The sequence below is a fragment of the Pinus tabuliformis genome, chromosome 3_1 (assembly GCF_031772625.1).
Source record: "Pinus tabuliformis cultivar Carrire ecotype Pingquan chromosome 3_1, CPIR1, whole genome shotgun sequence".
Taxonomy (NCBI): domain Eukaryota; kingdom Viridiplantae; phylum Streptophyta; class Pinopsida; order Pinales; family Pinaceae; genus Pinus; species Pinus tabuliformis.
This window is the reverse complement of record NC_142301.1, coordinates 892,001,668-892,073,756: the sequence shown is the minus strand read 5'-3', so window position 1 is coordinate 892,073,756 and position 72,089 is coordinate 892,001,668. Positions and strand designations below refer to the sequence as shown.

Below are 72,089 nucleotides of genomic sequence, written 5' to 3'. Positions count from 1 at the left end.
GAAAAAGTTTCCTTTCCTTGCTTTTAGCTGCATTAGGTTGTTGGTTTACTTGTATTCGTTTTGTTTGATCAAAAATTCTTTACCTTCTCATAGCTAGAGTTCATCGAACAAAATGAAATTCTTTGGCATGTAGTTTACATCTAGGTAATTGTGAGAGAACATACGATAGGACCTGAAATCGAAACGTAATTTCAAGACCAACTACAAAATGAACCGAATGAATCTAAAAACGCATTGGAACTAAACGCAAACATCTAGAGGTCTAGGTTAGAGATGTGTTCCGGCGTCTTTAAACATAGTCATTGTTGTTTCACATTAGGTTGGGTGATTCCTCCTTCTGTGACTCGATAGTGGTCTAACACGGACTGCGCTCCCACGTACCATCGCGTATATAGGGAGACCCCACTAGGCTTTTATCCTTTATCCATAGGAAGCCGAGTCTGCCGCCTTGTGAACCGTAACGCACCGAACACAGCATTCGGGAAGATTGACTGCAGTACGGAAAGTCCTTGGCCCTCATATGAGTGCTGAGGTGTATAAGCAGTTTTACGGGTCGCTTGGTAAACCCTTGTACCTAGAGTCTCCAGAGCAGTCACTTTTGATCCTTTTCGGACTCCCTAAATGAAAAGGTGCCTGTGAGCGTCTTGTCACTTCGTGCTCATTAAACATTCGAAGGAGACTGGAGTCATCTTTTCGTCCTTTTCTCGACTCTCGAAACATGAAAAGGTCAAGTTTGGTTCTTGTGTCTTAAAATTAATTCGGCCATGATAACATCACCTGGTTAGACCTTGTGTGCGTTAGCTTGAGTAGGTTTCGTTTTCGTTTGCTATGAAAACTTTTCCAGGATTCACCAACCCAGGGTCCCCCTCTGAAGGGAATCCAGGACAATTCCCTCCCCTTGGGAATGTTGGTGCTCCATATATGGCGACGTTGTCCCTCCCAGGGTTAACTGTCGGGTTGCCTGTGTGGTTGTTTTCAACCTCTTTGGTCCCTACCGTATCGGCTGTTAGTCCATCAGTCCCTCCACCTGAAAAACGTCATGTTGATCCTAAGGTGGATCTCTCCCCTTCGACGCCTACTTCTACGTCGTCCTCTTATACTTCGCCTGGTGAAAGTCTCGATTCGCATAACCAGGTGGCTAAGAAGAAGAAGAGGAAGACCAAGAAGAAGAAGTCCCCTAAGGGAGAGCCTACACACACAGTCCCCCCCTCAAGTCCAGCTATCCCCTCCAGTATACCTGAAGTCGGGTCACCGTCTGCTCCTCCGCGGAAGGTCAAGTTTCCTTGTCGATTATGCAAGGAGGACCATCTCCTTCGTGATTGCCCTGGCATTCCCAGGGTATTAGAAGTTTGGACTCACGATCCGGCCTGCCCTCGATCGTCCACTGATGATCATGGCGATGCTACCTCATCAGTTGGGAATGGTAAGGAGAAAGGGAAGCTTCGAATCCCCTGTCGACTTTGTGAAGGCAAACATCCCCTTCACCTTTGTCCACTCATGGATAAAGCCTCTGCTGTGTTGGAAAGTCTTGCTGCTCCTCCGAATCCATTTCCCGCTGGTTATCAACGTCTTTCTACAGCTGTAGATCGCGCCCCTGTTCACAAAGAGATCGCTTCAGATTCTCCTTTTGTCCAGGCCCCTCTTCCCAAACCTGGCTGTTCCCAGCCTGTTCCAGACCCGCCGTTGGTCGGAAAGGGTGTTGATTCGAGTTCACCTCCTCTCAACCCCTCTGTTTCGGAAGAGCAAAATTCTCATGTCCTTCTCATCTCCTCAGATTCTCCTTAGCTTGATAAAGGTTCTCCTGAAACCTCTCCAGAGAATTTAGATTCGGTTCTTTCCGAGCAGGGGGGCAACCATATGGTTCCCCCACCAAGTAGTTCGGTGATCTCCTTTGATTGGAGTCGTTTGACTGCCCCTCCCCTTCCGTCCCATGTGCCTTTCTGGGTCACCACCTATGCTTGCAATACGGTGCTGCCCGGCACTGTGTTAGACGAAGGAGCATCGGTTAGTCTCATGCCCGTTACTACTTGGCGAGCTTTGGGTTCCCCATCGCTTGTACCTGTCGCACCGCATCTCACCGCGTTTGACGGAGGAACGAGTCAGCCATTAGGGATCCTCCCGAAGTTCCCTATTACTTTAGGAGGCAAGACTGTCTATATAGACATCTCAGTTACCCAAGGTTCTTTAGACTTCAGTCTTCTCCTTGGTCGTGATTATGTGTATGCCATGGGAGCCCTTGTTTCTTCACTTTTCCGTGTGGTCTGCTTTCCACACGACGGAAGAATCGTGACATTCGATCAATTATCGTTCGTTCGTCCACAAGCCCCTCCCGCGCATTCGTCTTTCCCTCCTGGTTTTCATCCACAAGTTGCATCTGCCTCACCGCAAATCAACTACGTGGCCACCCACCTCATGCCCGTACCCAGTGATGACACCATCGTGCATAGGGTCCTGGGGGCATTAGGTCCTGATTTCCAAGATGTTGGCCTCCCCTCCGGAGCCACTTTCTTGGGGGCCTCCACTTCCCGTTCATTATGATGAAGTCTGTTTGGAGCACAGTTCCTTGTCTTGTGTCAAGCTCGCTAAAAAATGAAACACGGCGTTCTGAGGATAGTTTTGCTAATGTATCAACCTCGTTAAAAGAATGAAATCACTTTGTTCCGAGGACAGTTCTTTTACCTGTGTCAACCTCGTTAAAACAATGAAACATAAGCTCATGCAATTCGAGCGCAATAACCTTTTTGTCAACCTTCAACCCATTTTCAATGGCTTGAAGCTTGGGGGGCATGTACCTCGAATTGAGACACGATGCTGGGGGCATGCCCGTTCCTTTCCCATCAAGCATAGTTTGCATGTATATACGTGCCTTTAAGCTTGCATCAAAAATAAAATCCATTGTTCAAAGCATAGTTTGCATACGTGATTATCATGTGTGTTTTCAAGCTTTCATAAAAATAAAATATGTGCATATTTCACGATGGCTCGTTTGTTATGCAAGTAGATACATCAGATCACATGAGTGTCGAACAGTCGCATAGCATATAAAACACATCATCATATGTAAAAGATCCATCTAAGAATAAGCATACGTTAATTTTCTCAAGCATAGTTTGCATGCGTGCTGTGTGTGCTTTTAAGCTTGCATTAAAAACATTAAAATACATGGGTCATGTGTTGTGCAATTCATACATAAGATCACATTTGTACTGAACATTTGCATAACATAAGCAAAAACATCATCATATGTAAACGAGATCCATCCAAAAATCGGTATGTATATATATATATATATCGTGGAGCGCACCAATGGCTCAAAAAATCGCCCAATTGGGCCCATCCCACCGTTAAAATACTGATAAAAAGACTCAAAAAAGGGTGCGTGGCAAGAGGAACCTACCTGGAGCAAGCCGTTCGCCAAATGGTGTCCGCACGAGGAAGAATTGGCTCCGTCAACTTCACAGCTTCACAACATTCTCAAAGGCTCAATTTGGTAACAATAGTGAAAATGACTATTTACCTTTCTATTTATAGTAAAAATGGCTTAATTAACTATAATTTTTACGAATATGGGTTTTTGGTCATGCTTTTACTATGGATTTAGCACTTCTGTCAATGTTTTATACATGTTTGAATATGTTTTAACATGTCGAACGGATTTATGCGGGTATTTTTATTGTGCAGGTCCTTCGAAACGGTGAAAATCATAATGATCCTAAAATCACTTGGTCGCAAACAATGTCGTCTTTGAGCTCTTTTCTCACACAAAACAAGAAAAGATGGCCGAGCCTCCTTTCAGCTCGTTAAAAGGAATGAGAGGCGGTCATTTTAAGCTCTTTTTCCGACCGTGTAACTTAAAAAGATTACCGGGTGTTTGTCGTTTCGCACTCGTTATCGGCTCTAAAACGATGTGTTTCCGACCGCTTTTTTACTTTTTCAGGTCGAAAGCACTATTTACGAAAAGTAATCCTCGATCGTAATGGTCGGGCGGTTCTTTCGGGCATTGTTTTATAATTTTTCGGCCCGGCTCGAGAGACACAACTGTACGAAAAAGGACCCCCTGGAGTCTCCTTTTCCGCTGTCTTTTCAGACTCTCCAAACAAGAAAAGACGCCGAGTTTTTCCTTTGTCAGGCTTGTTAAACACTTGATGACATCGGGCATTGTCGAAATGACACTCTTCAAGCATATGCTATCCCCGTCAAGCTTGTCATCCAAAAATAACCGAGGTACCTGCCAGAAATGGTGGGGAAAATTGAACTGCAATCGTTGCATCGGCAGTATGTCGCTCTTGAACATGGCACTCCTCTGCTTCGTGTCTGGGTGGGCCCACCTCATCTCGTTCTTTCACTGGCCTCCATGGGTTTGGGTTATCCTATTTGACCTCTCATCTACTTATTGCCATCATCACCATACCTTTTGCTCATCCGATGTCAAATACTGCCAAATCCGTTATGGTGCCGCCGATATGTTCAAGAGATGTTGACCTATGCAATAATACAACCTCCTTTGCTATCTCACACAAATCATTTTACCTCTGTCTCGCGTCGATGATGTGGGAATCATTATGGCCCACCTTCGATCAAGGTCACTTCCTGTCGACCTCAACTCATTATCCGGGAAGATGACTTAGAGACTCCCTTCAGGTGCCTTAGAGCCTGCATGCCTCAATGGCAGGTTCTTCGTGTTCGACGCGAGATTTACGTCATTGGCCTTCGATCGAATGATTCCGTGGGTGTTCGACACCAGCTCATTGATTCACACGCCGCTGATTGTACCTATAGTACCTTGAGGGCCATTGTCATTATTGGTGGTACCTCTCGCGTCTGTTAACAGTTTTCATCATTGACTGGTAATCAGACGATGTTCATGCGTGTTCGACTCCAGCTCATGTATTCACACGTTTGAACTTGTACTCGGTTCGGGTCGGGACAGAGCGCAAGACCCTGGATCCCTGTCTGTTATGGTCCAGGTTGCGGTTTTGTGGATGATTATTACATGACCCATTGATGGATGGCTGCGCCCATACCTGAGTCTTCATGGATGGCTGCGACCATACCTTATCATTTCTCTGGTCTCTTTAGTTGGGTGGCTGCGTCCACTCCACGGACCTTTTCGCATGTCTTTTGGATGGCTGCGCCCATGCCTAGACTGCATGTACTTGATTATCAGAGATATTCGGTCCTTCCTGGTGGTGTTCCGGTTCGGCAAAGTGTTGTAAAGCATTTCACCCCTCCCACTCTCTCGGTCTTCATGCTTTGGGGGGCATTTGTTACACAGTAATTTGTCACTGTCTCCCTGTCAGTTATCCTACTGTGTCAAGAATTCACAATAATCAAGTTCATGCCTTCTGAACTGGCCCAAAACCCACTTTTCCATAGTTTTCCTCATCAGCGCGTCTGTTTCTAAAATATCCGCGCTGACCGGCGGCTCTTAGTGTATTCAGTGCGCTGCCAGCGCGGAAGCACATCACTTTTCCGCGCTGGTCGCATTTTATGAGCCAGCGCGTCTCTCTTTTGTATTGGGTCGCGCTGACATGACTTTCCCAGTTATTGAGGCGCGACGTCAGCGCGTCAGTTACCTTATAATCCGCGCTGATCCTGTTTGGGCGAATTTGTTCCAACAGCCAGCCTTCCAGATCACTCCAGGTTTGGTTGTTGGCTTTGTGAGTATCGACTCCCTTCTATGGCATGTCTGTTCGACCCTTTGCAACCACTTCCCTCAAGGATAAGCTCATCCTTCCACCCTTTTAGGAGGCTCCTTCTCCTATATAAAATTCCACCATTACCATGAGCAGCTAGTTTGGAATAGCTTGGATTGTGTAGAGCTTATAGTGCTCAGATTGCTGCTACTATAGGTATTTGGTGTGCTAAGTGTGGAAGTGATTGATAGCTTAGGGAAGGTTGTTTTGTGTTGCTTGTGTGAGAGAGAGTTTCTTGTCTTGGGAGAATCATTTCCAAAGGTGAATGCTTGAGACGCTTGCTGACTGGCCCCTCCTGAGAAGGATACCGACGTCAGAACATTTGGTTGTACTCTTCTCTATTTTGATTAATAATAGATGACTGCTACTGTTGTTCCATTTTCATTTGTCTACGCAATGGTTAAATGTGAATTACATCTTTTCTGAATGATGTATGGTTGCTTTTACTAGATTTCACGCTTGTGTTTGTTTCCTCTTCGTGTGTGCAGGTGTCTATTCGCGAGGATCGCGGAGGATTGTGACCAGCCAAAGCGAAGGAGCGAAGGCAGCATCTCTTCATCAAACGACAACGCTGGAATCCAAGTAGGTGCTCTTTACCTCTTGTTTAATTGTAATTAGGAACATGCATAGCAGCATTGTTTGATTGTTGCTAGACCCTTGCTGGGCTAGTAGGGATCGCCTCTATCTATAGAGGGGATTTACCTCTCCAACAGTGGTCAAACCACTGCAAGGCTAGATCCCAAAGGATCCTAAGATTGTATATATCTTTGGAGTGATGGCTCACCCCCGGAAAATCCAAAAGCCTGAGGCCCTGACACCATTTGGTGGTTGAGGATGAATCTTGCACTCTGAGAAGCTGGTTGAGTTCTACTCCCCTCATGTGAAGCTGAATTTGTGGTTGAGTTCTACTCCCACCCATGAAGCTTATAGTTGAGTTCTACTCCCACTCATGTGATGCTCAATTTGTGCTTGAGACAAAATCATTCCACTCTTGTTATGAAGGGATTTGGTTTTCACCCTTCTAGGTATAGGAGTACTCTGTTAAGACCACTAGCATGCCATCCACGGGTAAGGCAAGGGGTGGTGGCCTCATCTCCAGGATAGAAAGCTTACTATACTCTGACTCCTCATACCCAATAGTAGGACGTGACATCTCCATCTCCATCTGGTCATGCTACTCCTTCAAAAACACATAGGCATAGGAACCTCGATCACCCTTGTTGGAGTGCTGTTGCTTCCCATCTTATACTAGACTTATACTTTTCTTATTTAGATTACTTATGGTATCAGTATCAAGTAAGCATCTTATACTCCATTATTCTCCCTTTCATACTCTAAGCATTCTATGATACTCTCAACAAAATATTCTACTTCCTTCATTTGGGTTGCTTATAGGGTTGGTAGCTTGATGTAGTTATGGTTTGTTCCTAATGAGAGAAAATGAATAACAGGTGCTTTTCCTCCTCTTTTATTTTGTAAGCCAAAAAAATAGAAGAAAAGATTCTATATGCACATTTAGATTCTCATAGTTTGGGTTTTTAAAAAAATTCGTATAATCTTCCATCAGAGAAATGAGCAAATATTTAGTACTTAATATTCTTTGTTTTTCTGTCAAGGTGATTGGGTCTTTTTCCACTCCCAGAATATAAATAACCTAAAACTCTATCGGTGCGTTGAAGTGATGTCACAATGCAGGTTGGAATTCTTCCCAACTTATTATGTTGTCCTTATGCATGGCCAACCATCTATAAGAAGTGGACCTCAAGGTTGCATCTAGTGTCGAAACTCACTTTTCTTCAGGGATCATTGATCTCGTGTCGTCCATGAACTCCTCCACATCCTTGGTACCATCAAAAATTGGAGGGTCCCTCAACTCTATGCCAATCTAATGGAATGACCTAAACATGGTGCAATGATGAGATGAAATCTTCTAGTTCCACTCTTGCCAATCTGAAAATGATTCTTGGAATTTTGAATCATAGGAGCAAATTCTACGTCAGCTCATCGCTCCATTTGCTATGGGATTGACATAGTAATCCCACATTCTAGCTATTAAGTTGTACAACTAATCTATCACTGCATTATCCTTAATGTAATTCATTGGCTCTATGTATGGGGATCCTTTGATTGGATTAATGTCTTGTATCACTCTTGTTACACTAGCTTCAAAAGACATTTCCCCCTCCAAGGATGGTCTCGCTGTCATTTTCCCATTCAAACCCTAATAGGGCAGGGTAAGTATTTTGATCATATACAATCCCAATGACCTCGAAATACACCATTATCTTCACAATTCTAAGTTTGGATTTCACATTTTCCAGATGGCCAATAGGTTCAATTTAATAATGATTCGCTAGCCTCAACTGGATGAGTGAACAAACTGGGTGCACGCTCCCCATCATTTTCGACAACTTCTTTGGAACGATGTTCACATTGGACCCCAGGTCTAACATGACATCCTAAACCCTCATACCCATGGATCTAGGCATCCATCTTAAACTCTTAGTCAGATTTTCCATATCTAGATGCATAAGAACCTATAGAAGCACCGGTAGCAGTTGATTCTTCTCTTTTTTTCGATTATGCAGTTGACTATGATCTTTAATAAGCACTTCATAAAGCAAAGGCAGAAGCACTTACATCCGACCTTTAGAAGAATGAATAGGGCACCTGCTAGTTGAATCATGTGGCCTATGTAGCTTACATAACTAGATCGGACAAGAGGAGCTAGCTAAGCTAGCCATGGAAATTAGCAACACAATAGTTGAGCTAGGGCACCCCCCCTCCTCGCCCCCACAAGGAGGAGGCTGGGAGAGAAAACCTGGTTGCCCCCTCTGGCTCACTCATTTTTAGGAGGATGGATGGTAACCCAGGAAAATAGGCGAGGTAGCCTTGTTCCCTAACCTCACCCCAAAAATATGGGACACCCCAGCAATGGGTTGGGCGAGAAAACCTGGTTGCCCCCTCTAGCTCACTCATTTTAGGAGGACGGGTGGTAACCCAGGAAAAGAGGCAAGGTAGCCTTGTTCCCTAACCTCACCCCAAAAATATGGGACACCCCGACAATGGGTTGGGCAAGAAAACCTGGTTGCCCCTGAAGGCCCACTCGGTGATATATGGGTGGTAACCATAATATCTCAGCAAGGCAGCCTTTCTCCCTAACCTAAAATGATGGACACCTCAGCAATGGGTTGCGGATCATGTTTGCGCCCTCAAGCCCACATCCAATCGTTGTATGAGTGCACCCTATGGTAGATCCAAAAATTTCCTAGGATACCCCTCTCTCATAAGGAGGAGACTGGGAGAGAAAACCTGGTTTCCCCCTCTGGCCCACTCATTTTTAGGAGGATGGGTGGTAACCCAGGAAAAGAGGCAAGGTAGACTTGCTCCCTAACCTCACCCAAAAATATGGGACACCCCAGCAATGGGCTACAAGTCATGTCTGCCCCATCAGGCCCACTCGTTGTATCACCAGGACAGGTGGTAACCACCGTGTTGAGGCAAGGCAGTCCCCTGGCTCCCTAACCTCATATGTTTGGAGATGGTATCCTAGCAAGGTCTGAAAATTGATGTGACTCTAGCAAGGACACCCCAGCAAGAAATGGGAGCCATGTTTGTTAAGCTTAGGGCCAGATGAGTTGATGAAGCCTAAACCTAACTTCCCTAACCTTGTTGGGCTAGGAGAGAAAACTTGGTAGCCCCCTCAAGCCCACTCGGTGAGCTCATTTCAAGTGCTTGGCCACTTCCTGTTGCCAAACCCATGGATGGAAGTACCGTGGCCTTACCCTGGGGTTTTAAACCCACCCTCTCTAACAACTAACTTAAGTCCTTTAAAATAAATTTAGAGAAGCCCGGTGATTGGGTTCTAAATTTCATGGTAGTCCCATCCCCTCTCACTAGACCTGTAACACCAAAGAGTCATTACTCCCCGTGGAGAGGACAGGCTATTGGGGTCACTTTATGGGGAAGCTTGGTGAGGAAATACCATGGCCAAATCAACCTACAGAGAGGGTACCTAAGGAAGATGTGAGGGTTTCGTTTCGTCAAGTAAAGAGTTTTGTCAAACTGGACCCCTGAACGACATTCAGGCTAAGACATCTCTTGTCCTGCTTCATGCTTCATAGATTTATCAGAGGAATCTAACAGGAAACCTAGCACTCATGGTGGGTTTGACTTGGGATTAGGCAACCATTCCTAGCCCACAAGAACACCAATGCAACTATCTCTTCAACGCTCAATAAAACCACCAACTATTCGAATTCTGCAACGATAACCAACAACCCTACTTATTACACAAAAAGAAGCACTGCTCAGATGACCATTTGAGCTATCAAAATGGCAAGGTATTTGGCCTTTACGTCCCCATCTATCCCATATACCCACTTTCTCATTCAAATCTTTTGCTTTGACAGATGGGTCATTCTACAATGGTTCTTAGGCATACAGAAGTTCTGATTTTCAGCTAACTTTCAATGTCATTGATTAATCTAATCTGTGGTGCGAATTCAACAGATTCTGATGTGCTAGAAAAACGCTTTGACTTATGTAATGCTAATAACCAACCCTTGATACACCAGCATAAGAACCTCCCAAATGCCTCATGTTGCAACATAAATGGCTTGGTATTTCATTTCCACTATTCCCCCCCATCCTATAGACATAGATTTTCATTCAAATCTTGTTGTGATAACGGGTAATTCTGCAAGGATTATTAGACATATAGAACCTAAGATTCACAATTTGATCTTTATGCTCTTGATTAATATGATTATGGTGATGCGAAGAGAACTACAAGAAATGACCTATATAATAACATTTCGTACCTAAGGAAGCACTGATGGCGGTTTTGGTCAATGTAGCAACTAGAGACAAAATTACAGCACACAATATGAATAACACAACTAACCACAACTCACTTTCAGACTATCTACACTGATCCCTAGCTTGGACTTTCTCAGTGCCTGCCATAAACTCTTAGAACACCAATAGCAATAACTCTCATTCGATCATTTTCACCACATAAATGACCGGGTGCCTTGCTTCTACGTGTTTCTAGCATCCATTTTCTCGTGCAAATATCACCCTGATAATGGGAACATTCAAATAGGACTTAGAGGCCTTAGAAACTCATGATTTTCCCATATCTTTTGATGCTTTCAATCAATCTGACTCTTGAGATGAGAATTCAACAGATTGAAATGCTCGAGAGGACCACATTGACTTACTTAGAATAATCATCAACGTTAACGACACACAAAAGAGAGAGAGAAAATGGATACCCCCCACCCCTCGAAGAGGGAGAAGGGACCTATGCATCTCCCTGGAGCGAGTTTAATTTTTATGGTTTCATTTATTTATGGAGTCTCAGATGAGGTCAGGACCGTTAGTGGCTGGGTTGATGAGTTTTACCCTAGTGATCCACCTGAAAAATAGATCCATCCTTAGCTAGGCAAGTTAACTTCCATCTTCCCTAACCGCCCATCTTAAATTTAAGACCGACAGTCCACTTTCTGGATTGGGATCCACGCACTGGTCCCTCTGACCCACTGGCCTCTGGTATGGGCTGGTGGTAATTGTGGACCAAGGCAAGCTAGTTTTGGGCACCTAACATCTTAGTCAGAACGAGCGTGTTTGATTTTAGGTTGGGACCACTCATACTGTAGGCATTGAGCTGGGTTGATGAGCAGGCCCCTCGGATCCATGATCGTGTGGTTATCTCAAAGTCGGGAGCTGGGGCATCTGCCCTTCAAAAAAGCAGGGTTTTCATATGGGAAATTTACTATTGGCTATGTGATTAAACTCCCTATAGGATATCTTCCCTTTACCATAAGTAAAACAACTATTTCATTAAATGATTCTAGCAGTAATGTTGTTCCTAACATGGAGGTCTTTGAAATGATCAGGAAAGTCGTAATGAAAACTGCCGAGGATTATGAGAAAGAGGTTATATCAGGTTTATTCCTTCGCTCGTATATTTCTGGGATGCAGGACAAGGAGGTAACTATTAGTGAGGATGAAATTGATTCCAAACTTTGGGAATTAATTAATTCTAGTATAGTTGGTGGTTCCCCACAAGAAGTGCAATCTATGGCTAGGAAGCCTCATTATCCCAATCATGTAATGACATTCAAAGCTAGGTGTACGGACATGCAACCTTTCATTGTGGACGATACGAAGGCTGTTCTCCTCAATAATGTGCATGTCCCTTACGCTACAGGTTACTTACTGGTAGACCCTAGTCATGATATTGTTTCCATACCTGATTATTCTACTCAAATATTTTCAGTGAAGATTCTTCATTTTTCATACTAGAATTTGAAGATAGGAGTTCTCAAATGTTGTCAGAATTTGTAGAGCGTTTGCCAGTAGTTACTTATCAAAATAATATTCGAACTGTCTACCTCCATATCTTCTCCCGATTCGATGGTATTCTCTTGCTGAAATATTATGCTTCTCATGAGTCTAAGTACACCTTCAAACCTCTGATTAGGAACCTTATGCTCTACGAGTTAGTGGTCTCGGGGTACTAAGGTTGTTTCACATTTCAAAGATTCATTAACTCTGCTCCAAAGTAGTCTGGATAAATTGGCTAAAACCTTATTTCCTTAATTAGGATCTAAAGGATCCATCCAGCATGACGAAGTGCGAGTTTCTATGAGCCCAACAAGGTTAGGGAAGTCAGATTCAAGCTTCATCAACTCGTCTAGACCTAACCTTAACAGACATGACTCCCATTGCTTGCTGGGGTGTCCTTGCTAGCGTCACATCAATTTTTAGACCTCGCTAGGATACCATCTCTGAACATATGAGGTTAGGGAGCTAGGGGATTGCCTTGTCTCAACATGGTGGTTACCACGCGTCCTGGTGATACAACGAGTAGGCCTGACGGGGCAGACATGACTCACAGCCCATTTCTAGGGTGTCCCTGTGTGACTAGCCATCTCCTCTAGGATGCTAAATTCCTCACCTCATCTTGATGTTACCTCACACGATTGTGAATTGGCCCTGGGGCTCAATGAGACCCAGCCCACCCTGGAAATCCCAATGGTGGTCAGACCACTACAAGGCTGGATCCCAAAGGATCGTAGGATCGTATATATCTTTGGAGTGATGGCTCGCCCTCGAAAAAACCAAAAGCTTGAGGTCCTAACACCATTTGGTGGTTGAGGATGAATCTTGCACTCTGTGAAGCCGGTTGAGTTCTACTCCCGTCATTTGAAGCTGAATTTGTGGTTGAGTTCTACTCCCACTCATGAAGCTTATGGTTGAGTTCTACTCACACTCATGTGAAGCTGAATTTGTGCTTGAGACAAAATCATTCCACTCTTGTTAAGAAGGGGCTAGGGTTTCACCCATCTAGGTATAGGAGTACTTTGTTAAGGCCACTGGCGTGCCATCCACGAGTAAGGCAAGGGGTGGTGGCCACACATTACCTCACTGACTTGCATTTAGTTTTACCCGATAGGGTTGGTAGCTTGAGGTAGTTACAGTTGGTTCTAAGCTCACCCTGACTGTAGCTGTCGAAGGCTAGGAAGATGGTTTCAACCCCAAGTGGGTTCCTCTGTCACTCTGTCCCGATTTTCCGTCGATCAGCCTTCCCGAGATTTGGCATATCACCCCATGCTCGATTTATAGAATGCACTTTGGGGCCCCATCAAGGCTCAAGGCTCAAGGAGGGGTTCCATCAAGGCACCAAAGGTGCATCCTAAGGAAAGGGGCCCCATCAAGGCTCAAGGAGGGGTCTCCTCAATGGGGCCCCATCCTTCCCCACCATATATGGGATATAACTATGCTCAATGCCTACAGTATGAGTGGTCCCAACCTAAAATCAGACCTACTCTTTTTGACTAAGATGTTAGGGACCCAGAACTCGCTTGCCTCGGTCCACAATTACCACCAGCCCATACTAGAGGCCAAAGGGTCAGAGGGGCCAGTGCGTGGATCCCAATCCACAAAGTGGACTATCGATCTTAAATTTAAGATGGGCAGTTAGGGAAGATGGACGCTGAATTGCCTAGCTAAGGATGGATCCACTTTTCAGGTGGGCCACTAGGGAAAAGCTGATCAACCTAGCCACTGGCAGTCTTGACCTCATCTGAGACTCCATAAATAAATTAAACCATAAAAATTAAACTCGCCCTAGGTAAATGCCTAGGTCCTACAAGGAGGAGGCTGGAGAGAAAACTTGGTTGCCCCCTCTAGCCTTTAGTCCATGGGAGGGGCAGATTTCTCCCCAGAACTGGCTTCCCTCTGGTCCACATGAAGGGAATATTTCTCCCCAATTCAGAAAGGTACAGGAGATCTGTGGTGCAGCAAGGGAAAGTGTACATCTAGCCCCTACCTTTCTTTATCACTAAGAAATACACAGCGGACTTGGTTCACCTCCACCCATTCACTCAATTGGTTCTCGTTATCCAATTATCATTAGGCCAGCTCTCACTGCCTGGTCACCCGGAGTTAGTGGGCGAGACCTGCTAGAGTTAGTGAGTTGCGTGCCTCCCAATGAATGGAACTATGGCCATAGGTCATAATTCCGTGCCAGATGGAGAATCTGACCGCACGAACCAGCTCACATTCATTCCATTGCATTCCATATACGAGAGCTCATCCCTGGTTTATGTAAGGGTAACCCTCGAGGGAATGGCCATGATTCAAGGGCTCCCTTGAGGTTTATATTATTTTAGGGTTGTGTAACAAGATCTTTTTGAGGTGAGGCCTCACCTTGTTCGTGCCTCCACCCTGGTTCCCCTTCTACCTCAAGCAACCTATTATATAGAAAGTTCGACAAGGTGAGTGGAGGATGAAAGCACCTCTGTATGGCATTGATAAGTGCGTGTACTTTGCTCCTAGAGCATCATTGAATGGAGTGCAGCGTTGGCTAGGGTGTGGAGGCTTCATGTTTCAAATTGTTGCAGAGCGGAAAGGACTGGCCCTTCTCCGCGACTAAACTCGATGGTGGTCTTAGTTCCAATTCTATCCTTTTCTTTCGTTGCGCTGGTGCTGGCTGTAGGGCTAGTGAATCATGGTATAACATAGGAAGTCAATTGAATTCCTCATCTGTTTGATGCAGCTTCTTCTTGGGAAATAGGAAAAAACTCCCTTGTTCCATAGCGTTGGTTGTTACTCCTGGCCAGCTTTCTACTTATTCTCTAATAGCTGTCACAGTGAGGATAAAAGGGGATTTACTTCAATCTTATCTATGCCTTACATGATTAGCTTCACGTAGTTGTTGTCCCCCATTTCTTAAAACTAGAACCACTTTTGATAGTGATTGATGTTCCTAGTGGGAAATAGAAATTGAGATTTGGTGACCTCCACAATTTTGTTGTACCAGGTAGTGAATTCCTTGTCATTGAATTCCATGTCATCAATTTCTTTCCTTGCCTCCCATGGCTTGAACGCTGTCGAGATCACGCCCCTTCCTAGTTGAAGGAGCTCACAGCCTTTCAGCGCTTCCCAGTTGAACATGGCAAATGCAAGTAGAAAATAGCATTAGTTGGAAAGAAATCCTATTTGGGGAAGACCCGAGCATAGGGCAAGACGCTAACGCCAGGGATCTTGAAAGGGTCCTTTCAAGGGATTTATGTCTAGCTAAGGTCAGCCACTTGGTATTTCTCATTTCCATTTTCTATATAAAGTAGTGATATATGGAGTTTAGCTCTGCTCAAAGGCCTCACTAACCAAGCGCGGTCGGCTACGCAACCTATAGCCAGATTTTCTTTACTATCTGAAGCGAATCAGACTTCTCTTTCCTAGGATATTATAGTGGGGATAGTCGGGGAAAGTTTGTAAGCCCCAAGGTGTCAAGGTCTAGCCCATAGCGAGGGCAATTCTTGTCCTAGGAGAGTAAGTCTAGTGGGGAGGGATTGCGAGATGGCTCGATTAAAAGGAGAGGGATATTTTTTTATGATTGCAGATAATATTACCCTTTGAGCGAGATTCTGATGCTCAGGATAGGGAGCTTCGTTTTCTAGAGTGGGACTCTGATGTTCAAGAGAAAGACCCAGCAAGCCACCAGCTAATACCAGAGATAGCCCACCAAAGTCCTAAGGTCCTAATCCAAGCCATCCCAACATCCATCAACAACATGAAAGGAAGCATCAGTAGCAGAGGTAGCTAAGGCATAGAAAATAGCATATCCATACGCGAAGGAAAAAACTATAGAAGCACTAGTAACAAAGCTAGTTGTTCCAGCTCCATAGCACGTAGCTTTCCTTGCAGAGCTAGGTCCTTACCTTCTAGTTCCAGGTCCAGGTTAACCAGTTGAACCAGTCTATCAGTAGCACCTGTACCAGGCTTAGAACCACCATTATTACGTATAGAATATCCAACAGTAGAGTTGTTTATAGCACCATCATAAGTAAATCCAGTAGATGCTCCAGTAGAACCCACTGATCCGGTTGATCCAAATTTGAACCTTTACCTTGAGTCAGTTGATCCAGTTGATGAAGTCATTGGTTAAGTAGCAGTTTAAGCACCACCTATAGAAGCACCCGTAGCTCGTGAGTCAAATGCTTGTGATCAGGATGAAGAACCGGGTGTTCCAGATTGATAGTTATATGCACTAGAAGCAAAGGTAGTAGTAATTAACCCAGTACCAAAGCTCGTCATAGTTGTTGAGAAGGTAAATCCCCTCTACGGATAGAGGCGATCCCTACTAGCCCAATAGGGGTCTAGCAACAATCACACAATGCTGCCACGCATGTTCCTAGTTACAATTAAACAAGAAGTAAAGAGCACCTACTTGGATTCCTGCGCTGTCGTGTGACGAAGAGATGTTTCCTTCGCTCCTTCGCTTCAGCTGGTCACAGTCCCCCGTGATCCCCGTGAACGGACACCTGCACACACGAAGAGAAGGCAAACGCAAGCGTAAAATCTAGTAAAAGTAACTATATGCCAGTCAGAAAAGACATAATTCACATTTATCCATTGCATAAACAAACGAGAATGGAACAATAATAGCAGTCATCTATTATTAATTAGAATAGAGAAGAGTACAACCAAATGTTCTGACGTCGGTAAACTCCTCAGGAGGGATCAGTCAGCATGTATCTCAAGCATTCACCTTTGAGGATGGTTCTCCCAAGACAAACAACTCTCTCTCTCTCACACAAATATCACAAACAAACTTCCCAAAGCAATCAATCACTTCCACTCCTAACACACCACACCTATAGCAGCAATCTGAGCACTACAGGCTCTGTACAATCCAAGCTAAGTCTAGCTAGTTTCCACTAGTTTCTAACTAGCTGCTCATGGTAATGGTGGAAGTTTATATAGGAGAAGGAGTCTCCTAAAAAGGTGGAAGGATGAGCTTATCTTCAAGGGGAGTAGTTGCAAAGGGTCGAACAGACATGCCATAGAAGGGAGTCGATATTCACAAAGCTAACAACCAAGCCTGGAGAGATCTGGAAGGCTGGTTGTTTGAACAAATTCGCCCAAACTGGATCAGCGCAGATTATATGGAGACTGCCGCGCTGTCAGCACATAACAATAACTGAACAAGTCATGTCAGCGCGGAAGAACACAGGAAAGCCGCGCTGTGCGTCATCGCGGAAAAGTGATGTTCTTCCGCGATGGCAGCACACGAAATACACTGTGAGGCGCTGGTCATCGCGGTTATTTTAGGAACAGACGCGCTGATGCACAAAACTTTGGAAAAATGGGTTTTTAAGCCAGTTCAGGGATCAAACACTTAGTGATTGTGACTTCTGGACACAGCAGGGTGACTGACAGGAAGGCAGTGATAAATTACTGTGTAACAGATGCCCCCTAAAGCATGAAGACTGAGAGAGTGGGAGGGGTGAAATGCTTTACAACACACGCCGAACTGGAATACCGCCAGGAAGTACCGAAAAATCTTTGACAATCATATACATGCAGTCTAGGCATGGGCGCAGCCATCCAAAAGACATGCGAGACTGGTCTATGGTATGGACGCAGCCACCCAGCTAAAGAGACCATAATAATGACAAGGTATGGTCGCAGCCATCCATGAAGACTCAGGTATGGGCGCAGCCATCCATCAATGAGTCATGTAATGATTATCCACAAAATCGCAACCTGGACCACAGTGAGCAAGGATCCAGGGTCTTGCGCTCCATCCCGATCCGAACAAAGTACAAGTTCAAGCATGTGAATATATGGGTTGAAGTCGAACATGCATGAACATCGTCTGATTACCAGTCAATGATGAAAACTGTTAACAGACGCGAGAGGTACCACCAATAATTACAATGGCCCTCAAGGTACTATAGGTACAATCCGTGGCGTGTGAATCAATGAGCTGGTGTCGAACACCCACGGAATCATTCGATCGTAGGTCAATGATGTAAACCTTGCGTCGAACACGAGGAACCTGCCATTGAGGCATGCAGGCTCCAAGGCACCTGGAAGGAGTCTCTAAGTCACTTTCTCGGATAATGAGTTGAAGTCGACGAGAAGTGGCCTTGACCGAAGGTGGGCCATGATGATTCCCACATCATCGACACGAGACAGAGATAAAATGATTTGTGTGAGATAGCAGATGAGGTTGTATTATTGCAGAGGTCAACTTCTCTTGAACATATCGGCGGCACTGTAACGGATTTGGCAGTATTTGACATCAAATGAGCAGAGGTCATGGTGACAGGGCAATGAGCAGATGAGAGGTCAAAACAGGATAACCCAAACCCACGGAGGCTAGTGAAAAACAAGATGAGATGATCCCACCCAGACACGAAGCAGAAGAGTGCCATGTTCAAGAGCGACATACTGCCGACACGACTATGATTACAGTTCCATTTTCCCCACCATTTCTGGCAGGTACCCCGATTATTTTTGGATGACAAGCTTGACGGGGATAGCATATGCTTGAAGAATGTCATTTCGACAATGCCCGATGTCATCAAGTGTTTAACGAGCCTGACAAAGGAAAAACTCGGCGTCTTTTCTTGTTTAGAGAGTCTGAAAAGACAGTAGGAAAGAAGACTCCAAGGGGGTCCTTTTTCGTACAGTTGTGTCTCTCGAGCCCGAAAAAGTATAAAACTATGCTCTAAAGAACCGCCCGGTCATTACAACCGAGGAGTACTTTTCATGAATAGTGTCTCCGACCTGAAAAAGTAAAAAAACGGTCGAAAACACGTCGTTTTAGAGCCAATATCGAGCGCGAAACGACAAACACCCGGCGATCTTTTTAGTTTAAACGGTCGAAAAAAGAGCTTTAAAGGCGACCGCCTCTCATTTCTTTAACGAGTCGAGAGGGGGACTCGGCAATCTTTTCATCTTTAAACGGTCAGAAAAGAGCTGAAAGCAGACCTCCATTTTTATTCTCTTTAACGAGTCAAAAAAGGAAAAATACTCGGCAATCTTTTCATATTTTACGAGTCAAAAAAGAGCTTAAAGGAGACTCGTCCTAGAGGGACGAGTGGTATAAAGGGTAGCAACTGGTTCCGGCAAAGGTGGAACTGCTCAAAACATGTAATGGTCAAGAGGCTGGCTATCAAAACCACTCATCGCTGCGGTTCCTCAGGAAAGGATAAACAACCAAGTGAGAGCATATGATCGGCCAAAGAGATGGTAGCAATGGAATGAAACAACCAAGGCTCATCTAGCAGAATTCAGCGGATAAAAATGGCAATTACAAGATGTAAATCGGGTATGGGTTCATTTTTACACAAGCTTGAACCGCGGAGAACTTTGCTTGGATTCGGTTTCATGTTTACACAAGCTTGAAACGAAAAACTATGCTTGTTATAAGTTCGCATGCCCCCAGCATAATAATGCAAATCGAGGTACATGCCCCCCAAGCTTCATTGCATTCAACAAAGTGGATGGAATGAAGGTTCACTCTCGAGATCTTGGAAAGACTCGACTGGGATTTTACGAGATCTTAATCAAAGACTCGATCTGAAAAGGGAGTTGTTTCAGTTTTTTAATGAGGTTGACACAGTAAAAGAACTATCCTGATAACCCTTGTTTCATGGTTTAACGAGCTTGACACAAGATCAGGAACTATGCTCGACCAAGCCTAGTTTCATTTTTTAAGGAGCTTGACACCGGAAAGGAACTATGCTCCAACCAAACCCAGTTTCATTTTTTAAGGAGCTTGACATAGGAAAAGAACTATGCTCCATCCAGACTTCATCATAATGAACGGGAAGTCGGGGCTTCCAAGGGTGGCGCTCCCGGTGGGAGGTCAATATCTCGGAAGTCAGGACCCAATGCCCCCAGGACACTATGCACGACGACGGCATTGCTGGATATAGGCACGGGAGAGGTGGCCACATAGTTGATTTGCGGCGAGGCAGATGCAACTTGTGGATGAAAGCCAGGAGGGAAGGACGAGTGCGCCGGAGGGGCTTGTGGACGAACGAACGATAATTGATCGAACGTCACGATTCTTCCATCGTGTGGAAAACAAACCACACGGAAAAGCGAAGAAACAAGGGCTCCCACGGCATACACATAATCACGACCAAGGAGAAGACTGAAGTCTAAAGAACCTTGGGTAACTGAGATGTCTATATAGACAGTCTTGCCCCCCAAAGTAATAGGAAACTTTGGAAGGATCCCTAATGGCTGACTCGTTCCTCCGTCAAACGCGGTGAGATGCGGTGCGACAGGTACAAGCGATGGGGAACCCAAAGCTCGCCAAGTAGTAACGGGCATAAGACTAACCGATGCTCCTTCGTCCAACACAGTGCCGGGCAGCGCCTTATTGCAAGCATAGGCGGTGACCCAGAAAGGCACGTGGGATGGAAGGGGAGGGGTAGTCAAACGACTCCAATCAAAGGAAATGACCGAACTACTTGGTGGGGGAACCATATGGTTTCCCCCCTGCTCGGAAAGAACCGAATCTAAATTCTCCGGAGAGGTTTCAAGAGAACCTTTATCAAGCTCAGGAGAATCTGAGGAGACGAGAAGAACATGAGAATTTTGCTCTTCCGAAACAGAGTGCTTGAGAGGAGGTGAACTCGAATCAACACCCTTTCCGACCAACGATTGGTCTGGAACAGGCTGGACACAGCCGGGTTCGGGAAGAGGGGACTGGACAATAGGAGGATCTGAAGCGATCTCTTTGTGAACAGGGGCGCGATCTACAGCTGTAGAAAGACGTTGATAACCAGCGGGAAATGCATTTGGAGGAGCAGCAAGACTTTCCAACACAGCAAAGGCTTTATCCATCAGTGGACAAAGGTGAAGGGGATGTTTGCCTTCACAAAGTCGACAGGGGATTCGAAGCTTCCCTTTCTTTTTACCATTCCCAACTGATGAGGTAGCATCGCCATGATCATCAGTAGACGATGGAGGGCGGGCCAGATCGTGAGACCAAACTTCTAATACCCTGGGAATGCCAGGACAATCACGAAGCAGATGGTCCTCCTTGCATAATCGACAAGGAAACTTGACCTTCCGCGGAGGAGCAGAAGGTGACCCGACTTCAGGTGTACTGGAGTGGATAGCTGGACTTGAGAGGGGGACTGTGTGTGTAGACTCTCCCTTAGGAGACTTCTTCTTCTTGGTCTTCCGCTTCTTCATCTTAGCCACCTGGTTACTTTCATCGAGAATTTCACCAGGCGAAGTACAAGAGGATGACGTAGAAGTAGGCGTCGAAGGGGAGAGATCCACCTTAGGATCAACATGACGTTGTTCAGGTGGAGGGACTGATGGACTAACAGCCGATACGGTAGGGACCAAAGAGGTTGAAAACAACCACACAGGCAACCCGACAGTTAACCCTGGTAGGGACAACGTCGCCATATACGGAGCACCAACATTCCCAAGAGGAGGGAATTGTCCTGGGTTCCCATAAGAGGGGGAACCTGGGTTAGTGAATCCTGGAAAAGTTGCCATAGAAAACGAAAACGAAACCTACTCAAGCTAACGCACACAAGATCTAACCAGGTGATGTTATCGTGGCCGAATAAAATTATAAGACACAAGAACCAAACTTGACCTTTTCATGTTTCAGGAGTCGAGAAAAGGATGAAAAGATGACTCCAGTCTCCTTCGAATGTTTAATGAGCACGAAGTGACAAGACGCTCATAGGCACCTTTTCGTTTAGGGAGTCCAAAAAGGATCAAAAGTGACTGCTCTGGAGAATCTAGGTATAGGGTTTACCAAGCGACCCGTAAAACTGCTTATACACCTCAGCAATCGTATGAGAGCCAAGGACTTTCCGTACTGCAGTCAATCTTCCCGAATGCTGTGTTCGGTGCGTTACGGTTCACAAGGCGGCAGACTCGGCTTCCTGTGGATAAAAGATAAAAGCCTAGTGGGGTCTCCCTATATACGCGACGGTACGTGGGAGCGCAGTCCGTGTTAGACCACTATCGAGTCACAGAAGGAGGAATCACCCAACCATAATGTGAAACAACAGTGACTATGTTTAAAGACGCCGGAACACGTCTCTAACCTAGACCTCTAGATGTTTGCGTTTAGTTCCAATGCGTTTTTAGATTCATTCGGTTCATTTTACAGTTGATCTTGAGATTAAGTTTCGATTTCAAGCTCTATCGTATGTTCTCTCACAATTACCTAGATGCAAACTACATGCCAAAGAATATCATTTTGTTCGATGAACTCTAGCTATGGAAGAGTAAAGAGATTTCAATCAAACAAAACGAACACAATCAATCAAGCAGCCTAATGCAACTAAAAGCGAGGAAAGGAAACTTTTTCTTTTGAAAATGCGAATCAATGAAACATTCTTTTCCTTTTCAATTTTTAAAAGCAAAGCCACTAGTTTGATTTTCTTTCAATGACACAAAGCATCTACAATAATTTGGAGGAACTAGAACACCAAGCAAACATGAAATTGCCTAATGAAAGCACACAAAGTTCCCAAAACATCCAACAAAGATTTTCAAATCAACAGGAAAATCAAGCTCTGCACGAGCTATGTGATCTAAGCTCGGCAAGACAAGCAAGGATTCAAACAAGGGGGAAGCGAGAGTGAACTGATCGATCCAAACAATCGTAATCTATGCTTGGTAGTGAAGAAATCGAATCAACATAAAAAGTGGTTCAATAATCGACACTAAAAATCAACCAGCAACAAGCAGTGGAAAAGCCTCAAGCAAATCAATAAGAGGGTTGTGGATGAACCTTGAATAGACAAGTAACCCAAGCAAATGGTTTCTCGATGAAACTTCTAAAGGGCTAGGTCACATGGTCACAAGACTCACTCGAATGAAATCAAAGAGAGAGCGTCCCTTAACCAAAAGCAATCAAAACAAGCTAATGAGGGACAAGAAACAACAGGGGATAAGAAAGATTGATGAATTCAGGAGATAAAGTTATAAAAACAACTTTTTAGGAATCAGCGCAAGTTTTACACTGAGAACCCGAGATGATCAAGGGTCAGCGCAACTTTTACACAGGCCACCCGAGCTGTCAGCGCGACTTTTGCCCAAAAAACCGAGCTGATCTCAGAAAAACACAGTCGTCGCGGAATTAAGCTAGAAACCCAAGGTCAGCGCGGGTAGAAAGCTAGAAAGTTGCGCTGACATCGCGACTATACACGTCTTTTCCGCGCTGATCCGATTTTCCAGGATCGTCGCGACTGTTAGGCGTATTTACGCGATGAACAGGATGTTGCAAAAGGGTGAGCGCGATGTCAGCGCGACTGTTAAAATTAAATCCGCGATGGAGCTCAAAAATAGTGACAGGCAAATCAAAACTCCCAAATCAAAACAGCCAATCTTTCAATCAAACAGGGGCATCTCCCAGATCAACCCAGGAAACGCAAAAGACTGATAATTAATCCCCAATTTCAAAAAGAGAGCAATCAAATTCAAACACAAAGATGGACTCAAGAGACAAAAAGGCTGATCCCCAGCGGAGTCGCCAAATTGTTGAGAAGGTAAATCCCCTCTACGGATAGAGGCGATCCCTACTAGCCCAATAGGGGTCTAGCAACAATCACACAATGCTGCCACGCATGTTCCTAGTTACAATTAAACAAGAAGTAAAGAGCACCTACTTGGATTCCTGCGCTGTCGTGTGACGAAGAGATGTTTCCTTCGCTCCTTCGCTTCAGCTGGTCACAGTCCCCCGCGATCCCCGTGAACGGACACCTGCACACACGAAGAGAAGGCAAACGCAAGCGTAAAATCTAGTAAAAGTAACTATATGCCAGTCAGAAAAGACATAACTCACATTTATCCATTGCATAAACAAACGAGAATGGAACAATAATAGCAGTCATCTATTATTAATCAGAATAGAGAAGAGTACAACCAAATGTTCTGACGTCGGTAAACTCCTCAGGAGGGATCAGTCAGCATGTATCTCAAGCATTCACCTTTGAGGATGGTTCTCCCAAGACAAACAACTCTCTCTCTCTCACACAAATATCACAAACAAACTTCCCAAAGCAATCAATCACTTCCACTCCTAACACACCACACCTATAGCAGCAATCTGAGCACTACAGGCTCTGTACAATCCAAGCTAAGTCTAGCTAGTTTCCACTAGTTTCTAACTAGCTGCTCATGGTAATGGTGGAAGTTTATATAGGAGAAGGAGTCTCCTAAAAAGGTGGAAGGATGAGCTTATCTTCAAGGGGAGTAGTTGCAAAGGGTCGAACAGACATGCCATAGAAGGGAGTCGATATTCACAAAGCTAACAACCAAGCCTGGAGAGATCTGGAAGGCTGGTTGTTTGAACAAATTCGCCCAAACTAGATCAGCGCGGATTATATGGAGACTGCCGCGCTGTCAGCACATAACAATAACTGAACAAGTCATGTCAGCGCGGAAGAACACGGGAAAGCCGCGCTGTGCGTCATCGCGGAAAAGTGATGTTCTTCCGCGATGGCAGCGCACGAAATACACTGTGAGGCGCTGGTCATCGCGGTTATTTTAGGAACAGACGCGCTGATGCACAAAACTTTGGAAAAATGGGTTTTTAAGCCAGTTCAGGGATCAAACACTTAGTGATTGTGACTTCTGGACACAGCAGGGTGACTGACAGGAAGGCAGTGATAAATTACTGTGTAACAATAGTAGCTTATCCAGATTTAGTCCCTTTCACCTAGTATACAGAAGGGAATCAATGGTCCCCGCAGAATTCTTGATACCCAGCCTATTAGCAGTGCAAGCTACGAGGATGCCTGAAGAAGAGTCGACACAGAACCACCTGGATGAGTTAATGGCATTAGAGGAGCACAAATTCCTGGCAAGGCATCACCAAGAAGTTGAGAAGTCGCGGTACAAGGTGTGGCATGATCGCCACATTAGGATCAAATAGTTTGAAAAAGGTGACTCAAATAAATTATTATTCAGGCAACTTTCCTGGGGCATTTAAGGACCTTTCTGGCCACCCTGGGTTTACTTTCCTTCCCTATACCTATTATTATATATGTAATTATGTGGTATGTAAGAGGGTAACTTATTGAGTGGTTCATGAAGAACCATTTCATAATCGATCATATTCTGTAATTGTCAAACTTATGACAGGTTTCCCTTGTTCTTCTTCCCTTGCTAGCTGAGGAAGCTGTTTGTTTGCAATTCTTGTTGGCCTACTGGACTACCATCATTCAAGCTTGCTTCGAGCTTCCCTGCCAAACTACCTTACCAATCGAATTCATTCGCATAAGAACAAGATGCATTTTGAACTCCCTTTTCTTGATGGAATACACGATAATCACCACTAGCTATAATTGCTTCTTGCTTTTATTCCCTTTCTTCCATACCAGACTACTCTAATGAATTAGCTTCTTAATACCCCCTTTTTTCCCCCTTTAGGGTAATGAGAAAAAATAAAAGGGAGAGAGAAAAAAGATACCCCCGACCCCTCGAAGAGGTACAAGGGACCTGGGCATCTCCCCAGAGTGAGAGTTATTTTTATCGTTTGATTTTTGAGGTTGATTGAGTCTTTTCATTTTTTAGGTCGAGTGAGTCTTTTCATTTTTGTGGTCGAGTGAGTCTTTTAATTTTTTAGGTCGAGTGAGTCTTTTAATTTTATGTTGGTAGAGTCTTAGCTAGCCGGTGCACACAAGTAGGGATTTCCTTAGAGGTTAGGCTTTGAAACTCCAAGAGGGGAGCAGGTGTATCTATACATCGTTGGGTAGGTGTCCACTATGCATGTATCTTGTTTCCCAGAGTGCCTGGCTTTAGACTTGTATCACATTCCTCAAGATCCAGGTCTGCCAGTATTTCTTGTTAGGGAACTGTAAGCAGAGCCAGAATCCCATATTTGGTTTCCTGTTTTCTTAGCCAGTTTCCGTTTGGACGCTCCAGGTCTCTACGAAGCCTCGCGATGTGGTCTTAGCCAGAATGTCATACTCGACATCCTGTTTGACTAGCCATCTCCTCTAGGATGTTAAATTCCTCACTTCATCTTGATGTTACCGCGCACGATTGTGAATTGGCCTTAGGGCTCAACGAGACCAACCCACCCTGAAAATCCCAATGGTGGTCAGACCACTGCAAGGCTGGATCCCAAAGGATCGTAAGATTGTATATATCTTTGGAGTGATGGCTCACCCCCGGAAAATCCAAAAGCCTGAGGCCCTGACAGCATTTGGTGGTTGAGGATGAATCTTACACTTTGTGAATTCGATTGAGTTCTACTCCCCTCATGTGAAGCTAAATTTGTGGTTGAGTTCTACTCCCACTCATGAAGCTTATAGTTGAGTTCTACTCCCACTCATGTGAAGCTGAATTTGTGCTTGAGACAAAATCATTCCAATCTTGTTAAGAAGGGGTTTGGTTTTCACCCATCTAGGTATAGGAGTACTCTGTTAAGGCCACTGGCATGCCATCCACGAGTAAGGAAAGGTGTGGTGGCCTCATCTACAGGATATAATTCTTACTATACTCTGACTCCTCATACCCAATAGTAGGACGTGGCATCTCCATCTCCATTTGTGTTATTAGGAAAACTAGTGTCTATGCAGAGCTGCTAGTCCCACTAAGGCTGGTAGCTACCTTAGAAACAAACAAACTAAAACTACTTTCGTTTTCCTTTATGAGAAATAGATAAGAGGGGAATAAGGAGACCAACCTCTGTCTTGCGCTTGGTTCCTCGCTTGATTCCTCTCCCTTCTGATAGATCCTTGCCACTCGCTTCCTCATCTACCCAGCTTCAAAGAGCACCTGTAGAATCAAAGGAGAATAACACTATCCAAGAACATAGATCTATTATCATAAACAATATAGGACCAGATATATATTGACCACACAAATGCGTATAACATCAATCATACAAGAATGTGGAGGAAAACTTGAATAGCTTTATTGATAATCAAGAAAGAGCAAAGAGGATTACAACCAATTGTTCTGACCCAGCATCATCCTCTCAGCAAGAAAGCCCTTCTTCACCTCATGAAAAGCTTAGATCACCAAACACTATGATATTGCACCAAGAAACCAGTAGCACTTCCTTACAAGATACAAAATTCCAGCCTCTGGATCTCTGGGATGAGGGATCCATATATAGATGTTTGCAAGGGGGGTGAGTCAGCTTTTGAGATTTGATTAGTGTCCTCTCTCTAATAGTTCTTGATTCCACTTGGAGATTGATGATCTCTTACTCATCCCTGGGCGAATGCATAGAGGCAAGTGTCACAGGAGAAGTTTCTAGAAGATTCCATGATCCTCCACCCTGCAGATTGACCCTGCCATTTGTCCACTCTCGCCCATCGCACCCCATAGAAGAGATTTTCAAGATGCATCAGACCTCCTGTGTGTATTTAGGTGGGATGTAGCGCACTTTGACCATGGAGCAGGTGAGATGGTCCAGTTTTGACCAGTTCTGAGTAGTTTTTCATTGAGAACTTCTGGGAGAAGATGTAATCAGTTGACCTTGTTCTTTTAGAGGTTGGAACAATACTTTTATGGAATTAAGAGCCCTTGGATTATGGACATTTATGATTGGGGTTCTAGTGCCCAAAAATGTCTATAAGAGTTGCCCCCTAAAGCACGAGGTCGTTAATCTATTGATGTCAGGTGAAATGCTTTATCATGAGGATTTGAAGTTCTTTCAAGCTGGAAGGCGACCTGTAATAAGATACAATACAATACATTATATTCATAATATTTTCATGATCTAGCTGAGGCCGACATTCCCATGCTCAACTTTATAAATTCATTTTCATGTACATAAGACAGATAATTGTCTGAGTGTAGACTGATGATTCTGGTAGAGCCATCATCCCTTAGGTTGGATTATTATCTGTGCAATAATGATGTACATTTGATGTCTTTATTTTCCTGAATATATATCGGAGCACGGATGGATGAAACTAGATCAGGGGTCTTCAATCTCGTTCGATCTTCACTCAAAGTACAAGTTGATCCATGTGAGAGATGTTCTGGAGTAGAACATGGAAAGACATCGCCTGATTACCAGCCAATGATGTAAGTTGTTAACAGGTGCGAGAGGAATCACCGATAATGATGATGACCCTCAAGGTACTACAGTACAATTCAAGTGGTGTGAATAAGGGACTTGGCGTCGAACACCACGCAAAATATTTCGGTCGAAGGCCATTGATGTAAACTTGTCGCTGGAAGTGAGAAACTTGCCATTGAGGCATGCAAGCTTCAAAGTACTGAAAGGGTTGTTCCTAGATCGACTTCTTGGATAATGAGCTGATGTCGACAAGAAGCGATCCGTCATAGGAGGGCCTTAATGAATCCCACATTAATGACACGAAACGGAGCAAATGATTTTAATGGAGGTGAAAATGATCTGGTGATATAAGGTTCACGATGGCAGTCATGAAAGAACGGAGCGTAAATGTATTGCAGTGGGTGAGACACAGGTGAATTCTCTAAGCGACATCTCTTGAACATATCGGCAACACTGACATGATGGATCGGTAGCATTAACCCCAGCTATGGATGGTGTGACGGAACCATGGTGATGTGACCAGTGAATGGAACAACCCAACCCGACTCGAATGCAGAGTGAATGTGTCATGTTCAAGAGCGACTTGCTACCGATAAAGTTTCTTCAAGTTTTCTTCCTAATTTTTCCCCAGTCATTGTTGACTAGTACCTCTTTATTTTTGTCAAGATTGAGAAGCATAACATATTCTTGTTCTATAATTTGCCCTTCGAGCAAACCCATCGCTATGTTTTAACGAGCCTAGTGATAGTGAAACTCGTTCTTATCTGTATGGAAAAGTTTGTCGCTATTCAGTTTTAACGAGTTTAACGACAAGGATAACTCAGTCCTTTTCAATTTTAGAGAGTCTGAAAAAGGGATGTAAAGGAAACTCCAATAATCATTTTTAGTCATATAATCCCTTGAGTCAGAAAAAGTATAACACAATACAAAAGGGATGAAGTTTCAGTACTTTTAACGAGCCAAACAAGAAAAGCGCTCGGTCTTTTTGTGTAATAATCCCTCAAGTCCAAAAAGATTAAAATCTAAAGGAGGGATAGCACTTCCGGTCCCTTTAATGAGCTGGAGAGGCCAATGGCTCGGCAATCCTTTCATACTTTATGAGTCAGTTGAAAATAGCTTAAAGGAGACTCATTTTTTGAGGAACGAGTGATAAATTCAAGTAGCAGCTGATTCCAGGTAAGGTTTGGAATTTTCCAATCATGGCAGTGTCACAAGGATGGCTAACAGGATCACTCTTCGCAGTTGTTCCTCAAACAGGGTAAACAATCAAATCAAGGTGAATGATCGGCCAATACAGAGTGGAGGTGATGATGAGAACACGACCAAGGCTTCAAAGGCTGATGATAATACATTCATGATGGTTATTTACCAGAAATTGGTTCATTTTTTAATGAGCTTAAACTTTGGGGGAACATTTGCTCATTGCTTATGTTAATTTTTTAACGAGCTTGAATTCCGCGTTAAAATTGCTCGATATAATGGCCATTGATTGTCTTGATTTTACCATTGAAAACTTTGTTCTTTCAAAGGTCGTACTGCCTGCTATATTGCTTCATCAAACTAGTTAGAAACGAACAATACATGTTTGAAAAATGAGTTAAAACACTAATATTTTACTTGAATTACGTGAAAAGTAATTTAAAAGTGCTTTTTACCTCTCATTTTACCATTTCATTTGAACTTTGGTTTGTTGGAGCTTTGGAGGTGCTTTCCCCCTTTGATTTTCACTAGCTGATTCCGAGAGATTTTGTGGACGATTCTCAACGCCGTCTGGACCAGGTAGGAGCTAAACCTGAGATCTTTAATTTCATCCTTTCCTTTTTGCATTCTGAGCATGTTTTCTGGTTTTTCTGAGCCTCTGGGGTTTAAAAAACTCACCCTGGCTCCATTGCACCTCTTCTACATCGAAATGTGCGATGCATGCTGGCTTAGCCATTGGCCAGTCAGCATGCATCCCACCTAGAACACTGTTGGGGGTGCGATGGGCGCAAAGAGGGCCATTTATGCACAGTTTTTCATGGAAATTTTTGCATGTTTTTCACCAAATCAAGATCTTGACTCTTCTCTTGTTTGTTTCAGAGATTCATTGGAGAAAAATGCCTGTTACATGGCGAGAATGTGAGCATGAAGAAGAGGACATGCTTCCTTTACATGATCCGGTTACGGTAAATGCACTGCAGAACTGTGGCCTGTTCAATTTTTTCCGCATCTCTTGCATGAGGCAACAAATCAACCTGTTGCAATATTTTCTCGATGCATGGGATCCTACCACCCAGGTGTTCCAGATTAGGGGAAAATCTATCCCCTTGACTGTCGTGGACATCTATTTTTTGACCGGCTTATCGAGGTGGGGTGCCCCTATCTCATTATCAAGTTCAGCCCATGGGGATGAATCTGTGAGATTAAATTCGTAGGTATTGTAGAGAGGGATCTCATCCGAGCAAGGACGGAAAGATCATTATCGGAGATGTCACTTACAGGTCCCTGAGGACCATTTTGTTCACTTTTGCTAGATTGGCTGGTAGTGCAGCAATTCACGTGGCCAACAGGTCTTATATACAGTACGCCTTGGAATGCCTTGAACCAAAGGTGTTCAACTGGTGTGATGCAGTACTCTCTGTGATGAAAGAACAACTAACCAAGGTGAAAAATGGAAGATTGAAGAACTTTGGATATGGTTCTATCTTGATAGCTTTCGCCTTGGAAAAGATCCTGCTGATGCAGCTGTAGTATGTTTCACTTGGTTTACCTCCACCGACTGAGCCACGGATGCAGAGATGGGTCGAACTTATGGCCAAACATGCTGTTCAGTCCCAGATTTCCTTCTTTGGTACCTTTTTCGAGTGGTTCAACTCTCAGGAGATGGTTTTTCCCGAGTATCCATATGCCGGTATGGATTTTCGGGGTGATCCGGATTTGGTACTGCCTGCTCGCGAGCATTGGGGTGTCATCGGTAAATTCTCTGACCATATCTCTGTTTATCATTTCTCTTTATAATGTTCTTGTGCTTTCTTCTATCATGACTAATCAAAACTCATGTGCTCATGCAGATGTTGGACCAGCTCGACCAGTAGTACGCCTGAGAGTGCCAGCTGCTGCTCCAGCAGGAGACGGTGCGGGAAGGGCTTTCCTTCACGACCTTGATGCAGTCGAGACTCTTTCAGCATTGCAGGATTAGGTCAAAGGCCTTACTCTTGGTATTCCGGGCGTGAGGACCGACGAGCTGCCCCTGAGGTTGCAGCGACATACTACCGGTGTGTCGAGTCGGTGGACTAGGCTTTTACGCATGATTGCACAGGCAGTGACTTGTTATCACCAGCATCATTAGACTAGGGTGCCCCCTAGCATTTTGAGTTTTGGGTCATTTGACCAATTTTGTCTTGGTTACAGAACATTATGTGTAAACCATAAACAATTGCATATATATATATATATATATATATATATATATATATATATATATATATATATATATATATATATATATATTATTTTCGGAGATTTATTTCGGTTAAGTTACATGATCCTGATGCAAATGTTGATGAAATGCTTCTTTTTATAAATGTTGCAAATGTGTGATGGTATCAGAGAGAAGTTCTATCAACGCGCTATATTCAGCAATATTATTTGTTGACCGACCAATACATACCCCTCTGAAACTTACTAACTCGCTGCTTGGATCAAAAATGGCCCAGGCCGCAGAAGATAGATTTTGTGAATTACGACTCGCTCCGTCGACATATCCAACGAAAGATTCCAATAGGTTCGACATCTGTGACAAATGTAAAAAGTGGATTACTTGACCAAAACAATTACTCTTACTGAAAACAAAAATGTAACAAAAGCATATGGGTTACCACACTGAATCATGCGTAGTAACGCTTAAGGTACAACCCATTACGGGGTTGCGCCAGTGGAATCCCATCATAATCCATTAACTCGTAGGCTCCTTTTGCTAATACACGCTTAACAATATAGGGGCCCATCCATAAAGACTTGAACTTACCTGCTCCCAATTTATCGGATTCCTGGTCATAAAGCAAGACCAAGTCACCTTCTGAGAAGACACAGGGTTTGACATTCTTGTCGAACTATGCCTTGACTCGTTTCTTATGGGCTTCATTAGCCAAAGCGGCATCACGACGGGTTTAATCCAATTGGATTAGTTCCAAGAAACGAGCCTCCTCTTCTGAAGTTCCAGGGAGGAGGTCGTCTGCGAGTTTGAGGGACGAGATTTCACACTGAACTGGTAAGATTGCTTCTAGGCCATAAACCAGTTGAAAAGGTGTGAACCCGGTTGCATTCCTTACCGACGTTCGGTATGCCCACAAGGCTGAGTACAGGATTAGGTGCCAACTCCTTTTGTGGACTCCAATAATCCTTTGCAGCATCCGCTTCAGGACTTTGTTGATTGCTTCAACTTGTCCATTGGCATGCGGGTAATATGGAGTAGAGCTGTCATGGGACAAACCTAATTTGGCAGCCAATTCAACCATCATGTGATTGCAAAAATGTGATCCATGATCTGTGACTATAGACTGTGGAACGCCGAATCTAGCGACTACATGATTGAAAAAGAAAAGGGCAGTTGTTTCACCAGTGTTATCTAATGTAGGCATCGCCTCGACCCATTTGGTAAAATAGTCCACCGTGACTATGATATACCCATGCCCCCCCGTCGAGGTGGGGTTACATGTCATGAAATCAATGCCCCATTTGGCAAATGGCACAACAACAACTATCAGTTGCAGAGGTGCGGGTGGTTTTCTGTTTTTGCTATCGAAAATTTGACATGCATGGCAACTTCTGACTACGGTTATGCAATCTTTGAACATTGTTGCCCAGAAGTATCCTGCTCGTAAAAAGTTTTGCGTTGTAGTGTAACCAGATTGATGCCTCCCCACACTCACCTGAATGGCAATCATTGAGGACTTTTTCGGCCTCCTCGTGGGTGAGGCACCTCCTCAAAACTGTATCGACACCACGACAGTAAAGTGTATCACCGACGATCATGTAGTCTTTTGATTGGTATCGAATACATTTTTGTTCCGAGTGAGAGGTATTAGACCTATAGTTTTGGGTTTGGAGATAGATGATTATATCTCCATACCACAGATTGCTTGAAGATATCAGAAACAAAGATTCAACCACGATGGTTTCTTCGAATGTTTCATCTTGGACGACGATGGGAGATCGTATAGTAATTCTGCGAAAACCATGGATTTCTTTGATTTGGATTTTACGAATTCCAGATCAAACTCTTGGAGAATTGCTATCCATTTTGAATATTTTCCCCCAGCAACTGTCGCGACAATATATAAGTCATGGGGTTGCAATCTGACGAAATGGGAATACTTGCCATAGGAATACTTGCTTTCTGTATCATTTAAGTTCCTACTCAAATAATATATAGGATGTTCAATTCCATTGTCTTCTTGAACTAAAACCATTGCGATGGTTGTATCCGCTGCAGCCAGATACAGGTTAAAGTCTTTTTGATAATCAGGAGCGTACATTAATGATGCTTTCATTAGGGATTCTTTTAAAGCATCAAAGGAAGCTTGCGCGACCTGATCCCAGACGAAGGGTACCTCCTTTTTCAATAGACATGTATAACCTTTAGCAAGTTCGGCATAATTTGGAATAAACCTCCTTAGAAAGCTTGCTTTCCGTTGGAGTTTCTGAATCTGAAGCAAATTTGAAGGTGGAGGAAAATTTATGATTTTCCAAGCCAAGCAAACGACCCGAACTGACACAGAACACACATTTATGTGGATTGAGTCGTATCTTGTAGTGTCGACAACGTAGAAATATCGCTTTCAAATGCTGCAGATGATCGGTCCGCTTTTGCGAATGAGCCGGAAGGTCATCGAGATATGGTTGAACGATTTTTTTGATGTCATGGAAGGCATAATTCATTGCCTTCTGAAATGTTTCCCCTGCGTTCTTTAAACCAAACAGTAATTAGCGATATGAAAATGTGCCCCACGGAAAAATAAATGCAGTCTTTGACTGGTCCTGTGGGCGGATATTTATTTGATTATACCCGGAGAATCCATCCATAAATGAAAAGATTTCACATCCGGCGCATTCATCAATTATTTGATCAATAAAGGGTGTAGGGTAGTTGTCTTTCAGACAAGCTTGATTTACATCCCTATAATCGACGCACACTCTAATTGTTCCTTGTTTTTTCATCACAGGAACAATGTTCGATACGCAATCGGTTAGAGTAACTAGGTAAATAAAACTAGCATGGAGAAGTTTCTCAACTTCTGCCTTGATAGCAGTGGCTTTCTTGGGGTGCACCTGACGTAGTCGTTGTCGTACCGGTTTGACCTCTGGATACATCTTGATTTCGTGTTCAACTATACTCTAGTCAATGCCTGGCATTTCATCGTATGACCAAGCAAAGATATCTTTGAATTCGCAAAAAAGAGCATTATATATTTCAAGTTCTGAAGGAGAACAACATTTTCCAACATAAATATTTTCTACAACATCCATTTTGGTCGAGATATTTATGGCGATAGTCTCATCAATATTGGACAAGTTTCGCTTGGAATCCACTGTGTTTACAGTATTTGATAGGAAATCAAAAACTGAAGGATGATGAAGGTCATCAAGAGTATCTTCTTGGCAATCCGGAAGATGGGAACGATGGTGGTAATCTTCCCATGGCGCCCCTTCAATTATCATTGACTAAATAATTCCTTCGTTGGTGTAAGGCACTTGCGACCAAGGATCTGAAGGGGTGCCATATTCCTTAGACCTATCTATCCAAACGCTTGATGAGCGTTGATTCGGGCCTGCCTCCCATGTCGAAAACATTGATTGCTACAATATTTCTATTGGGCTTGGAGGCAATACCTGCGGATGATCCATGTTAATATCGTTTTCTGAGATCTTTTGAATTGAAGATATCATATTGCAGGTTCCTATCGTTGCCACTTCCGCCAGATTGGTTGGTGGCGGGAGGGCAAAAGTCCCCATTAATATAGGGTCTTTTAGTAGGCCTACTCCGATATTTTGAAGCGAATGGGGGCTTCCATGGATCATCGGAATGCTTCCCATAACTTGGGAACTGTTGGGGAGAAATGTTTGTTGGTCAACGATTGTGATTCCTCCTTGAAAAGGAAATGCAATCTTCCTAAAGTAGGTCGACACAACCGCAGCCATAGCATATATCCATGGTCTTCCCAGTAGGATGTTGTAATTGAGTTGGGTGATAGGTTGGGATAGTAGGCTCCCATGCTATGAGGTGGCCTCTGGGGACGGGACTGGAACCCAGCCCATGAATGGGGTGTCTCCAACCAAAAATGACTATTGAATCGTCGTTGATTGAGAGGCCAGATGAGAAATGTATCGACTGACCTAATTAAGAGGCTTTGGAACGTTGCTAAAGCCCATTTCAAGAAGGTTAGAGCTGATGGAAGTTGACTTTCACTCTACTTTTAGTACCACATGATTGTGGCTTAGAGGGGCTTGCTCATCAACCCAACTCAATGCCTACAGTATGAGTGGTCCCAACCTAAAATCAGACCAGCTCGTTCTGACTAAGAAGTTAGGAACCCGGAACTGGCTTGCCTCGCTCAACGACTTCCACCAGCCCGTAGTACCTGAGGCGAGTGGGTCAAAGGGGCCAGCACGTGGATCCCAATCCACAAAGTGGATTGTCGATCTTAAATTTAAGATGGGCAGTTAGGGAAGATGGAAGCTGACTTGCCTAGGCTAAGTAGGTTCCACTGTTCAGGTGGGCCCCTAGGGGAGGCAGGCTTCTCACTTGCATAGCTGTAGGTAGTAGCAGTAGCTATTCTCACTTCAATAGGGCAGTAGAGCTACAAAGATAGAGCTACATAGAGCTAACCAAAAGCAAGAGGTAACACAGTGCACAATAGGCAAAGCAGTGCATGCAGTTCAATAGGTAGTATATAATAGTAGTAGCTTTTCTCATGCATAGAATGAGTAGGGCGCTTTTTAACAATATAGAGTTGACTAAAGAGTAAGACCTAAGGATAAATCTAACCTCATCTAAGGAGTAGGCATCACAAAAGTAACAAAAGTAGTGCACTAAAATAAATGCAGTAGTAGTAGTGCACTTAAATCGATGCAGTAGCAGTGGTAGGGCATGCACTGTGTTTGTTTGTTTCTTTCATAGCGGTAGTAGGAAACAGTAGCACCTCCAAGAGTACACCTGAGGATAGAGCTAACTAAGCATAGAGTAGAATCTAAGAGCCTATGGGGTCTCGTGGAGCGAGGAAAACTTTGTAAGTGGAGTAGGAACGACTGGTTCTCAGTAGGCATTGCGCTCACCAATAGTTCCACTTCATTCCTTTCATCTTCTAGTTCAAAGGATAGGTCACAGATCAACCCCCCAAAAGAGGTTTGTCAAATCTCCTCAAAAGGAAGGTGAACTCTGAGCCCACGTGGGATACATGACTGATACTGAGCGTTGTAGCAGCAAGTAGGTTAGCCAAGCAGTAGCTTCTTACGGGACAACTAAGTGCGCTAAAACCAAACCGAAGGTTGGATAGTGACTTCCTATGCTAGTAGACACTACTTTCCCCCTGACTGGAGGATCCCGAATGAAGCCGCTTGGCAAGACACATGAAAAAGTAGCGAGATCTTGCTCTGTCATATTGTCTGAATTTAATTCTTTTTGGAAATTCATTCATTCCAAGCTTCATTCTTTCACTAGAACAAGTTCTCCTCTAAGATCTTTGAGAGTTCTTCTTTCTCTTCCAAGAGATGAGAGGATCACCCAGAAACAAAAAATAGCCCGGTAAGCAGCCCTACTAGGTATTTCCTTTGTCAGTCTAGGTTGTCTCCCCCTTAGGGGCGCTGTTACGTGGTGAAATTGCTAAGGTTCAATTCCTTTCGTGGTATAGCTTGGAAGTATGAAGGTGTTTGCGCGATGACGAAATGCAGCTTAGTCATGAGGTGTCTAAATCACGTGGTAAGCGCGAGGACATGGTGATTTGGAAACCGGAGAAAGACTTGGTTGGACTGTGATGTAATGATGGGATTAGTCCTATCCTAGTGTCCTAAGGCCCGCTTCATGCTCCCTTTGATTCGAATTATGGATCTAATTGATATAGTCAATCCCAGCTTCGTTCAATGCCAGGCGTAATGAGTATAATACAGGGACCTCAAAATAGATTCTTTTTACTCTATGAACTTTTAGGTGTATGAAGTGTCATATTTTACTTTTGGAGCGATAGAAGAGACTCTATTTGAGTCAATCTATGCCCGATCAAGGCGGACCTACGTCAAAGTAACCTTTTGAATAACTTTGGGGTTGCTTCCAAAGGGTAAAAATTTGGAGCACACGGAGCCATATTAGTATCTTACAGGAAAGAGGGGAATGGCAGACTAACCGATCTTTCCATCAGTTAATGAAAGAACCCAATGCGAGAAAATGCATGTTGGGTTCTTGGAACAGTTCAAATTATTTTGATAATAAGAACTTTGATCTGTTCTACTGAGAAGGTCTACGGTTCGAGCCCGTATATCCCTATAGATTCCACTAAATGATACTACTTATATATATCCCCTCATAGTTTGTCCCTATGACTTGGCATTGAAAAGTCTTTCAGATCATATCAATCTCATGCCCTTATCGAGATCGTTGGATGGGAGTATTGGACTAGAGCAGGCATATTAGTATTTTGGATCGATCGAGATTGATCTGATCCCAGATGATCAAACCTATAAAATCTTTTTATTTTATTTTTTTATCACTAGTTCTTCAAAAATTCAAGAGTTCTCTCGAATATCATATGTTCCAAACAATCCATAGAGCAGTCAAAGTATCAATCAGACATGTGACTTTTAGCTCCATCCAAACGCAACGCATTCCGTTGGGGTGAGGTGGTGAGCGATGGAAGATATATTTCTATTACTTTTATGTATTTCATGCTTGGCACGGTTAATCATTTCAATGGATATCTATATCTTATTGACCTTTCAGTTCTTATTCATTGAGAGGGGGAGGATATCACCTTGAAGGAATTTATTATTCTTATTCCTGGAAGGGATATCACCTGGAAGTTCTTATTCTATGGATGTGGGTAAAAGCCTTTCACCTTGATCTATGTCTTTTCCTTGAGATAGCTACACCTTGATCTTGCTCTGCTTGTTCGTGTGCCATAGATTGGGTTAGACCCTATTGATTGGACACTATTGATCGATGGTACGAGATGATAGAAGCAGTCCTGGTTATTGATTCATTCATTCCAGAGCTATTGAGGGTGGGTTAGACCATTTCATGGTTCACACAACTTGCTTCATTCGATTGCTTGGGGGTTCTGGTTCACACAGCATGGTTCCTACTACTGTTGTCCTTACTTATTCCTCTAGTGATGGGGCTACTGTTTGACTTGACTCTCTAATGGATTAATAAAAAACAGGCATGGGGTCAACTGAGTTAACTAGGTATGGATCTGCTTTTGTTTCATTGGTTGATGCCAGTGGTTGCCCGTGACTTATTTAATATGGTTCATTGAGCCTGAGCCCTGCAACTGAATCTAAGCTTGGCACTGGAACCCATGCCTTTGCTTCTTGATCAGAAAAAAATTGCTAAATCTACACCCGTAACCGGATCTACAACATCTATCTTTGCTGGTGATGCTTAACTTGTTACTGTAGCTGTCGTAGCTTCTGTTGTTGGTATTTATGTTCCCTCCACCACTTTAGTCTCTACATATGACTCTGCCTTTGCTGGTCAATCTGATTCTGATGGGTGTACATCTATGGATCCTGCATGTGCATTGGATCACCAGATAAGGCTAGCAGGTGGTAGGTAAGGTTGGTGGATTTCTGGCTGCGGTAGTGGTAGTGGCTGGAGGGATTAGGGACTCCAGGGTCTGGCTTGCCAGGTAGTGTTAGGTCCCAAGCTATGAAGTGGTCGTCTGGGGAAAGGACTGGAACCCAGCCCACGAATGGGGTGTCTCCAACCAAAAATGACTACTGATTCGTCGTCAATCGAGAGGCCAGATGAGAAATCTATCGACTGACCTAATTAAGAGGCTCTAGAATGTCTCTAAAGCCCATTTCAAGAAGGTTAGGGCTAATGGAAGCGAACTTTCTCTCGACTTTGAGATAACCACACGATCGTGGATCCAAGGGGCCTGCTCATCTACGCAGCTCAATGCCTACAGTATGAGTGGTCCCAACCTAAAATCTGACCCGCTCGTTCTGACTAAGATGTTAGGGACCCAGAACTGGCTTGCCTCCATCCACGATTACCACTAGCCCATACTAGAGGCCAGTGGGTCAGAGGGGCCATCACATGGATCCCAATCTACAAAGTGGACTATTGATCTTAAATTTAAGATGGGCGGTTAGGGAAGATGGAAGCTGACTTGCCTAGCTAAGGATGGATCCACTTTTTAGGTGGGCCACTATGGGAAGCTCATCAACCCAGCCACTGGCGGTCCCGACCTCATTTGAGACTCCATAAATAAATCAAACTAGAAAAATTAAACTCGCTCTCGGGAGATGCACAGGTCCCTTCTCCCTCTCTCTCTCTCTCTCTCTCTTTTTTTCTCGTTACCATAAAGGGGGACAAAAGGGGGTATTGACTTTGGGGCTTCATGGGAGTATAGCACCAAAATGGTGAAAAGAAATCTTACGACTCACATTTTTTTAAATTTAACACTATTCTGGTGTTATTGAGTAGTATATGCACTAGTGCTCCAGAGTTACTTTTTATTTAAAAAAATAACCCTCGAATAGTGCAGCATTGTTAAGCACCGAGATGTACTATTATATTAATGGCACCGATGCTTATTATATGAGTAACACACCAATGTTTTTTAAATTAAAAACCTTTCCACAATACACCCTATTTTTTACAAATCGGGGCTTTCGTAAAAAGGGAACGCTGGTGTTTTATGTGACTATAACACCAAAATGGTAAAAATGAATTTTACGACCAACATTTCTTTTTATTTAGCCCTTGTTTGGTGCTATCAATTAATATATGCACTGGATCTCACTACTTACTCAATGCATGGTTGTTTTTATTTTTATAAAAAATAACCCTGCCACACTGCACTATTGTTTGTTAAGCATCGGGCATATAATTCTATTAACTGAACTGGTGCTTATTTTATACAAAGTATACTGCCATTTGTAAATTAAAAACTATTCCATGTGCACCATGTTGTTTATGCACCAAGGCTATCATAAATATGGATAACATCGATGCTTCATTACAATATAGCATCAATATGATCAAAATTAATTTTACGACTAATATTTTTTTAAATTTAACCCTTTTCTAGTGCTATTGAGTAGTGTGCGAACAATGCAAATATTCTATTCAGAGCGGTTTTTATTTTTACAAAAATTAACCCTTCCATGGTGCACAATTGCATATTAAGCACTAGGTTGTACAATTCTATTAACAACACCAATGCATATTATCTAAGAAGTGCACCGACATTTTTAAAATTAAAAATCCTACCACGGTGCACTATGTTTTTTACACACTGGGGCTTTCGTAAACAATTATTGGACCGGTGCTTCGTGAGAGTATAACACCAAAATGGTGAAAATGAATTTTACAACTAACATCTTTTTTTAATTTAACCTTTGTTTGGTGCTATTGAATAGTATATGCACATGTGCACCTTATATATGCAGCGGACTGTTGTTTTTATCTGTATAAAAAACAACCATGTAATGGTGCACCATTTTCTAATGTTCTCGATTAGTATATGTATCGAGGCGCCTTATATACTTAACACACAGTTATATATATAAAATAACTTTTCCATGATGCACCATATGTTATTAAGCACCGGTGCATCTAGTTATAGTAACCCATCGATGCATTAGTGTATTATAGACACACCATTAAAAACATCCACCCCCCCAACTCCACTAGTGACCTCCGCTATAAATATATTTTTGGGCTATTTTCATATGGGATTCCTCAAAACCCTCACTAGAGTGTATTTTCCTTGTTGTGGAGGAAAAATAATTTATAGCCTTGAGCATCAAGAAAGGAAGTGCGAAGAGTAAAGACCATAGGGTTGAGGAAAGCAGGGCTATGAGGGAGTTCTTAGAAGAAGAACATGTTAGAGCTTCCAAGAAGCACCCTATGCCAATATCATAGTTTGAGTCTTGGTTAGTTCGCAACTGGGTCAATAAGTAGGATGATGAGGAGAAGAGACTAGGGTAAGTGGAGGCAGCCACTCAATCAGAGACACCCAATATAGGGAGAGTTAGAGCCAGGTCAGAAGACAAATTGTTTAAGGATGATCAGGAGGGAGTTGGACCTCCCAATACCACCCAATATAGGGAGAGTTAGAGCCAGGTCAGTAGACAAATTGTTTAAGGATGATCAGGAGAGAGTTGGACTTCCCAATACCACGTTTAGCCAAAGTAAGAAGCCACATATACACAAGGTACATGACACTTATGAGCGAGGTGATAAATTCAAATCATAAGAACATGGTTGGAAGAAAAAAGTCTTCAAATCAGATTCCGCAGTAAGAAGCCAAGAAGCATTCTAATTCATAAGGAGCAACTACAAAAACAGATAAAAGGGAGTGCTGAAAATGTAGCTAGCAAGCAAGGTCGTCATGTGGCTTGTGCAACTGCATGAATAATAAATTACATAAAATCTAAATCTACAAAACAATCTAATTTACATAAAATCTAATTCTATATGTCGTGCAATAAATAATTAAAAACAATAGATTTTCAAGTAAAACGATTTGTTCAAATAAAATAAAATTGGTTCAAATTTTGGCACAAGAGACATGTCTAGCATTAAATAATTAAAAACTATGGCCTTTCAACCACTTCCACATATCAAGGTAAAGTAAATCGATTTGTTTCAAATAAAATTGGTTCAATTTTTGGCAAAAGAGACGGGAGAATCCATTATTTAACTTCTGTTTCCAGCCAAATATAAGCTTATAATGATGACTCAAGAAGATGAGAGCCTAGGCAGCCAATAACACCATAAAAAATTAGATATAGAATAATCTAGAAAATAATAGTCAATGCATAACCCAAACTCGTTATATTACCGCTACATAAAATCAAATTTTACAAAACAATATGTTCCAAGAAGGACCCTCAGCCAATATCATAGTTTGAGTCTTGATTAGGTCCCAAGTGGGTCAATAAGTAGGATGATGAGGAGAAGAGACTAAGGTAAGTGGAGGCAGCCACTCAATGAGAGACTCCCAATATAGGGAGAGTTCGAGCCAGTTGAGTAGACAAATTGTTTAAGGATGATTAGGAAAGAGTTGGACCTCCCAATACCACATTTAGCCAAAGTAAGAAGCCACAAAGATACACAGGTACATGACAGTTATGACTAAGGTGATAAATTCCGATCATAAGAACAGAGTTGGAAGGAAAAGTCTTCAAATCAGATTCCACAATAAGAAACCAAAAAGTATTCTAATTCATAGGGAGCAACTACAAAAACAGATAAAAAGGAGTACTGAAAATGTAGCAAGCAAGGTCATGTGGCTTGTGCAACTGCATGAATAATAATTTACATAAAATCTAATTCTACAAAACAATCTAATTTACATAAAATCTAATTCTATATATAGTGCAGTAAATAATTAAAAACCATAACTTTTCAATCAAGTCCACATATCGAGCTAAAGTAAAACAGTTTGTTTCAAATAAAATTGGTTCAAATTTTGGCACAGGAGACATGTCTAGCAGCAAATAATTAAAAACTATGGCCTTTCAACCAATTACACATATCAAGGTAAAGTGAAATGATTTGTTTCAAATAAAATTGGTTCAATTTTTGACAAAAGAGACGGGACAATCCATGGTTTAACTTCTGTTTCCAGCCAAATATAAGATTATAATGATGACTCAAGAAGATGAAAGCCTAGGCAACCAATAACACCATAAGAAATAAGATATAAAATAATCTAGAAAATAATAGTCAATGCAGATACCAAACTGGTTATATCACGGCTACATAAAATCTAATTCTACAACGGCAGGAATAATAATTTAGATAAAATCAAATTCTACAAAACAATATGTTCAAAGTCATTTGAAAAGTTTCGTATCCTGCAAATGAATGACTGAAAATGTAGGGTTAAAACAATACCCGAAAATGATACCATGTATATTGAGCAATTTCTTTTATGCTATATATCGAATGATATTAGAATTTTCTTTGTCCCGTTCTATGAACTCCCTTGAAATCAGATCTTCAATCTGCTTCTGCATTAATTTAACTTTTGGTTTGAACGTGGCTTGCAGTTGCTCAACGCATTCAACGAATAATTCCTGACTGCTCAAGACTTTTCTAGCCTTCATCGTCCGAACTATTGCAGCATCGATGGCATGGCATCTATCGCCATCTACAACCTCGCTGACTCTCTTCTTCTCATCCATGTGTGGAAGTGAAATCTTAATCCTCGCAGATTTGCAGGTGAAGCTAGCATTGAATTCAAAACTATCAGTTTTTGTTATTGTTTGAGTCACCGGCTCCTTCAAAATAATCTTGTACTTTCCACATACAAATGAATGAAGCAGTCTAATAACATCCTCCTCTCGCAAATTTAATTGTGAACTGATTTCTTCACAGCTCAATCTTTCAAAATCATTGAACAATAAAAGCATGACTGCCTGGTTGGTTGATACTGCAATTTCTATTGGCTTAGTATCAAAGTTTCCTATAAGTTTACAATTTCCCAAACAATACATCCATGTAAGTTTACGATGCTGATATTTTGTAGAGTAAAAGCCTTCATACGCCCTAATACATTTAAGAATTTCCGCTGGTGGATTGAGGTTGAATAACTTGTAGGTTGGCCAGAACCCATTATTTAATACTGTAACAGTCAACTCTATTCCAGGATGCACATTTGAATAATCATGAAGATATGTGTTGAAGTCAGGTTGAGTCTCCCTTGCCAGTGTGAAATCATTAACCATGCCCTGCATCTTTGACGTTAGCTGGAGACCATATTGATCCTTTATCTTTGACAACATGGCTCGTTCATGGCTCTCATTTGCGCTTTTATGGTGTAGTAATCTGGAAGCTAGTTTTTTCCTGTAAAATTCAGCAAACAAATCTCTATCACTAACATACTGAAGGAGATTCGCCGCCTTTTCAAGAATACCCTCAATATGATCATCACTTAAACCGCTCTTTTTAAGCACGTTGTCACAAAATGTAGCCAGAAACTCTGCACATGTGCTTTCTTCGACTTTTTTATCACATATTACTTCAAATGCGTCCCTCAAGGCTTTATAAAAAATATTGCTTCTTTGAAATGCCTCCACAACGTAACCACTACACTTATCATGCACTTCAATAATCTTCTCCACAAACTCATGTGCTGGAATGTCATCTATATTATTATTCTTATTCTTGACAACATCTTCCACCCATTTAAATAATTTTATTCCTTCGCTGATTACATGCTGTTTAAAAATACTTGCAAAAGGTTCCAAGCTTTGAGGTATTCTACAGAACAGCCTGTACATTCTCGAAAGATCGTCTTTCTTGTCGTTTGTAAGCAAAACATGACACCCCGAATACTTATTTTCCAAAAGTTGAATATAGTAGCGGGAGAGGATTTCATTTTCTACTTTCTCTAATAACTTCTGCTCGCTGCTGGAATGCAAATAGTGAGCAACTCTTTCTTTCTCACGTCTCAAACATTCTTCGGCCTTTATCATATAGTCAGGACACGAATCCTCCTCTAATATCCATAATGAACCCTTCCTAGAGTAGTAAGCTCCAGTATCTTCGCCTTTGTCACACATTTACACTACACATTATCATACTCTTTGAATGCAGATGAAGATAGGCCATGCAAAATATTATTAATGACCAGTGTGAGTGGGGTTTCATAATTGAATCTATGAGAATATGGGATTATATGTGAAGAGTGTAGCATAGTCGATGTTAGGAAGCATACCTTTGCTTGCAAAATTTGCATATTCATAATTTTTTTATTTAAACTATTTTTTCAAATACTTATGGTTGATGGTTGCACTTGTTTTTCAGTAAAAATAATGTTTTCAGACAAATTTTTCGGCACTTTTGCTTTTAGTCAACATTCAAGCCATTAAACGTAGTGGAAAAAATTTCAATGCCATAAAGACATCTCTTGAGAATTTGAGAAGCAATGCAATCCTTATAGGTGTGACCCTTCTCATTATTTGAATTCAGTGTTGTACATCTATTACAGAATATTAGTACAAAATAAAATATGCCATGGTTTAAAGACATGCCATGATACATTTTGGACTCTATTGGATAATGGATGCCACCCATCATTGCGAAGGTCATTGAAAACAAAATGGTGAGCACAAAAGAGAAAACATAATCATCATGGCACCCTACAACTCCAATCTTGCAGCTTGTCACAAAAATGGAAAAGAAACTGATATTTAGAAAGAAAAAAAATGATGCATAGGACAACGTCTGCTGAGTGGGACATGTGCATTGTTATGGCAAGAAAATCCACACGATTATTGGTGCCAAAACTTGTCAGCCCAAATGTAAATTGCATAGCGACTATAATTGTTGAAATGGTTAAAAAATTTATTCCACTGCCATCACCTACACATAATTCTTTATGCTGCGGGACAATCTCCCTTCCTCTAGACGCATGTGGTTGGCTATTCCTTGTGGATTTGAGTTCTGCAACCTGCCCTCGATTCAAACTTGACTGCCACACTTCCATCATAAAGTTCCGCCATCGTTTTTCTATAGATGATTCCCATCGTTGTCTAGCCATCAATAGTTCATTGACTGTAGCAAGTTGCACGATGACAAAGGCAGTGAAAGAGCTTGAAATTTCTGCAAGCATCATGTGACTACTGATGAAGCAATATAAGTGCTTCAAATCACATGATCATAGATTTCTGAGATGAGTCTCATCCACAATCTTCGAGATGAAACTAAAGTAAACTTCCCTCAAAGACGCCATGAAGATATTTTCACGCTTTAGCTACACTCTACAGTGATCTGCAAGCTTCATAACTCCCCACAGTGTTTCCCATATTGAATTCCAATAGGCTTAGAGTCATGTATGGCGCAATGCAATTTCATTGTGAGGCTTTGTATGTGAGGCCAGGTCTGTTTAAACCATTCAATGAACTGATATTAATCCCGAGAATTGACTATATCAATCACAACAGATCTCACTTGGCATGACTCTCGTCTGTTGGTTGAGGCGGATCTATAGATCTTCATCAAAAACAACCTTCAATCCACAGGATGCTTGAATCTTGACTCAAACAGACCCTGCATCAATGACATCCTCCTGTTGAAAGTGCACTATCGATAGTATTCGCAAGCCTGCAATAAACCCTCTTGTCTCTACAGGTTTGACTGACAAATAATACACACTTCCATATACAAACTAACACACTACTATGCAACAATAAATTACACTCTCTCTATGCCCCTGGGCCCTCCTAAAAGGGAGTTAGCCTAGATAGGTGTGTGGTTGAGATATTCACTCAACTAATTGATTGTGTGTCCATGACAATTTTCGTATCTCGAGACAACACTTCATGTATATATGTAATATTAGTTGATCAATGTAATAGAGTGTGCATTTAGAAAATATTTGTTGGTATTAGAGCTCGTATGGGTTGGGCCTTGGCCCCTCATGGGCCGAGGAAGATAAGAGAGTATGTATTTGTTTTCAGAGTATACTTTTTATGTTTGCAACATGTATTTTCTTTTGGTTGGGGGGTGGGGGGGGGGGGGGGGGGGAGGAGGGGGGTGTTCCCATCATATTTGGAAGAAAATAATGGCTTTTCCTAAAAAGTTTGTAGTCTTTCAACAAGCATTCCTCTATGCTCTAGCTTGATGCATACCATCAACGATAAATGAGTTCGCTCAGCCAGTCATTGTAGTGGCAGGCACATCAAAGTATGAGGTGAGGTAACGGTTACAGTCGTAGTGCTTGTGGATTTGTCCAGTCATTTCTCATTTTTATTAATTGTTAAGTGACTGTGGAGTTGCATATGAGCAATACAACTATCATAGACGTGATGTTTCATACATTGTATATGCACTGAGCGTGTGGGTGTTTCGGCCCAATAAGTTTCTTTCTGCGTTGTGATTGAGCCATCAAACATGAGTGTTGTTGGCATTGCAGGTTGATGTGTAGCCAACGAGTGAACTGACAAATTTTACATGGTATGAAATGAAGAGTTGTGAAGAATTCCAGTTGTAGTTGTCATTAGGGGAATTTTGAGGTCTAAAATGGGCCTCCTAAGAAAAATGTACAACCAAAATAAAATTTATAAGAACCAATATGATTCAGTATGATGATGTCAATCATGGGGGATGATTCACCATTTTTGGAGTGAAAAAGTAAAAGGATTAAAAATAATAAAATAATAAAACAATAAAACTACTTTTTCAACTCATATTTTCAACTTATCTCCCCAAGGTTTTAATCACATTTCGAGTGGGAGTATTCATTGGACGCAAAATTTAATTCCTCATCGAAGGAGTACCCATGTTGCATACTTTTGATAGACCATGCTACAAGAAAAATGAGAAATACATGAAAAAACGTGATTGCAATCACGTTTTTCATATATTTTCCATTTTCGTGTAGAATGGTCCATTAAAAGTATGTAACATGGGTACTCCTTGGATGAGGAACAAAATAATGCATCCAACGAGTGTTTCCATTCGAAATTTGAGTAAACCCATAGGGAGATAAGCTGAAAATATGTGTTGAAAATATAGTTTTTTTTTCCCTCTAAAATTTGATCATGTAATTTAATCTTATTTTATTATTTCCACTATTATTTTATAATTTCCTTAAGAGGCCCATTTTAGACCTCAAAAGTCCCATAATGCAAATTCTCGTTGAATAGTCATCGATCTATGTGTGGTTCCAATGGAATGGGCGCTATTAGTTGCATCAAATTTGTTGGTTTCTAATCTGTGTGTAGAGCCGACCTGCATGTGGCATTGACGAAGGCTAGAGAGTCCACCTGAGAGACGAATTGCATGTAATATATGCGAGCAGTGGTGTGATCTATTTCATGTAGATCTCCTTGTATTTGTTCAAAAATGCATTGAAATCAATGAGATTGAAAAGGCGGTGTTGCAGAGATAATAGTCGCTTTGGATCAAAGGCGATGTTCTATGAAGGCTGTAAGCAAAAGTAGCAATGTCCAAAAAAAGGACAAGGTTTCTGTCTCACTGCGAAATTGGCGATAATCGAGATGGAGGGTCGAAGTGTTGAAGAGCTAATTGAGGAAGGATCAGAGTTAAGGAGTTGCATTGAGGAGAAACTTGTGGACCTGTTAAGGAGCTACATTGAGGAGCAACAGTGTGCCACATCAAAGCCCATAAGAAAAGCTGCAACATCAGCAATTTTTTTTGTTTTATGAGAGGTAAAGAAACGCGAGGAATAATCATTCCACATGGGTGAATATGGAACCAAAACTTCCACTATGTCAAAAATTAGTATATGCTTTGATGAAATGAATTGTCTTCTTGAATTCTTTGGGTTCTGCAACTGAAAAATGTTGAGCGTGATAAACTTAACATGTAAATGCAATTTCTTAGAATTGACCACTCTAACATCTACAAATTGAAGTAAAAAATATTCAAGATGAAGACACTAAGTTTGTATATGCTTTCAGAAGAATTTTGCCAAAGTGTGATGGTGGTAGTGGATATTAGTTGGTTGAAGCAACAATAGATGGACAAACAAGGTAAAGGATTGTCTGTTGAATAATAAAGCAGACTCAATATTATATTGAAATGTGAATCACACATGTATTAGTAAGCAAGTATGATGTTTTGCAGTGATCTTTGGAAAGTATGTACCTAGTAACTCCATGAATTAGAGTGTGTAATGTAAGCATGATGAGTCATGTATACCCCTATAAAGTTCATGGTAATATTAAAACCATTTTGGAAGTGTAGGTTTGTGGTAAGCCAAAACCCACTTTGTAGTGTAGGTTTGTGGTAAATCAGAAACCACATGTGAGAGTGAAGTGAACAGGGATTCCTATAGGCATGGTTTAGGGTTAGCCAATAAAACCCTAGGCGTGGTTTAGGGTAAGCCGAGAAAACCCAGAGCATGGTTATGGGTAATCCAAGAAAACCCATGATGACAATGATGGCAAGGGATTTACAAGTGCATGTAAAAGTATGCAAATAATGGTTGACTGAACCATGTACATGAACTTGAACATCCTAGTAGACGGGCGGTTGTAGTCATTGGTACTCATGCATTCCAATAGATAGTTATTCCTTTATATGGACATCAAAAATTTGATGATGTTTGCATGAATAAGGTAGAATGTGTAATTTCTATATTGGACCAGATGTAGATCTTGCTAATTGAAATTGAGACAAATAGTCATTAAGGGGGTGACTTGGAAAATATAATTCCTACTTGTCTTGTGATGAAGTGATTAGGTTTCTTTAGGAGTTTGTTAGATATACGAGATCTTAGGTCCTATTTAGGTGTGTGGTTGAGATATTCTCTCAACAAATTGGATTGTATGGTTAAGATAATATTTTTATCTTAAACCAATAATTAATGTATTTATATGTGTTTAATGTAATGCAAGATTTAAAAGTTTTGTTTTGTTTCCGAGATTGGTGTGTGGTTGAGATATTCTCTCAACCAACTGATTGTGTATCTACGACAATTTCCCTATCTTGAGAGAAGTGCTCTACCTGAAAAGTTTGGTGTCTGCCGGCAATCGTTGCTCTCTGATCTAGTTTTATGTGTAGCATCGATGAGAAATGAGTTGGGTCAGGGATTCACTACAGTTGCAGGGCAAATTGAAGTATGAGGTGAGGTGATCATTACAGTCCTAGCACTCGTGGATTCGTCCAATTATTTTTCATTTATATTGATTGTTAAGTGATTGTGGGGTTGTGTATGAGCAATACAACTATCATAGACGTGATGTTTCATACATTGTATATGCATTGAGCCTTATTGCGAAAACCTATCATAATTTAGTTGTCAAAGCAGCAATAGGGATAGCCATCATTGGCTACTTCTACAAATGCAGGTTGACTTATCATTGTCATTCAAGGAAAACCACGCCACCTAGAATTTCCCACTGGTGATCTGTAAGGAGGCAAGCTTTCACTCATGCCAAATGCCTCTTGGTCTTGTGCCATTGACCTGTTTCCTTAAGTCCGAGGAAAAAGAGCACTTAGCCAAGCAGAAGCAGTGATCCCTTCTCACAAACCACCCAAGATAACTCTAATTGACTTTAAATACTCTTTATATTCTGTATGGGTAATATACATGTTTCAATCCGTTACATCATGGAATTAAAGCTATTTCATCAAAGCTCATCATGTCACTTGTGGAAATTGAACCTGAATGAGGAGGGTCTCAAACATTCCTCCCAACCAACCCAATTGACATAAATAATTATATTTACCAATGTAAATATTGATGTGAAATAATTCTAAAGAGTCTCCATTTTTTAGAAATTGTATTTAGTAGTTATTTTTATCCCATTTTAAAAATAGTGTGACATATAACATATATTTTTGGTGGTTAAAATTATGTTTTTTTAAAGAATTGACATTATAAGTTTGCATTCCTAGTAACTCCTTATTTTTTATCAGATTGTCACTTCTTTCTAGTACCTCCTTATTTTTTATTAAATTGTCACTTCTTACTATCAAACTTTTAAAACCAATCCCTAAACAAACAAAAAATATCATTTCTCATAACCTTGTTTTTCCCAATCTCAAAATTACAATATTTTTAAAATCATAGTTAAAAATCCATTATTATTATAAAAAAAGAAAACAGAATATACAAAATACATTTTTAATAAAAAAATTAATATTTAAACTTATATTTTAAATTAAAAAAAAAAAAAAATTAAAAATCCATTATTATTAAAATAAAAAACAGAATATAAAAAATAATTTTTTAATAAAAAAATAATATTTAAACCTATATTTTAAATTAAAAATAAAAAATAAAAAAATCTTCAAATAAATATAAATCAAATCTCATATATATATATATATATATATATATATATATATATATATATATATATATATATATATATATATATATATATATATATAGTGTAATGTAATTCAATCTTCGCTCTCCTTCTCGAGTATCACTCTCTCTTCCATCCCGAGTCACTTCCTTCCTTCCCCTTACACTCACCCTTTACCCCGCTTTCCAGATATTTTATTTAAACAATGCGTTGATATGCTATCTACATATGTTACTCATTTCAACAATGGGGTGATTGTGTATAAGGGTCATGATGAAGGGTGCTTCTTGCACCTTTTTCTTAAAAATATGATAATGGAGGGAAAGAGGGAAGTTGAATGGTGAAACTCGAAATATATATATAGAGAGAGTAATGTTGTTAATTATTTTTTTTTTTTAAATAATTTTTTATAATGTATAATAAATTATATTTTATATAAAATTTATATTTTAAAAGTACTAAAAAAATAATTTTTTTATATGTTTTTTTAATATCATATTTGATTTTTGTTTAATTTCATTTTTTTTAAATTATATTAAATTTTTGAATTATGATTTTAAAGATATTATCATTTTAAATTTGGAAAATAATGGTATAATAATATTTATTTCTTAATTTAAGATGAATTATAAGATTTAGGTGTAATGATATTAATTGTCAAGAACATAAATTTGAAAGAAATTACAATTTTGATTATACAAGAAATTGAGAGTGATATTAGAAGTGTTTTTTTTTTCGATTTTATAGTTGATTTAAGGTTGGTGAGTGTTATTTCTTGATTTTGTATATTGTTTTAAGGATTTTTCTTATAATAACGAAAATTGTTAAATCGTGATCTCAAAGAAGTAATAATTGAGTCGAGAGGTGATTTACAACCACGGGGGCTTCACTCAATGAACCCTTGACATATCACGTGCATTTATATTATACTAAAAAATACCCCTAATTTGGCTACATATTGGAAAATACCTCTAAAAATCACATTATTTAACCCCCTACCAATAACCCAATACACCTTTCCAATTTAAAAAACCGTTACTTTCACTAGATATTGTAGGTATTCATTTTTCATTAGCAATTTTTATAACCCTTTATATTGTTTTATTAACTTCGAACTCCATTTTCTATACCTACCAATATAAAAACCCTTTACCCCCTATATATCCCCCAATATATTATGTCATTTTTTCTTCAATATATATCCCCCAATATGAACCCACATGGTATGGTATTGCTCCCCCACTGAAACCCCCCATGTCTACAACCCAATATAGTGGAGAACTGTAGGTGTAATGTATGTAAGTAAATAAGTAAACATGTAAACATATTTTAAATGTCGAGAACTATTTTAAATGTCATCTCCACATATTTTAATTAATATTCAAATTAAAACATATAAATGTAAATTGTAAAGTAATGTAATGTAAAATGTAAGATGTTGAGCTATCAATTTGATAAAAAGAAATTGGCATATCTATAATGTAAAATTAACATACCATTGTTTCTGTAAGAAGTTATTTCTTTATATATTATTATTGGTATAATAATAGATAATATTTATTATTATTATTCCAATATATTATAATAACAATAATCTCCATTTTAAGTATTATATTATACCTTACATATATTACTGATTACACAAAGTGAAAATTCTCAATCATATGGATGGATGGAGAGAGAGAGAGAGAGAGGGAGTTGGGAGACAAAGGGAGAGAGAGTACTTGACAAAGAGAAAGGTGGAGAGAGAGGGGGAGTGAAAAGGGAGAGATGGAGGCAGAGTGAGGGAGAGAGGATAGCAGGAGGGAAGAGAGAGAGAAGGATAGAGATAGAGAGGAAGAGGGAGGGAGAGAGTGATAGATAGATACAGAGAGAGAGAGTGTGTATGTTTGGGGGTGAGATAGAGAGACAAAGAAGGGGATAGATTGATATATATGTAGAGAGAGAGAAATAACATGTGTGTTTGGGGGGGGTGAGATAGAGAGACGAAGAAGGAGAGTTGGAGGGAGATAGAGATATAAATGGAGAGAGAGAGAGAGAGAGAGAGAGAGAGAGAGAGAGAGATGGGGGAGAGAGGGAAGGGCAGAGAGAGAAGCAGTGAGGGAGAGAGATAGACACAAAAATGGAGGGGGGGAGAGGGAAGAAGAAAGAGACACACAGAGACAAATACATATATTATATAGTATTATATAATATTGAACATTATTAACTATAGAGAAAGAAAAGTAAGAATTTTACAAAAGGTAAAAGAAATTGGATTTAGAAGCCATAAATATTTTGGTTTTTCATCTAAATAGATGCATTTATTTTAGTGTACATATTGATTCATTATCCTATTTGATCGAATGCACTTGGTGCATTGATTTCAATGTAGTTGTTGATTTCTAATCTTATTTGATTGCTTGCACTAGATGCTTTGATTTCAGTGTAGATGTTGATTTCTAATCATATTCGATTGCTTGCACTAGATGCATTATTTCAGTGTAGATGTTGATTTCTAAACTTATTTGATTGTTTGCACTAGATGCATTGATTTCAGTGTAGATGTTGATTTCTAATTTTATTTGAATTCTCGCAGTAGATGCATTGATTTCCTTGTAGTTGTTGATTTCTAATTTGATGTAACTAGACATAAGATGTACATTAATTTCAAAGTAATTAGATTAATAGTGTGCATTGATTTCAGTGTAAGGACAAAATAATTATTGACGATGTGCATTGATTCTTGTGTTAAAGTAATTCAACCATAAATAATACTTGAATTCTCATCTTAAATAAATGCTCACTTACCTAAAATGTTTTGTTTTTGAAACTATAAACTATTTCTAATTGCCTACATTTTTATTATTCTCATTTTCCATCATTAAACATTGTTAGTCACTTTGCATTCAAACGACGTAATGGAAAACAACTACTATTGAAACTTACTTGGGGTTTAACACTCCATAAGTCACAATGATTGACTTTGGAGAAAAATACTATTAATATTGGAGTGCAAGAGAGACAAGATATGATGTTTACTACAAAATCTCGAGTTAAAGAATTTGAATGGTCTACGATTTCAACTGCCCTTTTCATATGATCCATATGAAAATATGGCATAACTAATAGGTGTGACACTAAGAACGGTAGAAGAAAATAGCTTCAGATTGATCACAATGAATACATTTTTATTATTCCCATTTTCTATCATTCAACATTGTTACATTTTCACTTTTCATTCAAAACTTTTGTTTCAACATTTTTCATCATTCAACTTATTAACAATATCTATTATCTCGGCAAACTAAGGTAACTAAGCAAATTTAAAATTAAAATGACTAGATTAATTTTAGAAATATTTAATATATTTAAAATGATCAGAGTAATTAGATGTTCAACAAATTTTCCATGGTTGCACATGACTAAATCTAGCCTAGATCCATCTTATCCTCGAATCTATCAAGCGCTAAGTGGGATGAAATCTCTCGAGATGCAAACCTTTCCACAAGTTTTGCACTAAAAAAGAGGTTTTCACCTCGAGATATTTGATCCCTCTCGATTCTTAATATATATGGGGTTAATATTGATATAGGATGGTTTAAGTAATAAAATTTATTAAAAAAATAAAGTTAAGAAGATATTGTTTTTAATACAAATTTTCCTTTTTGAATGTGTGAGTTAGGGATTTCTATTATATTTCCACTATAAAAAAAAAAGTACATAGTCTTATCTACTGACATGCCACTTGGGTAATGACACTAACAACACAACTGAATTTCCTTTTTCCATATAATTATATTTTCAAAACTAATGCAATAATGCAAAATAACAATTCTGAGAATGTTAGAATTACTACTTCCTAGCATATATTTATAATAAAACTAATTAGCAAGTTCATTGTTGATGGAAAGTAAAGCAAAAAACTAAATTCTTAACATGTTACCTTGGAGATGAGTCAACTCATATGAACATTTGATTCTCTTCTTCTTCTTAAGAATCAAAGAATTCCAACTTTGTTATCCTTTTTGCCAACTAGGAGACATTGTTGTCCATTTATTTTCACCTATATTTGGAAAGAATCTATGCAGAGCAAGTTTTCTTGTCGGACCTCCTCTCCACTGATACTTTTCCATGATAATTTTCGCTAGTAAATATCCAGTATTTGGAGATATGACAAATCATTACCATTTCAATCTGAAATATGACAGAAAGTGGAGAACTCAGTGTCAATGTCAATAGGCCCATATCTCAGCTCACAACTTTCTGCAGCGTCTAGTAGTGTGGTGGCCATTCTGCCCATGGGCATAACATCGAAAAAAGGAGGGGATTTCCACTCCACCACACGTATTTGGGAGTATAACTCTTTTGACAGTAGGGTGGCAGGTATTTTGGCTAGAGTTGGCACCAAGATGACAGGTGTGTTGATCTCATTTCGGAACGTGTCTTCTCCTCTTGATCCCCATTCATAAAGCCCAAGCTGTCCATCCAAGAGGCGGATCAAGTTGGTCCTGCACGAGCTCTCCTCCTCTGCCCGGTCTGAGTACGTGGAGTCACCGATTCCGTCAAGAATTTTCACCTCCCTTGAATTATCAACCCCCTCCTAGTTGTTTAGGCAGCGAGGAACGAAGCAAACCTTTAGCCCCTTTTTGAGGAGTCGTATGAATCCAGGGTTTTCTCCTTTAACCTGGCCTAATAAGAGGAGTTGTTCGTCCTGAAGGGTGCACATAAGTTGGAGGTTGTATACGAGCCACTTTAGCACATCGAACCTTTCCGGCCTAATCTCTTCCGTGGAATAGGGAGAAGGCGCTCCTAATGCCTGAAAATATTGATGAATCCTGCTCATTCGGCTCAGGTTCAGCTCAGATAACTTGTCATCCCCTAAATAAATAATCGCACTCTTCTAGCATACTAGATGCCTCCGTATTTTGCCTAGCCCTAGGGGCTTTGATGAATCCTGCGTAACTTGGGGGTTCATGAGCCCTTGCTGAGGGCAAAGTTTTGTCTTTCCTTTTCGATGCCTTGCTAACGATCATTTTGGCTAAGTGAAATCCGACTTTTTTGGTTGTCGCATACCGGCAGGCTTCGTACTCCTCGAGAGACATCCCCCATATGTGAATATCCACGTCGCTATAGACATCAAGGTCGGGGAACATGGAGAAAACCTTCCCCCAACCTTTCACTTTCATGAATTGCACTTGGCCCACGATATGTGGATGGAACTCTTTTAGCAACATAATTTTGATATCGTTGTAGGTGTATACCAGATTCTTTATCCCAATTAGATAGGTCATAACCACAGGGAAATTCTGGATACTAAACGGCGGATCCTTTGTTTCGGCGACTAGGACGCTTTCCACTCCCAAATAGAACCCGAGAATCATATTGATCATTCCCTGGGGAGAGATGTACATGCACATCGACACAACCAGAAAAAGGTACAGTGGTTTTTTGTTACAGTTTGTTTTGTGACAGGCAGCCATAAGTGTGTTTCGGGTGTTGTTCGCCATTATCAAGAAAGAGATGCTCTTGTAGCAACTGAACGGAAGAGAAAATCCATGAGATTCTCTATGAATTATGAGAAGTAAGCTTAGGGTTGAACCTCCCAATAGTGACCCGCATTTCTCCACCCTACAAATAGTCCGGTAGTCTAGAGGTGGGGGAATCCATCAATATCAATATCTTGTCCATTCCACTCTGATGAATAAGGGAGATTCAAAGCATATATTATATATGTCATTATGCAATCGAGATCTTGAACTAATTGGTTCATTTCAACCAGTGATTCCAGTGATTCCAGTCATGAATGAGATAGGTTATATATGTCATTATGTGATCGATTCATTCATTATATATGTCATTACGCTCCTACCTACAAGCCCTCTAACCTGCCAAGCCATCTCATCTGCCAAGCTTGGTTCATGGTAGTGATGTTATTAGATGGTATCTAGGTTTAGAGAGAATTGGTCTAGCTGTATATAGAGAAAAGGGGTTCAGTGGGATAGATCTACTAGATGGAGATAGAGTTCGATGGGGATAGGGTGAGTTCATCTTAGCGGTCTGATTTTGATGGTTGGTATGGGTGCTAGGGATAGTAGGGATGGATGGAATGCTTGCTTGCTGGATGGATAGTTGTCAGAGTCTGCCTGCTGTATTTGATGAGTTAGCAGAGTAAGACGTATGGAGATAGAGAGAGTTTAAGTGGTCTACGCGGTATGAGTATGATTCTGATGGCTAGGCTAGAAGGTCTGGATGTTGAGATGGGTAGAGGTTCGTTGGGTAGTATGGGCTCATAAGGCAGGTTGGAGTGTTGTGTAAGATGGTTGTTTCCTCTGCCTGCTGGAATGATGGTTGGAATGCAGTCTGCTTCCTTGATTGACTGATTGATTGATTTCAGTCTACCTCCTTGCTTTATGGATAGATTGATGGAGCTTGTTAGAATGAGCTAGGCATATATGCTTTAATTGGTTGAGTGTCTGCTTGGTTGATTGGTTCAATACGCTCAGTATATCCTTAGAGAGATAGTGATGTTAGTGGATGTTTCCATAGGGAGGAGCTAGTTGTGTTCTAGATGTGTATAGCTAGAAAGAAGGTAGGATGGGTATAGAGAGAGATGAAGTTAGTATGAACAGTTTGGAGTATGAGAAAAATGAATCTAAGTATGATGGTTGGGGATAGAGCACTCAATTCCTATAGTATGAGTGGTCCCAACCTAAAATCAGACCGCCTCGTTCTGACTAAGATGTTAGGGACCCAGAACTGGCTTGCCTCGGTCCACGATTACCACCAACCCATACCAGAGGCCACTGGGTTAGAGGGGACAACACATGGATCCCAATCCACAAAGTGGACTGTCAATCTTAAATTTAAGATGGGCAGTTAGGGAAGATGGAAGCTGACTTGCCTAGCTAAGGATGGATCCACTTTTCAGGTGGGCCACTAGGGGAAATCTCATCAACCCGGCCACTGGTGGTCCCAACCTCATCTGAGACTCCATAAATAAATCAAACTTTCTCTGGGGAGACGCCCAGGTCCCTTCTCCCTCTCATGATACCTCTTATTCAAAAGCTGGAAAGCCAAAGTCTAAGAAGGTCAAGTGTGTTTATTGCAACAAGCTCAGGCATGATGAACACAAGTACATGAAGAAGCAACTTGATCATCTTAGTCATCTTCTTTATAAGAAGAACATCACCCAATTCTGTCAAAAAGAGTTCACCAGCTGAAGAGTCTGCCAAGGCATAGGAGAAGAAAGCGAAAGCAAAGGATCCAGCTCAGGCACTTGTAGCTGTTGCATCTCAACCTTCCTCATGGGTGCTTGACTCGAGTGCTTCACACCACATGGCTTCATCTCAAGATGACCTTGCATCTTTGGAGCCTTGTACTACATCGACTATCTGGATGGGAGATAATACTCCTTTTGAGGTCTATGGGAGAGGATCTATTGATATGGATGATGGGACATTTCAAAATGTTATTTGTGTTCCTTCATTATCAACCAATCTCCTCTCTATTTACCAAATCACTCATTCTGGTTCAGGCAGGCGGGTTGAGTTCACACCCGATTCTATGGTCATTAGTGAGATGACAAATGGTGTTCTCAAAATTTGTTCCCAAGACTCCATCTGTTGTTTTACTCACTCATTTAGATGAGGTGAGAAGATTGTGACATGAGCAGTTTGGCCAGCTCAACTACCACTATTTGCAACAACTCAACAAGAAGAGCATGGTTACAAGGTTGCCAGATGTAAGATTTTCTGATGGTGTCTGCCAGGGCTGCATTCTTAGCAAGCATCCGGAGGATAAGTTTGACAAAGGCAAAGCATGGAGAGCTAAAAACGTTCTGGAGCTTGTTCACAATGATTTGATGCTGCTACACATCTAACAGTGAGACCACTTTGGGTGTGTCAGACACCACAGGCAGTAGGCGATGTAGTTGGGGATCTAGCAGACATCAGGCAGACACGTTCTCAGTTTCAGGGTGCTCCACGGGCTCTCTCTACTACAGAACCTTTTCTACCAATCCACTACTATATTTATACTACTGCAAATCTGCAGTCTTTTCAAGAGGCTTCTGGTATTCCTGAGTGGGACGCAGTAATGCAGGAGTATGGTTTGCTGATTAGGAGCCACACTTGGAATCTAGTTTCTATCCATCCAGGAAGAAAGCTTGTTCGATGTAAGTGGATATATCAGACAAAGTTTGCAGCAGATGATATAGTAAATAAGAATAAAGCTCAGCTAGTGACAAAGGGCTTATCAGAGGTACCTATCATTGACTACAATGAGACGTTTGCACCAGTTGCAAAAATGGACTCGATACGGCTTGTGCTAGCCATTGCTGCAGCTCAACGCTGGGAAGTTCCTTAGATGGACGTGAAGAGTGCATTTCTTCACAGGGATCTTGAGGAGGAACAACTCACCTGGCATCTATTTACCCACCCACCCTGCTAGATCCTAGGTTTACCTTAGGCTGAAAAGGTAGGATCTAGGGCTGACATCAAACCACGCTCAACCCAGTAGCTAGCCCTACCAGGTCAGGAGAGGGCTCTCTCCGAGTCAATCTCAGCAAATGATTATATATGGGGCTTGATATGGCTTAAATATCTTCTGATTTTAGGCTAGGTATATTTGTAAGAGAGTTTCATTTGATAAAGTGATGACTTGTTGACTCAAAGGGAAAGACACATTATGGGGTGTGGGGATTGAGGCTCAGTTCTGCAGAGATCTCAATGGGGCAAGGTAGGCAATCATTTTTGCACTTAAATTTTAGTGAGATGGAAGGAAAAGACATCTGAGGTGTTGAATAGGGCAAGAGCAATCATGAATCCTCCCCAAACAGCTGAAAACATCAAACAACTAAAGCAAACTTCAAGTAGAGCATTTCACTTTCAATGAATTCTACTTACACTCTTCTTTGTTTAGTTCAAAAGAAATAAGATAGATAATGCAATCACATAAAAAAATTCACAATCACAAGGAGAATCACTGTACCAAGACAAATTTCCACATGAATCCCAAAGAGTGCTACAAATCCTGGTCTCAATTCCTTAGCCAAAATACTGAAAATAAATGTACAATGAAGCTCACGGCTTTCTCAAGAGTCCAACCATGGTAATGACTGAAAAATAACATAATATAGACAAACATAGCTCATCCTTGCCTCTAGGGGTTGAGATATCAAGTTTAGGAGCTGATCCAACTAATTCTAAACTAAGAACTAGAAACTAGGCAACATAACAGCATGCCACTAGAAACAAGGGAATTGATTCATTCAGTTTCAAACAACCTCTAAACTGATGAATCTACCTCTAAAAGTGAAAATCCAACATATTTACATCATAATCCATCAATTTTCATCATATTACATCATAAATTTTCCATTAGGAAAGTGAAAAAGACAAACTAGGCGAAGCTGGGCGAAAAACAGAGCAAAACTTGGTCAAACTGGCAATTTTTCTCTATGCGCTGCGCCTGATTCTCTATGCATAGTGCCTATTTGGACCCACTTATGGAGGCCTTCTCGATGTCAAAATGAGCTCTAGGCATGCTTGTTGGAAAGGTCTGCCTGTCTACTTTCCAACCCAAGTAGAATTTTTCAATTTGGCCTCCATTTTGCCCCCCAAAAGTCCATTCTCCCAACACTACTTCCTATGTGTCAAAATAGGGGCGGTGACGCCATTTTTTAGTGTTTTTGACCTTTTTGAGGGCTCAAAACCTGCCCAAATTTCTTGGCCATAGGTAGACAAGTGTAATTTTGCATGAAAAATCCAAAAAATACCGAGTTTTTGAGATTTGGAGGCCTCTAGCAAAAGCGAGCGCCACGTGGCGCGGCGCATGAGGCAGAAAAACCTATTTTTTGTGCCAAAAATTTGCAAAAAAGCAAAAAGAGTCTTCTCTATCAAGTGTTGTGATGGGCCAAGGAAGCCTTAGCCAATATCTGAAGTCCTTCATCCTCTTTTTTCCTCCTTGATTCTCTCTTCAACTTTGCTTTCAAATTCCAGATTCTCGCTTGGCACACCAAGTTCCGGGACAAGTAATGATATGGCAAGTTTCGAAGCATATTCTTCTCATTTATTGCATTCTCCAGCTTCCTCTCCAAGTGGATATTGACTCTTTCGAGCCATGACTCCCTGTCAGCATTGGTCTCTTGCTCTAAGGAAGTGAACTCCACCCTCCTCCTTTGGGCAGCTTGGCAGTTTTGCCGAATGTTTTGCAACTCCATAACCACCTGCTGATCCTCAAGCTGCTTATTCCTCTACTCCAAGTACTGTATAGTCCATTGGGCTCTGTCCAAGTTGGTAGACAATGCATCAATGTCCGCCTGCTGCTCCTTAATGATCTCTCTAAGATTTGCACTTTGCAAGCCCATATCAGTATCATCACCCGCAATGAGGATGAAATCAGTCTCCCGCTCACCAGATGGTCCTTCCTCCTATAGTGGCCTCTTGCCTCGGTCCTGAACCTGCTGTGCTGATGAAGGAAGCAAGGCCCCTTCAACCCCAGGTGGAGATAACACTCGCTTTGCTACTGCAAACAACCGTCTAGTTCCCCTCTGATAGGAGATGAACACCGGCACACTAGCGGTCTTGTGACCCTCATGCTGATAAGAAGGTCCACCTATCTCATGCCCAGCCTCCGAAGGTCCCTGTGAAGCTCTGAAAAACTCACGAGAGATGAAGTCATCCCAAGTGATGCCCTGTAAACCAAGCTGATGAGCGACCACAATTTTGATGAGAGCAAAATAATAAATATTGTTGAACTGCTGCTGAGGGGTCTTGTGCTACACAAGAGTGGTCATCTTCTCTATATTTCGGCATATGAAATAAGGAATGTTCATCATGCGTACCCGAGTAAAATGCATCAGCAACCTGATGTGATAAGCATACAAGCGGGAGAACCAGCCCTCACAGGTGAAATACTTCATAATGATTTTCATTAAAGGAGCATATTCATCCTTAAGGAACCGAAAAGGAAACACTCTCTTGATCTATCTCAAAAAACTGGGTTTGATGTATGGTTCATAGTGCTGCCGGTCAATTTTATGCCTCTTGTTCCATGGTTCTCCAATTTTTGGTATGCCGGTTGCCAATGAAATGGTTTCTGGCATTAATGTGAAAGTGACACCAGCAAGAGTGTCTTGATCACCATGTAAATGCAACACAAATAAGTGGGCCAACTCATGATGAAACTGAATATTAGCAACCTTCTCGCAAAATTCATAACATGACTGATGCTGGAAACAAAATATGGCAAGAGGGCAAGCCTGTAACTCGGCAAGAGTGGTTGGTTCTTCTCTGATATGTCTGCCACCTTTATGAGGCCTCCTGGGTGCATGTCCCTTCGTAGGTGAGTCACTTTGGGTCTCCTCTTCGTAATCATATGAAGGATCAGATGCCATAGCTGCTGGTAGACAAATTGCCTTGGAGAAATATGTGCTGATGTGTCAAACTGTGTTGGACTGCATTTGATGATTGTTTTACCTCTGCCACCAAGGGAAAATAGTGAAACCAGGGATTGTAAGGGGAGGGAAAAATAATGGGAATTTATGAACTGTTGGGATATATTTAGTTAGGGAAATATGGGATGTTTTGGGAGTTTTTGTATAAGATTAGGGTTTGGGGTTTTACATTTAGGACTTTGGGAAAGGGAACTTGGAATAGGGGATTAGAGATTTTAGGGGGTATGGGAACTTAGGGAACAATGAAATCAAGGGAAAAATGGGATAAGGAAGTGATGGAGGGATGATAGACTTGGTTGCAAAATTGTTAATCAAACCTGAGTTAGCAAGTTTCTTGGAATTTCAAATGGTAGGGTTTGATGTTTTTTTTTTAAACCATTACCATTCATCAACCACCGTAATATAAGTACAAACTTGGATGAAACACAATGATGGAGGCTATACCTGGCAAATCCGTGCGATTTTTGGCGATTGGAGGTGGTTCTGGCGATTTTTGGGCCCTCTAGCTATATGCGCCGCGCATGCAGCCCAATGCGCCATGCCCTCTGTATGCGGCGTGCCCGTATTATTTTTCACTGGATCCTGAGGCCCAATGCGCTGTGCCCAGTGAGTGCGTCGCGCCTCCTGCCCAGTGTGCCGTGACGGCAACTTACAACAATTTTTTACCCAAACTTCACACTCACTCTCCCAAATCGTTTTGCTTTGGTTCTCCTTGCTCTTGGAATAGAAATGAACTTAAAACACTTGGAGAAATGATTTATGCATGAGATTTTCAAATTTATTTTTCCAAAACCCACTTTCATAATGTTTTGCAAATGAATTTATCTTCAAACTCTATTTTTTTCACTTTTTCACTTCATTTGAATTTTGTAATGAACTAAATGGCCTGAGCTTTGCTTGTCTTGCAGGTGTTGAAGCTTTTGGGCTAAGGAAAGAAACCAGGGTGCAGATGAAGGAATTTACAATGAAAGCTAAATACTCAGTTTTTTCCTCAAAAAAGAGTTTTGAGGAAAAACACATTTTCGAACACTTGGTGATGAAATTTATTGATGTTGCAACCTCCTCATGGCCTGCTAGTAATTATTGGACCACATTTTTTTATGAAACCCTAGACCTAATTGACGATGAAACCCTAAAGACAACTTTTGCAATTTTCGAGATAAAAGGAAGACTGTATATGTTTTTAAATGAACAAACATGAGCCAATAGGTAGATAACATGAGGGAAACTGTAGGAATGCCACTACCGTCAGATGATCTATGTGCCTAATGGAATGCAGATGACTGGGCGGGACACCTAATAAATGCAACAAGAGGATTTGATCTCTGACGGAGGGATGAAAATACCGACTCTAACACACCCCAATCCCCGGTGAGGAGGAACAACTTACCTGACATAAGGAAGGTACATAATTTGGTCCTGAACTACCTAAGGCAATAAAAATGGAAGAGGTAGTTTAGAAGGCCTGAAGTAAACATGAGCATTAGATTGTGAAGGATTTCACTTGCCTACGCACGTTTGCGGCCAGGAGTCAACTCAAGTGGAGGAACCAAGGCACCTAAACTAAACTACCCACAGTCACAGTGAGGGCTTTAGCTGCAGGTATCTTCCTGATTGCTCTGGGTACTGTTTGATCAGAGAATGATAAGACTAGCTAGAGAACCAGGGGTGACGTTAGGTTGTGGTACCATGAGCTAAGGAGAAGAGAAAGGATCTTCGATACGTCTAACTAGGATTTGGGACTGTTATTTGGTTGGCTATTGGCTAGTCTCCATTTGTAGGGGTTAGCATTACTCCCTGTCAACTTGTTTAGCAGATCAGGCCTGACTCAAGCCTGCTTTAGGCTCTTTGTATTACTCATTCAATCCCATCGAATCCTTAAGTTTTGACTTGGTAAATTGGAAAGTGAGAAGGGGGTCTACTTTTTCTGGTGTTGGTCCTGTTTATTTGGAGTTATAGCTGCTAGCCTTAAGCCCAAGAGCCCGTCCCTGGAGCAAGGGAAGAATTCCTTAAGCCTGGGGTCCTTGTTAGAATTGCATGAGGTCCTAAAATAAGCAAGCTCGCCCAGGAACCCAAGACTCAAATCTGCTTCGGTATTCTTCGAAGGGGCTGGTTGGCATCTCGTTCCCAATAACGGTGATACCCGGGTGGGCTCGAAGCTCACGGCTTGCCAAGCCAGCCCTAGTTTCTTCAACACCAGTTGATGTCTTAATGACACTCTATTTTTCCATTGTCGCATTTATTTTCCTTCTTTTAGAAGAACTTGGCTCGCTATTATATTGATACGGGTCTTAGCGCCAAATCGATTTAGTGATCACCTTAGTCATACTTGTCAGTCGATGATTCCATACCTACCCATATAGTTGAAGTCCGGTTGATGATTCCGATCTCACTTACCCACCTGAAATTTTTGATATTGTCATTGTATCCACAGTAGTTCAATACCTCTCGTCACCCCTTTTTCATACTGGTTCTTTCTCATACGGGGAACATGGAGCGTATCTATTTTGGGGGGCCAGACCAAGCACTTTCTATTCGGAAATTTGTTTTCTTCATGAAGGAAAGGCTCCTAATAACTGTAGTTGTATCCCACATTAGCTCTTTACCCCTCTCGCTGGTGTTCGGTAGGCATCCCGATTATATACCTTTCATGATGGTAACACATTCCAAGCTAGCTGTTATTATATCTTATATAGATCTATATATGTTTATAATTACTTGGACCTACACCTCGTGCTAGTTCATGCGCTAGTAAACATACCGACCTCCATAGGTAGATGATGCCCTTTTCAGAAGCTTTTCTCCACCCTTTAAACGCTAATCTATCTCTCTTAACCACAACTACTTATCGTGCTTTCTTTTCATTTGGTGCTTCAGACCTTTTAGAGCCTTTTTACAACTGATTCTTCATCCCACCTCTCGCATGTATTGGTGCCATCTCTTAAAAGCTCCTGTACATCCGGTGGCCGCTACAAAAAGACCTGTACTACATAATGAATTAATTAAGCCTACACCTTGAGAGAATATCTCCTGTACTTATTTAGTGGTTTCATATGAGTTATCTGTGCAACAGAATTAGTTCTACTTACGCATGATTAACCCTACTAAGTGAGGTTTCAACCTTATAAGAAAGAAAAGAAAGCGACTGGGCTTATTATCTTGAAACCGGAGCTCGTGCTGCTATTAGGCTACCGGTTATCAGCGCTACCAAGCTATGATGCAGGTTGATCCTGTTACCAATAAAGAAAAAGAGAAAGATTAAGGTGAAGCTTATCCAACCATAGGAACATAATCTAGCTACTGAGACTTAGACTTAGACTAAGCTAGCTGAACAAGGCAGGGATGAAACGAAGGAAGAATCGGCATGACGCTAACAGATAGGTAGTCCATGGACCTCCTTTAACTCTTTGGTTTCTGCCCTTAGAGGGGCATCCTACCTTGTTCTACTCATGCATGAATGGTTCGGGGAGAAGGTAGTTTGTGGAACCTTACATAGATGTTTTACATTCCTTAGTAAGCTCTGGTAGGAGATTCATGGTAGGTGAGTGAAATAGATGTTGGACTTTGGCTACGTCCCTTATCACTCTTATCCTTTCCTGCAGTCCTGGTCATGTTGACGCGCTCGCAGGCTTTGGCATATTGTCCCCCTTTAGGGTAACGAGAAAAAAAAAAAGAGAGAGAAAAGATAGACCGCACCCCTCGAAGAGGGAGAAGGGACCTAGGCATCTCCCTAGAGTGAGAGTTATTTTTATGGTTTGATTTTTGAGGTCGATTGAGTCCTTTCATTTTTTAGGTCGAGTGAGTCTTTTCATTTTTGAGGCCGAGTGAGTCTTTTAAGTTTTTAGGTCGAGTGAGTCTTTTAATTTTAGGTTGGTGGAGTCTTAGCTAGCTGGTGCACACAAGTAGGGATTTTGTTGGGTGTGGAGCCTGATTATCTTCTATATTCAAAGGTGTCGCCGCATAGGACCCCAGATCGAAATGCCGCCCGTAAAATATTCGCTGCAAGGGGGGTCCAGGGGGGGTAGCTGCGACCTTTGGGATCCCCCCCTGTCGGGGGGGTTTCGGGGGCAGCGCCCTCGAAGCTAAAAACAAGTGTAAAATTGCCTTGTAAAAGTATAGTAATTTCTAGTCAATCTGGGCCGTTCATTAGGCAGATGATCTGATGGTAGAACTTATGTTTAGTTTAGGGTTTTTTGCCCTAGAAGGCAACCCCCTCTCTTTGTATGAGGGAATTGTATTTGAGGCTGAGATATAGATGTGTATTATGTGAGCGAGAAACAGAGAGGTGAGACTGTGAGAGAAAATAGAGGATATTACAACAAATTTGTTGTAGGTTGTGTCTCTTCATTTTGCTGGACAACAGAAAGGAAGGACTGGCTGTTCGGGGTTGACGTAGCCCAAACTAGGTGAACCACATATATCTGTGTCTCTCTTGTTTTGTGTGTTTTCTGTGTTTATATTTCTGCAATATTTTATGTGTTCCATTGCTCCATAATATATAATTTCCTAACAGATTTCCCTAGAGGTGGGGCTTCGAACCTCCAAGAGGGGAGTGGGTGTATCTGTACGTCGTTGGGTAGGTGTCCACTATGCCTGTATCTCATTTCCCAGAGTGCCTGGCTTTAGACCTGTATCACATTCCTTGAGATCCAGGTCTGCCAATATTTCCTGTTAAGGAACTGTAAGCAGAGCCAGTGTCCCATATTCGGTTTCCTATTTGCTTATCCAGTTTCTGTGTTGACCTTTTCATCGCGCCTGTACGATCAATAGTCGCGCTGACCTCGTTTTCAGAGACAGCGCGCTTTATCCGTGTGCTTCCGTGCTGACGGCGCGCACCTGCTTCTTTGTCCTCCCTGTCATCGCGTCTGTGTGATTTATAGTCGCGCTAACCTCATTTTTCTGAGACAGCGCGCTTTATCCGTGTATTTCCGCGCTGACGTCGCAAAGTTGCTACGGGACCCCTCCCGTCAGCGCCGAGTTGCTGAAGGCCACCCGCGATGATCCTGTAAAACTTGATTTTGTCCAGATCAGCCTCCTGAACTTTTTGCTTTAGCTTTCCCCTCTTCTCTCCACTTGGTTTGTGACTTGTTTTTCATTATCTGAACTCTAAGCTGCTTGCTTGCGAAGTCTTGTTCCGCAGGGTTTCGTTTTTGCTCATTTTTCGGGTTTGCATATACCTTCCTTTTTGCTTTCGCTGCTTGGATTGTTTTTCCGCCATCACTTTTACAACTGCTGGATTGTGTTGGATCTCTATTTGACTGGTTGAGACTCTTATCCTCTGGGTGTTTGCTTCTCTCCATTGATTTCGCACTCTAGCCCTAGGGCATCTAGTGGCCGTGTGTGTGTCAAGCCTCCCGTAGGGATCTTGTTTGCTTGTTTGACCGGCCAACTTCAGATTTGTTGTTGCACTTGTTCAGTGATTGTTGAAGTGTTTTGGGTTGTGTTTCCGAGTGGTTTTCGCTTCCTCCTTGCTTGCAATCCTTGCTTGTCTTGCCGAGCTTAGATCACATAGCTCGTGCGGAACTTAGTTTTCCTTTTGATTTGGGAGCCTTTGTTGGATGTTTTGGGAACTTTGTGTGCTTTCATTAAGTGATTTTCTTGGTGTTCCGGTTCCTCCAAATTCATTTAGATGCTTTGTGCCATTGAAAGAAAATCAAACTAGTAGCTTTGCTTTCGAGAATTGAAAAGGAAAAGAACATTTCGTTGATTTGCATTTTCAAAAGAAAAAGTTTCCTTTCCTTACTTTTAGCTGCATTAGGTTGTTGGTTTACTTGTATTCGTTTTGTTTGATCAAAAATTCTTTACCTTCTCATAGCTAGAGTTCATCGAACAAAATGAAATTCTTTGGCATGTAGTTTACATCTAGGTAATTGTGAGAGAACATACGATAGGACCTGAAATCGAAACGTAATTTCAAGATCAACTACAAAATGAACCGAATGAATCTAAAAACGCATTGGAACTAAACGCAAACATCTAGAGGTCTAGGTTAGAGATGTGTTCCGGCGTCTTTAAACATAGTCATTGTTGTTTCACATTAGGTTGGGTGATTCCTCCTTCTGTGACTCGATAGTGGTCTAACACGGACTGCGCTCCCACGTACCATCGCGTATATAGGGAGACCCCACTAGGATTTTATCCTTTATCCATAGGAAGCCGAGTCTGCCGCCTTGTGAACCGTAACGCACCGAACACAGCATTCGGGAAGATTGACTGCAGTACGGAAAGTCCTTGGCCCTCATATGAGTGCTGAGGTGTATAAGCAGTTTTACGGGTCGCTTGGTAAACCCTTGTACCTAGAGTCTCCAGAGCAGTCACTTTTGATCCTTTTCGGACTCCCTAAATGAAAAGGTGCCTGTGAGCGTCTTGTCACTTCGTGCTCATTAAACATTCGAAGGAGACTGGAGTCATATTTTCGTCCTTTTCTCGACTCTCGAAACATGAAAAGGTCAAGTTTGGTTCTTGTGTCTTAAAATTAATTCGGCCATGATAACATCACCTGGTTAGACCTTGTGTGCGTTAGCTTGAGTAGGTTTCATTTTTGTTTGCTATGGAAACTTTTCCAGGATTCACCAACCCAGGGTCCCCCTCTGAAGGGAATCCAGGACAATTCCCTCCCCTTGGGAATGTTGGTGCTCCATATATGGCGACGTTGTCCCTCCCAGGGTTAACTGTCGGGTTGCCTGTGTGGTTGTTTTCAACCTCTTTGGTCCCTACCGTATCGGCTGTTAGTCCATCAGTCCCTCCACCTGAACAACGTCATGTTGATCCTAAGGTGGATCTCTCCCCTTCGACGCCTACTTCTACGTCGTCCTCTTATACTTCGCCTGGTGAAAGTCTCGATTCGCATAACCAGGTGGCTAAGAAGAAGAAGAAGAAGACCAAGAAGAAGAAGTCCCCTAAGGGAGAGCCTACACACACAGTCCCCCCCTCAAGTCCAGCTATCCCCTCCAGTATACCTGAAGTCGGGTCACCGTCTGCTCCTCCGCGGAAGGTCAAGTTTCCTTGTCGATTATGCAAGGAGGACCATCTCCTTCGTGATTGCCCTGGCATTCCCAGGGTATTAGAAGTTTGGTCTCACGATCCGGCCCGCCCTCCATCGTCCACTGATGATCATGGCGATGCTACCTCATCAGTTGGGAATGGTAAGGAGAAAGGGAAGCTTTGAATCCCCTGTCGACTTTGTGAAGGCAAACATCCCCTTCACCTTTGTCCACTCATGGATAAAGCCTCTGCTGTGTTGGAAATTCTTGCTGCTCCTCCGAATCCATTTCCCGCTGGTTATCAACGTCTTTCTACAGCTGTAGATCGCGCCCCTGTTCACAAAGAGATCGCTTCAGATTCTCCTTTTGTCCAGGCCCCTCTTCCCGAACCTGGCTGTTCCCAGCCTGTTCCAGACCCGCCGTTGGTCGGAAAGGGTGTTGATTCGAGTTCACCTCCTCTCAACCCCTCTGTTTCGGAAGAGCAAAATTCTCATGTCCTTCTCATCTCCTCAGATTCTCCTTAGCTTGATAAAGGTTCTCCTGAAACCTCTCCAGAGAATTTAGATTCGGTTCTTTCCGAGCAGGGGGGCAACCATATGGTTCCCCCACCAAGTAGTTCGGTGATCTACTTTGATTGGAGTCGTTTGACTGCCCCTCCCCTTCCGTCCCATGTGCCTTTCTGGGTCACCACCTATGCTTGCAATACGGCGCTGCCCGGCACTGTGTTAGACGAAGGAGCATCGGTTAGTCTCATGCCCGTTACTACTTGGCGAGCTTTGGGTTCCCCATCGCTTGTACCTGTCGCACCGCATCTCACCGCGTTTGACGGAGGAACGAGTCAGCCATTAGGGATCCTCCCGAAGTTCCCTATTACTTTAGGAGGCAAGACTGTCTATATAGACATCTCAGTTACCCAAGGTTCTTTAGACTTCAGTCTTCTCCTTGGTCGTGATTATGTGTATGCCATGGGAGCCCTTGTTTCTTCACTTTTCCGTGTGGTCTGCTTTCCACACGACGGAAGAATCGTGACATTCGATCAATTATCGTTCGTTCGTCCACAAGCCCCTCCCGTGCATTCGTCTTTCCCTCCTGGTTTTCATCCACAAGTTGCATCTGCCTCACCGCAAATCAACTACGTGGCCACCCACCTCATGCCCGTACCCAGTGATGACACCATCGTGCATAGGGTCCTGGGGGCATTAGGTCCTGATTTCCAAGATGTTGGCCTCCCCTCCGGAGCCACTTTCTTGGGGGCCTCCACTTCCCGTTCATTATGATGAAGTCTGTTTGGAGCACAGTTCCTTGTCTTGTGTCAAGCTCGCTAAAAAATGAAACACGGCATTCTGAGGATAGTTTTGCTAATGTATCAACCTCGTTAAAAGAATGAAATCACTTTGTTCCGAGGACAGTTCTTTTACCTGTGTCAACCTCGTTAAAACAATGAAACATAAGCTCATGCAATTCGAGCGCAATAACCTTTTTGTCAACCTTCAACCCATTTTCAATGGCTTGAAGCTTGGGGGGCATGTACCTCGAATTGAGACACGATGCTGGGGGCATGCCCGTTCCTTTCCCATCAAGCATAGTTTGCATGTATATACGTGCCTTTAAGCTTGCATCAAAAATAAAATCCATTGTTCAAAGCATAGTTTGCATACGTGATTATCATGTGTGTTTTCAAGCTTTCATAAAAATAAAATATGTGCATATTTCATGATGGCTCGTTTGTTATGCAAGTAGATACATCAGATCACATGAGTGTCGAACAGTCGCATAGCATATAAAACACATCATCATATGTAAAAGATCCATCTAAGAATAAGCATACGTTAATTTTCTCAAGCATAGTTTGCATGCGTGCTGTGTGTGCTTTTAAGCTTGCATTAAAAACATTAAAATACATGGGCCATGTGTTGTGCAATTCATACATAAGATCACATTTGTACTGAACATTTGCATAACATAAGCAAAAACATCATCATATGTAAATGAGATCCATCCAAAAATCGGTATGTATATATATATATATATATATATATATCGTGGAGCGCACCAATGGCTCAAAAAATCACCCAATTGGGCCCATCCCACCGTTAAAATACTGATAAAAAGACTCAAAAAAGGGTGCGTGGCAAGAGGAACCTACCTGGAGCAAGCCGTTCGCCAAATGGTGTCCGCACGAGGAAGAATTGGCTCCGTCAACTTCACAGCTTCACAACATTCTCAAAGGCTCAATTTGGTAACAATAGTGAAAATGACTACTTACCTTTCTATTTATAGTAAAAATGGCTTAATTAACTATAATTTTTACGAATATGGGTTTTTGGTCATGCTTTTACTATGGATTTAGCACTTATGTCAATGTTTTATACATGTTTGAATATGTTTTAACATGTCGAACGGATTTATGCGGGTATTTTTATTGTGCAGGTCCTTCGAAACGGTGAAAATCATAATGATCCTAAAATCACTTGGTCGCAAACAATGTCGTCTTTGAGCTCTTTTCCGACACAAAACAAGAAAAGATGGCCGAGCCTCCTTTCAGCTCGTTAAAAGGAATGAGAGGCGGTCATTTTAAGCTCTTTTTCCGACCGTGTAACTTAAAAAGATTGCCGGGTGTTTGTCGTTTCGCACTC

General features: G+C 41.6%; 1 pseudogene; it reads right to left on the bottom strand.

The window, feature by feature from the left end:
* Positions 1 to 43,176: 43,176 nt before the first annotated feature.
* Positions 43,177 to 44,811, bottom strand: LOC149190486 (cullin-1 pseudogene; annotated as a pseudogene).
* Between the last annotated feature and the right edge of the window lie 27,278 nt (positions 44,812 to 72,089).